Here is a 72,089-nt window from a genome sequence, read left to right on the forward strand (position 1 = left end):
TAACTCCTCCCTGCTAGAGTTGTGTTTTGCGAAACGAATGCTTTGCTTGCTCCAACAACCACTCCACGTTATAGAGGACCTTCCAATGGGTTGATTTGCTAGAATAAATTATTATTTTTTGATCAACTTTTCAAGGACCAAATTCGGCCAAGCCATGGCCGAATGGTTGCTTCTTTCTTTCTCCAAGTTTCTTGAATTTTCTTAAGTTGTGGAAAGATGAAATTTGGTCTTGCTTAGTCATCCCATGCCTATATATATATATAGCTCCCACAAATATGAGATGAACACATGTACCATTTCATGGCATGAAACAATTGGCCAACCATGGGTGGGTCCCACATACCCCACACGGCCACATGGCCATTTGGCCATTTCATGAAATAATTTTTTCCAACTTTAGCCCCTAGTTTTCCTCAATATTTCCACCCAATAAAATCATAAACAACTTGTGCCTTAAAACAAAGTCGGAAAATAGCCTTGTCCTTAACTTTCCGCAATTAGCTCGAAATGTCCCAATGTACAACATACGGGATATAACATTTCCTCTACAGTCAATTGTGGGAAAAGCACATCATATTGTTTCACGAAACCCACCTAGCACAACAATAACCCCTAAGTGTGAAACTGTTTTATTTTGTACAAGCCTGAAACATTATTGTCTTAGTTACTATCTTGTATTTGGTTGTTGAATAGCGTTCACCTCCTCAATGACCTCGGTCTACCAACTAATTAAATTTTTTTTCGCTTAAATTTCATATGGAAATATATAGTATGTGGCAACTAAATCTTCCATGCTTCGGCTAGAAGGTTAAATGCATGTCCCTTTCCATTCTAATTGATTTTTGCTTAAGGAAGAAGGGCATACTTGATCACGATTGTCTAATCCATTCTATTCCTGTTTGAAATTTAAGTAGATTGGTCATCCTGTATTATCAATTGGTTTATACTTTTGCTTATGCTTCATTTATTTTTATTCAGTCTAAATAAAAAGATGCCTTATTCACAATAAACACGTTTCGTCTATTCTCAACCTCTAATATTTCATTGAGCTAGTCTCTCTGCACCTGCGTTGCACGTGAATTTCATCTTCTTCTTTTTTACATTATATATACACAAAAAATAGTTAATAATTTTCAATATGTATACATATTCGAACACGTGCGTCGCACGTGTAAACATTGCATGTGTATTCCATATCATTTATTTTATAGAATATATGTATAATAAATTGCACCGCAACAACCCGATTATATGGAACGATGTGGTTTATATACATGAGAAACCCTAACTTTGTATGTCACGAATTAATCTCAGCCATTGGTTTGATGATCGAAGCAGTGGGCGGTTTTGTTTTGGACCGGAACCGGTTTCAGTGCTTTGCATTTCTTGTGGTTCGGTGAATCGGGCCACGTGCAACCGAGTAGGACACTTTGGATACCAAGTAGTAATCTCTTGTTGTTGTTTTTCTTTTCTTTTTCCTTTAGAGCCTGTTTGGGTTAATTTTTTTTGATTACATACTAAACACAAGAAAATCACTTTTTTTTTAAAAAAAAAAGAAAGTATTTTTGAAGAAATTATTTTTCACCCTAAATTTCATTTGGTTATATATTACGTGGAAGTTAAATCTACCATGTTTAGTTACAAGGTTAATATTTACCATGCTTTAGTTATAGGTGTAAATCTTCCATGCTATTTTTTCATTTATATACTAAATTACCTATAATTAATATACTTTTTAACTTTAATTTTAATTTAATCACAGTAAAGTAATAAAATTTGATATATCGAGTTTGAATAATCTTTAATTATATCTTAACAGCCCCTAAGTCTGAGACTGTTTATTTTGCACAAACTTGAAAATATTATTTGTCTTAACTACTCTCATGTATTTGGTTATTGAATAGTGTTCACCTCCTCAATGACCTCCGTCCATCAACTAATTAAGAATGCAGTAAAATGAACGTTTCCTCTATAGTCAATGGTGGAAAAAGCACATCATATTGTGTCACGAAACCCACCTAGCACAACAATAGCCCCTAAGTGTGAAACTGTTTTATTTTGTACAAACCTGAAATATTATTGTCTTAATTACTATCTTGTATTTGATTGTTGAATAGCGTTTACCTCCTCAACGACCTCGGTCCACCAACTAATTAAATCTGTTTTTCCTTAAATTTCATATGGAAATATATAGTATGTGGCAACTATATCTTCCATGCTTTAGTTAGAAATGCATGTCCCTTTCCATTTTAATTGATTTTCGCTTAAGGAAGAAGGGCATATTTGAACACGATTGTTTAATATATTTTATTCCTGTTTGAAATTTAAGTAGATTGGTCATCCTGTATTATCAATTGGTTTATACTTTTGCTTATGCTTCATTTATTTTTTTTTCAGTCTAAATAAAAGATGTCTTAACACAATAAACCCGTGTTGTCTATTCTCAACCTCCAAGATTTCATTGAACAAGTCTCTCAAAGACTGCGTTGCACGTGAATTTCATCTTATTTTTTAACATTATATATATATATATATATATATATATATATATATATATATATATATATATATACACACACACACAAATAGTTAATAATTTTTAATATGTATACATATTCGAACATGTACACCGCACGTGTAAACAAGTGCACCCGTATTCATATCATTTATTTTATAGAATATATATAAGAAATTGCACCGCAACAACCCGATTTTATGAAACACCGAGGTTTATATACATGAGAAACCCTAACTTTGTATGTGAGGAATTAATCGCAGCCGTTGATATGATACCTCAAATTGATCGAGAAAATGATAAAAATAAGGGAATTCTTTTTGGTAGTAGGTTTAAAATAGTCCCTTGAGTATTTATTTGAGTAGTTTTTGTCCGTTAAGTTTGTCAAAAGTGAGTATTTTTTGTTTCATTGAGATAGTTATCAAACCATGATTGTTAAATTTGGTAATACATTTATATACTTGTGATTTCATAAGAAACTCTAACTTTGTATGTGAGGGATTAATCGCGTACCGTTGGATTGATCATACCTCTCAATGATGAAAGCATGAGAAAAATCATAAAAATGGTCACTTATGTTTGAGGGAAGGTTCAAAATAGTCTTTTAAGTATGTATTGAACGATTTTGGTGTTTAAGTTTGCTAAAAGTTAACACTTTTAGTTTACGTTAAATATTTACCAAATTATGAATGTGGAATTTGACGGAGTCTGTGAAAAAAAGAAAATTAGTACTGGTGCTTGTTGACACCTAATTTTGGCTCGACGTGCTTAAAATTAACGTTTTGGGGGGCCCTGATTCGTTAAAGAGCGCGAAATACATTTTTTACACATTTTTACATTTTTCGATGATTTTATTGATAATTGTCCTCATTTTAGGAGTTTTATCAATTTATTGTCATTTTTCAAGAATCACTATTTTTGCACATGTACAATAATACTACCATTTTTTGTGCAATTTATAATTGCTTCTTAATTTTATAGCAGTACATTTTTATATATTATACATTAATATTTATATTTTATACTTACATTATTATTTAACTATATTTTAGTACAGTCCGTCGGTGCAGAGAAAATCGAAGCAATTAATTTTTAAAACACAGATAAGATTTAGCACATGGTTTTAAGAAGCCATGGTTTTATGAAGCCCATGGTTTTGTGAAGCCCATAGTTTTGGCACATGAGTTTAGATAAAAGTGGTTTACCTTTGCCTATATAAAGGAGGACTTCCCCTCTCATTTTTCTCATCACTTCACACTACCTCACATATATTTTTCTTCTCTCTACACTCTCCATATTTTCTTTTCATAGGAAGACTAGCATCTTCCTCCTCTCTTTTATTTTATTTTTTTCTCTTTTTTCATACATTGTCTTTACGCTTTTATATACCTTGTCTTTACATTCATTAAATGCATAGCCTTTATATTTTTATATACATTACATACATTGTCTTTATATTTATTCATGCATTTATCTTTACATTTATTCATGCATTTGTCTTTATATTTGTTCATGCGTTTTGTTTATATTTATTCATACATTGTCTCTACATTTTCTTCATACATTTTCTCTACTTTTTCTTTAAATTTGCATACATTTTTTTTACTCCCCTCTAAATATTTTTCATACACTTGCAAGCATTTTCTTTTACCTTTTTGTCAATATCATCACATTACATGCTCATTTTTATTTTATTATTTTTTACACATTTTGTTCTATATATTTTTTTTACATTGTCTATACATTATTTTTACATTTACATATATTTTCATTTTTTTTATTCTTATATTTTTTACATATATCATATACATATAAATTCTTACACCGTGTATACTGCACTAATTCTAGGGTCAAAACAAGTTTTATCTCCCTTTTGTCAAGTTTAATAAACTTTATGTCAAATCATTTTTTTAAAGGCTTTATGTCAAATCACTTTTCAAAGACTTTATGTCATATCACTTTTCAAAGGCTTTATGTCAAATCACCTTTTAAAAGCTTTATGTCACATCCCTTATTTTTTGACTTTTTCAAACTTCTTTAACTAACATATTTTTCTTTCATTTTATAATTTATTACAAATATTACACTCTTGGCCGATGAAGAAATTTCCATCGATTTCCAAGGCCTCCCATGTACAAAAGACAGGTTTTTATTTTATTTTAAGTTTATTCATTATTTCTTTAATTCATTCGATAGTTATTTATTCTCTTACTAACACTTTCACTAAGTGTTTATACAGGTACTCGGAGATACATCCCGAAGACGACACTCGGAAGGAATCCGAAGATTTCATCGAATCACTATATACTTTTATACTTACGAGGTACATTCTCTTTATAATCTTTTATATATTCTTTTTTACTATACATTCTTTATGAATATTTGATACTTGATATAAATACATTTTTATACACTGTATATACTTAGTATGTTATCATCTAGTGTAGCTTTTCATGAAGTCATAACATTTTGAAAACGATTAATAATAATGATAAACAGATAAATAATCCCCCTCTAGTGTTCAGTTAAACTAAGTTTAAGGACTGTTTTCGGACGAGTGCTCGAGGGATGCTTAATACCTTCCCCTCGGGGTAAATAAAACCCTTATCTAGAATCTCATATGTTTCGTGGACTAAAAATGGAGTAGACACACAAATACATATAGGTTTCCTGTTTTTCCTCAAAAATAAGGTGGCGACTCTAACTTTTTTATACCAGTTAGACGAACCGGGAAGTTGCAAACTATCTTGGACCCGTTCAAAATAGGGCGTAACAGTGCTAGTTATCACAGATTCACAAACCCTAACTTTGTATGTGAGCGATTAGTCACGTACCGTTGATTTGATACCTCGAAGGATGAAGAAAATGATCAAAATAAAGGACTTCTTTTTGGTAGTAGGTTTAAAATAGTCCTTTAGTATCATTTGAGCAGTTTTGGTTCTTTAAGTTTAATAAATGTTAACACTTTTACAACAACAACAACTACATACCCATTATAATACCACAAGTGCGGTCTAGAGAGGGTAGTGTGTATGCATGCCTTACCTCTACCTTGGGAGATAACATATTTCGTCTCTGTTAAATATTTATTGAATTCTGTGTGTTAGATTTAGTGGAAACTATGGAAAAAAAGGAAATTAGCTGCAACTCATAATTAGATGGTAGTTTCTGCTAATTTTGATCTATTTTAGAGTATGGTGCAGTCTTTTGAGGTGTAATTTCTACTATTTTCTTAAATATCTTTTTATTGTTTAGTTTTTTTAGTTGCATATTCAAGGATTTACTGAGACTTCCGGGCGTTTATGGTTTATCCTTCTGTTTCTGTCAAATCTAATGAACACAAAATTATTAAATATATGACGAGGGCCAAAAATATTGACGTTTCCAAACTTCAAGGATCAAAAATGTTCAGTGCATACTTAGTGGACTATCTTGAATCTACCATCAAATATAAGGGACCACTTTTGTTATTTCTTTATCAAAGCTGTGGGCGGTTTTGTTTTGGACCGGGATCTTGTTTTTCAGTAGACTGGTTTAAGACGAATGATGAGGAGGACCGCTTTTCATTGCTTAGCTTTTCTTCTGGTTCGGTGAATTGGGCCACGTGCTTTTGAAAACGAAAAGGTTCTGCCACGTGCACACTGAGTATGAGAGTTTGGACTAATCCTTTTTTTTTTTTTTTCCTTTAGGGTGTGTTTGGTTTGTAGGAAAACATTTTTCAATCTTCTGGTTGGTTAAAAATTTTGACAAATATATTCTTCAAAAAAACAAATTCCTTAAAAATGAAAAAAATGACTTGCCTAACGGAAATAAGGAAAACAAGTTCTACAAGTGACATTCCGCATTAATTGTCTCGTCCCCTCCCTCCAAGACACTCCTACCCCATCCCACCACTTCCACACCCCTTCCCCTTAATTATAGTTCCCATTACATACCAAACATAAGAAATAGTCAGACATTCATTTATTTAAAAAAAAAAAAAACCAAGAAATCACTTTCGGCGGAAAACATTTTCCTTCGTACCAAACACACCTTAAATTTCATCTGGCTATATAATATGTGGAAGCTAAATCTACCATGTTTAGTTACAAGGTCACATTTAACATGCTTTAGTTGCAGGTGTTCGATATTTACATTAACTTCATAAATACGATACATATGTATTAATTTACATTTGTATGCTAATTACCTATAATTAATGTACTTTTTAACCTTAATTTTAATTTAATAGTAGTAAAGTAATAACATTAAATATAAATATCAAGTACGAATATATTTTTTATTATATCTCAACAGTCCCTAAGTGTGAAATTTTTTATTCCATACAAACCTGAAATTGAGGGAGGGCAAAGTAAAACTGCACTGCAACAACCCGAATTTATGAAACGGTGAGGTTTATTCGTGAGAAAACCTAATTTTGTATGTCACCAATCAATCTCCGCCTTTGGTTTTATGATCGAAGCAGTGGGTGGTTTCGGTGAATCGGGCCACGTGCACACTGAGTACGACACTTTGGATACCAAGTGGTAGTAATCACTTTTTTTTCCTTTTCTTTTTTAGATTTTTTTTTTAATTACTCCCTCCAGCTCGATTTAAGTGTTTTAGTTTGATTAGGCACAAAGTTTAAGAAATAAAGAGAGACTTTTGAATGTTCCTAAATTAAAGATATGTATAATGTACTAAAATGATCTTTGGATCTTGTGGTTATAAACTTGTCATCTAGGATGTTTGAATTGTCAACTTACTAAATATAGATAGAGGCACTCTTTCTCAGACAAACCAAAAAAAAAAAAAAAAAGTAAGACACTTAAATTGGGACGGAGGGAGTACATAGGTAGGGAAAGGGGAAATGGGAAAGAGAATTACAACGTGGGGATACGAACCCTCACCAACAGCGTAAAAGTTCATGTGTAACCAAATAACCGAGCCTACTAGATCCCTTCCTCTTTTTTTTTTTTTTTTTTTTTTTTTTTTTTTCCTTTAGAGTCTGTTTGGGTTAATATTTTCCGATTACATACAAAATACAAGAAAATCACGTATTTTTCAAAAAAATATTTTTTAAGAAATTATTTTTTGCAAAAAAAAAAAAAAAAATTGTTTCGTGGAAGTTAAATCTACCATGTTTAGTTACAAGGTAATATTTACCACGATTTGATTATAGGTGTAAATCTTCCATGCTAATTTTTCATTTATATGCTAAATTACCTATAATTAATATACTTTTTAACTTTAATTTTAATTTAATCATAGTAAAGTAATAAAATTTGATGTATCGAGTTTGAATAATCTTTAATTGTATCTTAATAGCTCCCAAGTGTGAAATTGTTTTATTTTGCACAAACTTGAGATACTATTTGTCTTAATTACTCTCCTGCATTTGGTTATTGAATAATGTTCACCTCCTCAACGATCTCCATCAACCAACTAATTAAGAATGCAGCAAAAACGAAAGTTTTCTCTACAGTCAATTGTGAAAAAAACACATCATCTTGTTTCACGAAACCTGCACAATAACAACCCCTAAGTGTGAAACTGTTTTGTACAAACCTGAAATTTTATTTGTCGTAATTACTATGCTGGATTTGGTCATTGAATAGCGTTCACCTCCTCAACGACCTCCGTCCACCAACTAATTAAATCTTTTTTTCCCTTAAATTTCATATGGAAATATATAGTATGTGGCAACTAAACTTTTCCATGTTTTTTGGTTAGAAGGTTAAATGCATGTCCCTTTCCATTTTAATTAGTTTTTTCTTAAGGAAGAAGGGCATACTTGATCACGATTGTCTAATCCATTCTATTCCTGTTCGAAATTGAAATAAATTGGTCATTTATATTATCAATTGGTTTCAACTTTTGCTTCTGCTTCATTTCTTTTTATTCAGTTGAAATAAAAGATGCATTATTCACAATAAATATGTTTCGTCTATTCTCAACCTCCAACATTTCATTTGATTTGAAATAAGAAGATAAAGGCAAAAACAAATCCTTATTAATATTTATTATGTATACGTGTGGCTAGTGAGATGAGTTTATCACTATCCTTGCAAGTCTTTCCCAATGTTTGAAGAGGAATTTGTCTCTTCCTCTTTCTGCTACTGTTGCTTCTTCTTCTCCATTTTTTTTTCCTTATGTGCACTACAAAATTAAAGGGCGATCATTGCTTATTCGTGATTATTTTGGATTGATATTGGTTGGAAAAAGCTTGAAGAATTATTGGGTTCTGTTAAGCTTGTTAGGAGAAGAAGACAAATAATAAATATTTGAAGGTTGGAGTTGAATCCAACAATTGAGAATTATTGAAACCGACATTAGAAGTCTGACTAGCAAATTTGAAGTCATTTGGAGTTGTTTTGGAACAATTTGGTCAATTTTAAAGTAAAAACATATTGTTAAAATTTCTGCACGATAAGTTATTGTGGTCGTCGGGATTTTGAATATAAATCCTAACAGGTCGTTAGAATTCCATCCACAAATAATGAAAAGATCATGACGATCACCATAGCTTGTTGTTAAGGCAAGCCTTATGATTGAAATCTTGACGATTACAATAATTTGTAGTTAAAATAAATCTTGCGCAATATCAAATAAAAAATCGTGACAACCAATCAGAAATTTGTTTAAGATTCCAGTGATACAATTATTATTATATTGCTTTTTTAACATGTCAAACTTTAAATGATGATCCCCGAGGATCCCATTTGTGCAAATCTCCCCCATTTTAAAAGCCAAGCTCTCACAACCAAAAGTTTGTTTTGAGCCAGGGCCCATATTATTCACTTTGTAAATGAGGGCCTACATTTAAGGGAAAAGGACATATATGGCCGGTCGGCCATAAATAATTCCACCCTCTAGCTCAATTTTTTCCAAATTCAAATTATACCCACTAAACTAATTTCATCCATTAGTCAAAACTTAAATAAGACAATTTTTAAATAAAAACCCAAACATAAAAATATTTGAGGCGATTTTTATATATAATACGTGTCATTTGTGTATAAAATATATATCAGTACCTATCTGTAATGTATAGAAACTGTATAAATTATGAATCACTAAGGTATGCATCATTTTTGTATATAATATGTATCATTTATGTATATAATATGTATCAACACAGTGCAACTGCCCTGTATAGAATAGAAAATTGTATCATTTTTGTATAAAATATGTATCATTTTTTGTATAGAAAGTGTATATAGAATTTCAGCATGTGTATATAAACTGTATCAGTCTTGTATAAAAAGTGTACCATACGTATAAAAAATGTGTTATAAAAATTGTATCATTGTGGTATATAATATGTATCACTATTGTATATGTTAAAAATAAATATCATATCATTATTGAATAATATGTGTATAATAAATGTATAATTAACGTATAATTTATGTATAATAAATGTATGATTAATTTCAACATATGTATATAAAGTGTATAATTCTTGTATATAAAGTGTATATATAATTCCAACATATGTGCAACGACCCAATTGCAAGAGCGGAGCTCTACCAACTGAGCTATATCCCCCCGCCCTTTAGTTTCCAAACATGTACAGTTTATATTTAAAAACTCAAAGATGCTATGTCCTAATTCACAGTCAAAATTAAGAAACTTGGCTCTCGAGATCGGAACTATGCCACATAAATTGGGATTTGGGAGAGACTGAGTAACCTAGTGAGATAGCAGTCCGTTTGGATTCTATCTTAATAGTTAAAGCAGGCCAAAATCATCTTGTTGCAACATATTCTCCAGTCCAAATGAGCAATGACAGACTTAGCGGTGACTCCAATAAGACTAAAACTATGTTTTCTTAACCCTATAAGCTATATAAATGAACATATACCAATCCTTCATGTTCAAAGCACTATAATAATTGATTACTAATCAATCATGGCACAAGAAAACAGGGAACTCCATGTAGTTTTTGTTCCATACTTGACGCCAAGTCATATGATCCCCTTAGTTGATACAGCTAGACTTTTTGCTAGCCATGGCGTTAAAGTTAGTATTATTGCCACCCCCTACAACGCCATCCTTTTCGAGTCCTCCATCGATCATGCAACTGATTTAGGCCACAGAATATTCGTCCACAAACTCAAATTCCCATCAGCTGAAGTAGGATTACCTGAAGGGATCGAAAACTTCAGTGCTACTACTACCCAAGAAATGGCAACAGGCGTATTTATGGGAATTGCTTTGCTTCAAAAACCCATGGAAGATCTTATCGTTGAGCTTCGTCCTCATTGCATTGTTTCAGACCTGTTCTTTCCGTGGACTGTGGATGTAGCTGAGCGACTGGAGATACCCAGACTTATGTTTTATCCGACCAATGTTATGTTCCATTGTGTTGAACATTGTTTGAAGGTTTATACACCTCATGAGAAGGTAAGTTCGGATTCAGAAAGCTTTTTGATTCCATGTTTACCAGATAAGATTGAAATTAAAAGATCTCAACTACCTGATGATCTGAAAACCAACCCTGAAGGACCATATTGGGAGTTGTTGAAGAGAGTTAAAGAATCAGAACCTCGGAGCTATGCTATGATTCATGACACTATCTATGATCTAGAGCCTAGTTATGCTGAGCTTTACCAGAAAATCAAAGGTAAAAAACCATGGTTGGTTGGTCCTTTGTTTCATTTTTCAAAGAGAGAAGAAGCAAGCAATACTAGAGATACTCCAGTTCAAGAGCGACATAGCTGCCTAAGTTGGCTTGATTCTCAACAACCAAACTCAGTTGTATACATTTGTTTTGGAAGTATGGCGAGGTTTTCTGATGCTCAGCTTACTGAAATTGCCTTGGCTCTTGAGGCATTGAATTCGTCGTTTCTTTGGGTGGTAAGAAAGGGAGACAATGAGCAAGAAAGTTGGATGCCTACTGGCTTTGAAGAAAAAATGCTTAGCAACAACAAAGGTTTGATAGTCAGAGGTTGGGTGCCACAGCTGAAGATCTTGAACCATCCATCAACCGGAGCGTTCATGACTCACTGTGGCTGGAACTCCACCTTGGAATCTCTTACAGCCGGAGTGCCAATGCTGACATGGCCATTGTTCGCGGAGCAGTTCTACAATGAGAAACTGCTGGAGGTTCTTGGATGTGGGATCGGGGTTGGGGCAGAAGTGTGGCACGTTACATTTGATATCAAGGATACGATTGTCAAGAAGGATAAGATAGAGGCAAGTGTGAAAATGTTGATGAATGCCTCTACGGAAAGCGAAAAGATCAGAAGTAGAGCAAAAGATGTTGAAGCAATGGTTAAGAGGGCTGTAGGACAAGGCGGTTCGTCTTATAATCATCTAATAGCATTAATACAGGAGCTCAAGTGTCATGCTTTTGGCATATCAGAAGAGTAATCGGAATATTTAATGTCCTGAGGTACTAATTTTTCCTAAAATATGCATCACGGATGGTGAACTCGCGTGCATTACATGACAGAAGAAAAGGGAAGACGAAATAACATGTTATGTTTCAAGCATCTTTTATTGACAACAAAATCTAGTGTTGAGAAAATAAAATTAGGTGAATCTGTAAGCAGTACTTTTCCCTTCTCTTGAATATAGCCATTAACAAAATTAGTTGCATTCAATAGAGGATATTATATAGTTGCAATTTTTTTTTTTTTCCATTTCTGAGACAGCAATGTATGTGATAAAACATGAAGTAAACTCACTTACCGGAGTAGAAGTTGATCATGTTTTGGCCATTGCTGCTTCTATAAACAAATTGCAACCAGCAGTTTGCATTTTGGTTTCACACAATGCAACTGACAGATTGTTAGCACAGATAAACAGAGCTTTTGTCTAATGAATCGCAAGTAAAAGCAGAACTAATTGACCAACCACGCTGGAAATTTAACAGAGAGTATGCATGTCGCACGGCCAAGGGCCACTATGTCATTAAGCAGTGGCATACGCAAGATTTTATAAGCGATGTCGACATTTGAAGAAGTGATAACGACATAAGATATGTTGCAAATTACAGAAAAGGATGAGAAGAGGTTTCATATTTTTTTTTTTTTTTTCCTTTTCAAACGTGTGGTTTTAAATCTGTTTATGTTATACAAGAGCCTGTTTGGATGGGCTTTTTTTTGGGCTTATTTTAAGACAAATGGGCTAATGTTTACTAAAACACTCAAAAAAAGCCTAAAAACAACTTATAATTTAAAAGCTCCAAACGGGCTCCAAACATAACCGCCTTTTAGTTGAATTTTGGTTTTATCACTTTGGTTACGATGAAATGATCGGTCGCAACTTAAAATGTGGAAAAAAAAAAAAAGTAGCTTGAAGCTGTTTTCGAAGCGCGATGTAAGGTAGGTATTTTGACGACCGCTTCGGCTAACGTGCCTAAACCTCCGTTTTTTTTTTCTTTTTTTGTAGGTATTTTGACGACCGCTTCGGCTAACGTGCCTAAACCTCCGTTTTTTTTTTTTTTTTTTGGTTTTCCACCTGGTGTCCGGTAGCCGCATTGGAACCCGACTAAATCCGGATCGCGAGTTGCAGGGCCCATTTTGGGGGGGACGCTCCCAGCAGAATTTTTTCCATTCTTAGGGCTCGAACACGAGAACTCTCGGTTAAGGGTGGAGGACCCCAACCATTTCACCACAATCCATGTTGGTGCCTCGGCCCCTGTCAATAAGGACTATGGTGTATGACATCATTATATAGTTCGAAAGGCACTAATATCAGACGAGCAATGTCATAAATTGTAATGGGAAGCAAACACGGATTGATGTGGTTCTTTCAGTATTGCAATTCAAATGCATCATGTTCTCTGAATAGGCAGCAAAATGTGACTTATCGAGTCATTCTAATGAAACGCAAACTTTAAGGATGGAGTTTATGAATTTAATGTTAATTAGTGTATTTGTCCGCGCTTCGCGCGGTCTCGAATATTAAAAATAACGTTACTTATGCAGTAGCATTATTTCAAAAATCATTTTTTATCTAACAAAATATTTTTAATCTACTTCTTTGCTTTAAAATTCTACGCATTTCTAGTTAAAAAGAAATAGTTGTGAACACTTAATTTTTATCCTTCCATGTCAATTATTTTCTTAACATTTCTATAGTAAATGTTATTACGAACCTTGTTTTCACAATTTTAGGAATTTAACAAAGAAAACGCGACAAAGAATAGTTCTTCATTTGATCATATTTACATAACTTTAAAAAAGTTGCCTTTTCCTTTTCTTCTACTTCTTCTTCTTCAGTTTTCTTGTGTTATCTACCAATTGCTTATCTTTTCCCCATGTTTTCCATTTTGATAATTTTCTCTCATATGATCCTACTCATTTCTTATATTCATTTCGATATTATTTTTCGGTTCCCATATTTTTTTCTTTCTTTTCAATTTCTTTACCTTTTCTTATATTTTTAAATTTTATTCGTTAGTTTTTTTAGTCATACTCCTCCATTCCTTCAGAAAATTAGAAATTGTAATTATCTTTTTTTAAATTACCAAGTCAACTCCCCATCCTCCCTTTATTAATTTATGGAAATTTCCAAAAATAAATAAATACTTTCTCTCTTGATTGACTGATCGTTATACTTTTCATGGTTTATTTGTTATATTAAAAATAATTAATTCAAAAATTACAATTTTTAGTAATGTTATAATTCTTTTTCTTTCTTTTCTTTCTCACACATCTCTTTTTTTGGTTAAAATAGTCACATTGGAGTAATAAATAGCATCAGCGAACTAACTTCAATATTTTTCAAGAGTTATTCTTAGTGAGATTTTTTTTTTAATGATACAATTTTCTAATTTTCTAATCATATTTCAAATAATGTATATTTTATTTAAAATAACATAATTACACAAAATAACATATAAAGTTAGTGAGTTAAAAACGTCAAAATTCTATAATCTTCCTTTGACACTAAGAATTCTTCTAAAATTGTTACAGTTCAGTGGCGCTAATTACTATTCTAAATTTAATTTCTTATTTCGTCCAAATATTATAGCCTATTTCATTCTTAAAGAATTCAAATCTAATCGTGATCTTAAATCATGCACATATAATTTTGGTCTTAAAATAAATTTCTGATATTTACCAAAATATATTATAGATAATGCATATTTTTCTTTTCTTTCTCATATTTATACCCTTCCAAAATATTAGAAGTTGTAATACTTCCTTCAGTAGCCAAGTCAATTCCCCATTCTTCTCCAACTAATCTTATCGAAAACTCCAAATATCACTGTCTCTTGATTCGTTTCTCCTACCATTACAATATAATACACCGTCACTTTCCGTGTAAATTCAATAAAAAAGTCAAGAAAAATAAAGCTCAGAGACATTCATACACACATGGAGAAGCATATATGATTTGAAAATAGGGATTATAGAGGTCGGCTTCTTCAAATAGGGTATTTTATACCCCAAAAAGGTAAATTTATTACATTTGAATATACACCACATACAAACTTGCAACAAATGAAAAGAATAAAAGAATTTGTATATATTGCTAATAATAATGTACTCATTAAGCTTGAATCCGATGAATACTCCCTGCAAATAAGGTCATACGCCATGCTCTTCCACTTCCTAGCCTATGAAAATTATGCTCCAAAATTGTATCAAAAACACCCTGAGGAAAAAAAAAAAAAAAGGAATATTATGTAAAAAGAGTTCCAAATGAAAAGGAGTGAAATGATAACAATGAAGAATAAGAGAAGAAAATTATGCAATGCAAAGGGAGAACGTCGTTGCAATGGAAAATATGTGATTTAGTATTTATAGTAACCAAAATAATAAGTAACGTAACATGAATAGGAAATTAATGTACATTTGAATAATTACAATTGAATGAGTATTAAGTGTGTTAATTGCAATAGAAGTTATTTAATTTAAATGGAAAAAATGGATAACTGAAGTGTTTTTTTTTTTTTTTAAAAAGGGAAGATTAAGATAAATCGGAATCTGCATAGAAAAAAGAGAGATTTAAGGAAACTTATAAATAGCAATAATGATGAGGTTAAAGGGGAAAATAATGGGACAACGTAATAGAAGAAATAAGAAGGGTCTCAGGAGAAGTGATTAATAGTAGGGTTTTAATGCAAAACTGATTTAATTACTATCATTAAGACCATGTTATCTGCTACGTGGGCTACTTAGAAGGGTTGCCTTAAATACATGACTTGCTTCATGCTATGTGGGCTTTAGTTCTGAATATATTTTGTGAGGCTTTTTTTAAACCATTTACTTAATAGATGATGTACAAAAATGAAGGAAACATGCCAAAAAAAGGAGAAAAAAGATAAATGCGGTCATAGAGAGGTGCCACATAGGATTGTTTATGCCTAGCTTTATATTATATATAGATTTCATTTATGGGAAGTTGCTGAATGGTAATAGTTAGTCGTCTATGAAATTATGATGTGTTGCGACTGGCATAACTTGAGCAACATAAATTAATAATCCGGTGATAAATGATAATTATCATTTCTATTACATTTTCCTTGCTCTAGTCAGAAATACACGGAAGTTTAGCACTTCAATTTGAAAACTGCACATTCTGGGGCAATTTGGATCAAATCTTGTAAATTAATTTTACTGATTCGATATGATCCCGAAAACTGACTCTTCTAAAAAGACTCAAACTCATCTTGTGCTAAGTGCATTATGAGGATTGAACATGAATTGGCAAGTTATACAATGCTAGCCAATCTACCACAATCCTCCTTCTTCATTCAAATTTAGAACCGATAGTGTGATCAGGGGCGAATCAAAGTATCAGATACGAATTCAGCCGAACCCAGTAGCTTTGATTTAAACTCAATATTTGTCTTAAAAGTTCATTGAATGCGTCAAGGAAAACTAAATAAATAGTCTGCCTCTCGCGTCCCGTCCGCGGTCTACGTAGGAGGACTGTGCTTCATGATACATTATCAATTTAGAACCCACTAACCTAAAAAAGTTAAAATCTAAAACTCGTGAACTTTAAATCTTAATTCTGCCTGTGTGAGATACGATGCTGACCAATCCATACCACTTATGATATCCAAATCCATCATATCTAGTAGCATAAGTTCACAATACCAATGTTGGATCCCTGCCTCATTTTGCCGGACCGCTTACCAATGTATTGATTGAATATAATAAATAATCCAATATAAGCTTCCTTTTAGGCTGAGCAACAACTTCTGTGAAGAAACATGTTATACCTTGTGTTTAATAAAAACCTACCTAACACCAAATCACATGATCTAACAAACAAGTATTACTTTGTTAGGCTATCTGTGACACGTCAGAATCTAATATTAGGTTAACATTTTCAGTTGCTTCTCACCCCACTTCTGCCATTTTCCATCCCTTCTTCAAAGTGCAGTGATGGCACAAAAAAATTGTGAACTCCATGCAGTTTTCGTGCCATACTTTACACCAAGTCACATGATTCCCTTAGTTAATACAGCCAGACTTTTTGCTAGCCATGGTGTCAAAGTTAGTATTATCACCACCCTGTACAACGCCCTCCTTTTCGAGTCCTCCGTGGATGGTTCTGGTCACCAAATATTCGTTCACAAACTCAAGTTCCCATCAGCTGAAGTAGGCTTACCAGAAGGGATTGAAAACTTCAGTGCAATCACTGCCCCAGAAATGGCTACGGGTGTATTTATGGGGATCGCTTTGCTTCAAAAACCCATCGAAGATCTTATTGTTGAGCTTCATCCTCACTGCATTGTTTCAGACGTGTGCCTTCCATGGACTGTGGATGTAGCCGAGCAACTGAAGATACCTAGACTTATGTTTTATCCACAAAATGTAATGTTCCACTGTGTTGAACATTGTTTGAAGCTGTATACACCTCATCAGAAGGTAAGTTCAGATTCAGAAAGTTTCTTGATACCGGGTTTACCAGATAAGATTCAAATGAAAAGATCTCAACTACCAGATGATGTGAAAAGCAAACCTGAAGGACCATACTGGGAGTTGATGAAGAAAATTAAAGAATCAGAACCTCGGAGCTATGCCATGATTCATGACACTATATATGATCTAGAGCCTAGTTATGCTGAGCTTTACCAGAAAATCAAAGGTAAAAAACCATGGCTCATTGGTCCTTTGTTTCATTTTTCAAAGAAGGAAGAGGCAAGCAATTCAAGAGATACTCCAGTTCAAGAGCGACACAACTGCTTAAGTTGGCTAGATTCTCAAGAATCAAATTCTGTTGTGTACATTTGTTTTGGAAGTATTGGAAGGTTTTCTGATGCTCAGCTCACTGAAATAGCCTTGGCTCTACAGGCCTCGAATTCATCCTTTCTTTGGGCGGTAAGAAAGGGAGACAAAGCCCAAGATAATGCGCAAGAAAGCTGGATGCCTACTGAATTCAAGGAAAACATGCTTACAAACAACAAAGGTTTGATAGTCAGAGGATGGGCGCCACAACTGAAGATCTTGAACCATCCAGCGACCGGAGCGTTCATGACTCACTGTGGCTGGAACTCCACTTTGGAATCTCTCACAGCGGGTGTGCCTATGCTCACATGGCCATTGTTCGCAGAGCAGTTCTACAATGAGAAGCTGGTGGAGGTTCTTGGGTGTGGGGTCGGGGTTGGAGCAAAGGTGTGGCATAATAGTTTTGACATCACCGATACAATTATCAAGAAGGAGAAGATAGAGGCGAGTTTGAATATGTTGATGAACACCTCCAAGGAAAGTGAAAAGATGAGAAGTAGAGCAAAAGACGTTGAAGCAATGATTAAGAGGGCTGTGGAAAAAGGAGGCTCTTCTTATAATCATCTAACGGCATTAATAGAGCAGCTCAAGCGCCATGTTTTTGGCACCTTGGAAGAATAATTGAAAATTTAGTACATTGAGCTCTCCTTATTTTTCCTACAATAAGCATCAAGGTTGTTGGCCTTGCTTGTATGATGTATCACAAGACAGAATAAAAGAGAGAACAAAATAGCATGTTATGTTTCAAGCATAGAAAAGCAAAGCCTCTGTTGAAGCAAAAAAAATAACTATAGAGCAACCACATTGTCAAAATAACAGATAGCATGCATGTTGCACACTGACTATATTCATTGTTCAATAATAAAGAAGATAAAGCACCAAATAAGCCACAAGGCCACCATGTCAATGAGGACTAAAAATGTCACATAATTATATAGTTCACAACAAACTAATGTCAGACAAGAGCTGGATACTGCTTGGCCTGCTGTCTCACTCGTCTCTTGTACTCAGCAGTATCCTGCAAAAGCAAGGTCATATTTGTAATGACAAACTAAACAGGGATTAATATGGTTTACCCCAATATTGCATTTCAAATGCACCATGTTATCTGAATGGAAACTGACAGTTAATTTTTCTCATTAATAATTTAACTAAAATTTGGAAGCAATTAATTGTCATTTGGAATCCTTCCTACAATCCAACAGTATCTAGGCATCCGTGTATGCATATTGAATCAACATATGATTTTGAATACAAAAGCTATCATTGTAAATAGTTTCAATAGAAAAAGAATCAAAACGCCAACTTAAGTTTTAACAATAAAAACTTAAACGAAAAAGCTCAATGAAGTAAATATCAAGCTTAATTAGATCACCTGCATATATAGCTGATAGCCATCCGTTTGTGCTGGATCATTAGGGTTTGGCTGGTCAAGCAAATCTTGGATACCCACCAAAATTTGCTTAACTGTAATAGCAGGCCTCCACCCCTAAGTAAGGTTATAGCCAACACAAGAATCATTAGAGTCAACTGGAAGCCGTAATACCAATCAACAAGACTGTAGAAGTAACAAAACAACAATGACAAGAACTTACACTGTCCTCATTGAGGATAGACAGACATACTGTTCCTGATGGATAGACATTAGGATGAAAGAAACCTTGAGGGAACTTGCACTTGGGAGGTTTGCTAGGATAGTCTTCGCTGAAGTGCATTGTTATTGGATAGAAGCCACTTTCCCAGTCAGTCTGTACCAGTTAAAATATCATATCACTACTGCAGACAAATATTAGAAGAAAGAACTAGGGAAAGAGGAAAGTGGGGTTTCAAAACCGTAAAGACTTGCAAAATGTGTTTCACATTAAAACCTAAACTAAAGTTTAAAAACCTTGAAAGTTGGAGCAAATTAGAGCATCGTTTAGAAACTCAAAAGTGAGTCAGAGAGGGGGAGCATTTTGCACATGAAATGTGGAAATATTGTTTATAGCAAGTTACATCAATGAAACTAAAAGCATTTCAACAAAACATCCTTTCATTTATATGCAATAAATACATTACAAAGCTATTAAAGTTCAATCCTTATTGGTACTTTGGGAAAATGGACTTTTGCATCCTTGAAATGATCATATTCTTCTTACTCCCTCTATTAAATCCAGGGTTTCATATTAAATTCTGGGGAAAATGCAGAGACTTATCTTACAAGGCTATAAGGCTTAGAAAATTGTGAAAATTTCTCTACTGCTCTCTCAGTTCCAAAATGGAAATGCTACTCTAAGGATTTGAGCGACTCTCAAATGCAACACAAACTGATTTCAGGTCTGGCTCGCAATGTCAGCCATAAAATCACTGACTATAACCTCTGTGAATAATTCAGTAAGAAAATTTTATGAACGCCTTCAATGGTCTTTCTTACAGATTTTTGTATCAGAGAGAGACTCAGATACCTGCTTGTTGCCTTGTAAATGTACCCATTGAACTCAATATTATTTTCTTCATTTCAAACAATCTATCGTCCAATTTCTCATTCATTCATTAACTCCCGAAAAGTCCATTGAGGTTCATAATATACACATGACACTTTATAACTCAAGTATCTTGATATTTTGTTGTCGTATTTCTCTTTATATCATGCTTCAAATTCTTTTCTTTTGAGCCGAGGGTCTATCCGAAACAGACTATCTACCCCACAAAGGTAGGGCCGTAGGGGTAAGGTCTGCGTACATCCCATCCTCCCCAGACCCCACTTGTGGGACTACACTGGGTATGCTACTGTTGTTGTACTTAATAACTCAAGCCCCTCTTCTATAAGGTTCTTCCTGCCCAACACAATATTTGCTCCCCTTTTTCTCCATGGAGCATCTTCAACCAGAGGACATAGAAAAAAAGATTCCTGAATTGTGGATTAGGAACCAAGAAATGACTTGGAACTTGCTCCTAGTGGTTGCAACGATCAAGCTGAAACCGTTTTTTATCGGGAAATTTTCAGATTGAAATAACAAATGTAAGGGCAATACAGGCAGAGCAGACATGAGGATATTCTAGCTACAAAGCAGAGCCCTATAAATCAGTATATGCACTTACCTAAATCTGAGACCTTTTCTTTTTCATAAGGTACAACAACAACAACAACAACCCAGTGTAATCCCACAAAGTGGGGTCTGGGGAGGGTAGGATGTACGCAAACCTTACCTCAACCTTTGTGGGTTAGAGAGGCTATTTCCGATAGACCCTCGGGTCAAAAAGAAACATAGTCAATGCAGGATTGCAACAAAAATAGGACAGCAAAATATCATAATAGAAAATAATTGAAGCAACACATAGTAATACACACATAAGGATAATACTCTATGCGATACCTAGATACTAAGAAAAGGAGGAGAGGAGATGGAAAAGCTAGCCCCGACCTCTCTCACACACAACGCGACAAAACTCAACTATCTAATAACCTTCTATCCTAATCTTCGATCTCCAAATCTTCCTATCTAAGGTCATGTCCTCAGTCGACTGAAGTTGTGCCATGACCTGTCTAATCACCTCCATCAGTTCTTCTTCAGCTTACCTCTACCTCTCCTAACTTCTGCGACCGCCAATCTCTCACACCTCCTAAATGGTGCATCCTCACTCCTACTCTTCACATGCCCGAACCATCTTAATCTTGCTTCCCTCATCTTATCCCCCACGGAGGCCACTCCGACCTTATCCCGTATAACTTCATTTCTAATCATACTCTCCTAGTATGACAATACATCCTTATCTCCACTACTTTCATCTTTTGAATGTGAGTATTCTTCACTGGCCAGCATTCTTCCACATACAATAATTCTGGTCTGACCACCACTCTGTAGAACCTACCTTTCAGCCTAGGCGACACCTTCTTATCGCAAAGCACACCAGAGGCGAGCCTCTATTTCATCCACCCTGATTCAATACGGTGGGCGACATCATCGTCAATCTCCCCATCCCCGTGTATTACGGACCCAAGATACTTGAAGCTTCCTCTTTTGGGTATAGCTTGTGCCTCGATCTTCACTTCCACATCTGTCTCCTGCGTCACGTCGCTAAACTTGCACTCCATGTATTCCGTCTTAGTCCTGCTTAACCTGAAACCTTTAGATTCTAAGGTCGTTCTCCAAACTTACAGCCTATCGTTAACTCCACTACACGTCTTGTCAATCAAAACTATGTCGTCTGCAAATAACATACACCACGGCACCTCTTCTTGAATATGTCGCGTTAATTCGTCCATCACTAAGGCAAATAGAAACGGGCTAACGGTTGGTCCTGGTGCAACCCCATCACGACCGGAAAGTGTTCTGAATCACCTCCCACTGTCCTAACCCGGGTCTTGGCACCTTCGTACATGTCCTTAATTGCCCTGATGTAGGCCACGTGCACACCTCTTGACTCCAAGCATCTCCAAAAGACCTCCCGAGGGGCTTTATCATATGTCTTCTCCAGGTCAATGAACACCAGGTGTAAGTCTTTTTTTTTTTTTTTTTTTTTTTTTGAATAAGGTAACATTTGTATTTCATCCAAAAGTATCAGCATATCAACTGCTGCTCAAGGTACTTTACAAGTAAAACCACAAGCAGTGGCCTGGGAGTAAAAGTCAAATTACAATCTACATATTGCCTAGAAAACCTACCAAATCTCCATCTCCCCCACTATATCTTGTTTACACCAAAAATACAAGAGACTTAAAGACATTTTGTTTTAACTATCTGAATAGAATTTTCTTTGTCTTCAAATTGTCTTGAGTTTCTCTCCTTCCATATTTTCCACCAAATACAAGCTGGAATGGCTTGCCACTAGTCTTCTTGTGCATTTCTTCTTCCAATTGCACAAGAGTTCTAAAGTTGATCTTGGTAATACCAAATTCACCCCAAGTATACAAAAGAACATGTGCCACAGATGTGCAGTTGTCTCACAATGAAGAAATAAATGCTCATTTGTTTCTGCATTTTTCCCACAAAATAGACATCTTGAGCATATATGTAGATCTCTTCTTTGCAAGGCCTCTTGTGTACTTCAAAACTAATCAAACAAAAGCAGAAACCTTATATGGAAAGTCACATTTTGACTTTCCAGATAAATTTCCAAGGCCAAATCAGTTGTGGGTTCACAACCTTGTTTTTCTCGCAATATAGTGACTTGACAGTGAAGCTCCCTTTCCTGCATAGTTTCCAGAACGGGATGGAGGTGTAAGTCTCTCTTTTTATCCCTATATTGCTCAACCAATCTCCTAACAAGATGAATAGCTTTTGTAGTCGATCTCCCTGGCATGAATCCGAACTAGCTCTCTTCTGGAGTTTCATATTTTCTGTCCAGAGAGAATACTTTCCAAGTATGGACGAAATTAAGCTTAACCCAGAATCATGAAACAAAATGTGCAAACTACAACTATTCTCATCCAATCAAACATAGCTAAGATCTCGTTAAATCTTCTTCCTACTCCTGTTACTAAATTCTCTTCATTTTTAACTAATTCTTTGCTTTAATGGTCTATTCAATGAACTAAATTCAAAGACAAACTAAGGAAGTATGAATACCCTAGCAACAATAAGAAAACTCAGCAAGTTACAACCAGTATAATTGAACACTTTCCACAGCTGCTACGAGAATATCAAAAGCATGATCTTTACTTCACATTTCACAAAATATAGAATCGATAAACCTCCACATGAACCTGCATAATAAGGTTAATTATAGCGCAAAACCACTGAAATTCAACACCAAAGCAAGGAACAGTGATCAACAATGAGCTGCTAAAACAAGTAGACAAATTCTAGCCAAAATCACTGATGAGGAATTTGCACCAAACCACTGAATATATACATGCTTTTACACTCTTTTATCAACTACGGGAATTCATCATGAATTGGCAAGTTTTACCCTACCGCAACCCTCCTCCTTTATCTAGGCTTGGGACAGGCAATGAAAGCGAGCTCACACAAGTGGACACTCATTTATCAATTGTCAGTATTAATTAATATGTATTAAAATTTCAGCTTATCACTTAAAAATGACAAATTTATGTGGTTTTGTACAAACATCGGGTGTGACTAAGTCTTCTTCCCCTCCCCCTACACCAGCACTAGATTTTTTTTCTTCTGAAGTAATGTGTTTCATAGATAGGCATCAAGAAGATGCAAAGTTACAGGAGGCTAATTACAAAAGAACAAAAGTGCAGGAGAACATTCTTTGCATCAAATACAATGTCAGCTAAAGTGCTAATAAAATCCAAGAAACTGAAGTGAACTAGTTACTGGGGACAACATTGTCCAACAAAAGAGATGAACTAAACATTTAGCTGTAAGAGCACTTTTCAAGTAGCACTAGTCAAGGAGCATTTTTTTTGTGGACTAGGAATGGGAATTTTCCAATCATGAAAGAGGATACACTCTTCCCCTATGTTGCTCAGCCTCTCCAATAATGTAGGATCCTCCAAAAGTAAGTACATTTTTGGAGGATTCACCACGGGGCCAACAACACTTTCGGAGAGTCTGAGGAACATAGCTCTCCCCAAAAAAACTTGCAAGTTACACCACACCTAGTGTTTTGCACCAAACCACTGAATATATACGTGCTTTTGCACTCTTTTATCACTTAACCATGACAAATTTTGTGTGGTTTTCTACAAACACCGGGTGTGACTAAGTTTTCTCCGCCTCCACCAACCCCAGCACTAGTCAATGAGCCCTTTGTGTCAAGCTTTTTATCGACGACGAACGGGCATATTCAAGAAACAATTTTCAGAAATAGTATCAGCAAAATTCTAGCTTTCCCATTTTTACTACTACTACTAAACCACAAAGGCGGAGCCAAAATTTTAAATAAGGGGGTTCCAAAATATAAAGAAGTAGACAAACGAAGAAGTCAAGGGGGTTCAACATCTACTATATATACATATAAGATAATTTTCACCTAGTATATATAGTGTAATTTTTCTTGAAGGGGTGGCCCTTAATAGATCCGCCACTGTTAATTAAACCATCAATACAAAAATTACAAAAGGAGAAAACTTTAAATGGGGTTGTTGAAAAAAGCAAGAAACTTTACTCACCGCTGGTTTTCCAGGGATAGAACAATGCCACACCATCAAATTAACAGACCCATCTGGACCTGTTTCTGGCCTAGCCACAAAACCCTATCAGCAAAATAAAGAAAACACATAAAGTTAACAAGACTCATCAAATCAAACAGACCTTAAAACCCATTACTGTGCATACATCAATAAACCAAAAAAAAGTACATAAATAATACAGAACAGTAAAAAAAAAAAAAAAAAATAAAGAAAAAAACACATACATGCCATGATTTAAAGATACTTAAGAAAATTGAGAACCCATAAAATCAAACCCATTCCAGTGCATCCATTAATAAACCAAAAAAAGACACATAAATAGTACTAAGCAGAGAAAAAAATAAAAAGACCCATCAAATTAACAGAGCCTTCAAAAATCAAACAGACCCTTAAAACCCATTATTATGCATCCATCAATAAACCAAAAAAAAAGTAAATAAATTGTACTGAGCAGTAAAAAAAATAAAAAAAATAGAGAAAAAAACACATACATGTGGGTGATTCTTACGCCATGATTTGCGTTCCTCAGCAAGACGACCACGTGCAATTCCACCAGACATTTTTGTAAAATTTTGAATGATGAAAATCAAGAATGTTGTAAAGTGGCAAAGGGAAAACCAAAAGGGTTTTTTCTAGGCAACTCTGTTTGTAATTCTAGTATGTAATTTTCATAGTGTAATGTAATAATTCTAGTAACTCAGTAATAAATGGATGTTTATCCCACCAACGCCAATTTAAACATTTCATGGTGAAAATGTTTATTGGCATTGAGCCATTATATTAAATTAAATTCAAGTATTCAACTTATTATGCTTATGTGATTTGAGCCGACCGTCTTTCGGAAACAATTTTTTTTATCTTTTTCACATTCACTTTATGGGATTACACTTAGTATGTTATTTTATGATTATGTGAGTTAATAAAAAACACTTTCTCTGTCTCAATTTATGTGATAATTTTATATTTTTAGTTTTTTGAGAGTCAAATAAGAAAATCTTTAACTGTAATTTATTTGTATGTCTTTTTTAAATTGTTAGTTATTATGACTTGTACCACTTTTTAAGTAGTTTCTAAATAGGTAAATTATTTTTCAAGAAACTTAAAGATTGTATATCCGAATTCGCGGTCAAAATAAAGAAGTTTAACTCTTAAATCCGAACTTATCACATTAATTGAGACAGAGAAAGTATATAAATTAATTAAAGATAATTTCAAGGACATCCTCAAGTTTAATTTTGTCACATTGACATTCCTTATTGTTTGTGATGTTACGCTTATTCCTTAATTTTGTCACATTGACATTCCTCATTGTTTGTGATGTTACGCTTATTCCTAAAATGACAAGTTAAATATTCCATATTTCAAATAATAGTATAGTACCAAAGAAATCAACTTTACCAGTTTACCCCTTTTAAGTATCAAACGATGAGCGTATGCAAAGGGGGAAAGTGAAAGATGATAGTGATAGGCACATAGTTTAACGCCACAAGATTGCTTTCACCTTCCTCAGTTTTTTTTTTTTTTTTTTTTTTTTTAACATCTTTACATGAAGCTATTAGGAAAATGAATAAGAAACTAATATTCAATCCGGAAAGGGAGCAAAAATGCCCCGACAACATCTCAAAAAGTCTAAATATATCTTTAATTAATCTATTTTTCTAAAAATACCCTCTCCGCTCATCTTTCTAGCTCACTTTTCCCCTTAAATTTAACAAACCTCTTTTTTCTCTCTCAAAAAAAAATTGTTAATATTATTTTTATTACTATGTTTTTAATAATTTTAAAAAAAAATATGTTTTTGTTTTATTTATTTTTTTCTCTTTAAAAGTGCACTTGAGGTTCAGAACTGTCTTATGCTTAGGAATATTTTTTTTAAATTGTTATTTATTACGTATCATATTTCTATTAGACGAAATTAAAACCCAACATACCCAACAGCAACAACAACAACATACCCAGTGAAATCTCACAATGTGGGGTCTGGGGAGGGTAAAGTGTACGCAGAACTTACCCCTATCTCGAAAGATAGAGAGGTTGTTTCCCGAAAGACCTTCGACTCAAGAGAAACATGACGAGAAAAGGTCAGATAGGCACAAATAGCTCAAAGCAATATGAAAATGCAACTAACGAAAGCGAGAAAAAAAAAACCCTGATAAAGCAATCGGAGAAAAAGAAGTAGTGGCTACCACAGATAAATAAGATATTCAAGGAACAAGAAACAACATATAGTAGCAAGAATCAAAGGAGAAAAAACCCAACATACCCAATGTTTGGTTAATAATCATGGTATGTAATTTGGTATAACAATGTTTGATTGTAATTTGAATCATGTATAACTTAATGCACCACTCGGTGTATTATTTTATACCACCAACAACATTGATATAACTAATTCATGTATAAAGTAGCAAAAGGACAAAACTATCTTTATTTTTTTCCTAAAAACCAATTATGAAATCAAGCATCCAAGGGTATTGTTGTAACCTCACTACTTTTTAGTTTAAAAAATAAATAAATATTTTAAATTCTTGTATATCCAATTTTAGATTAATGAACCAAACACCCAACAAGAAATAATCTACTAATTCCTGTATAATTAATTCCTACATAACTAATCCCTACATTATATCTTGTCTTCGAACAAAAAATCCCTAAGCGATATAAGTGGAAGCTCACCAAAATTATGATAATTTATTGGACTCTTATTACCCACCCTACCCTATAAACAAATATAACAAGAAAAAGAAGTGTGACGAAGAATTTTCTAACACTTATTTACTCTTTTGAGAAGAGGCACGGAGAAAAAAAGTTCATTTTCCTTGAATGCACAAGAAGATGTCCCAACACCCACCTCTTATCCTGGAAAAAGAAAAATGATACTCTAAAGCATGGATCTAGGATATATAATTGTTCTTTGTAGATGGATATGGGGAACTAGAAAATTCCATATATCATGCATTACTGGAAAATGTCGAATATATCAAGACTTATGACAGCATTGTCGATTGCAACTACTAATGTAGTGGCTGCAATAGTACGAGAAAATCGTACAATTTACTCTATATTTGACATACCTCTTTGAATAGATGATACAATCATGACAAATATGTCAAAACAAAGTGGTAATAAGACAAATTAACAAAATTAATAATATCAAAACAAAATACCCATGGTCAAGCGTCACAAAATCAAAACAAATGATAAGAGCTTTCGAGATTTAATGATGTCAAAGAACCTTTTAGTGGAAGTCAAGGTCTTAGGAAGACATTTTCATAAGTGCTACCAATTGTTCCAAAATTTACAAGAAAACTGCTAATGCAACTTTGGTGAAATCACGGTTGCGGCCTTTAACAGAAAAGATTCATTTCTTAACAACTACGAGAGCAAGAGAGCAGATACAAAGTTTAGTGACTTTTTAAGATTGAGGACCAGCTGCATAATTCAGGGCCTGTTTTCTCACTTGTCTCTTGTACTCATTCTGATCCTACAAAAGCAAAGTCACATATTGTAATGACAGGCTACACAGGGATTAATATGGTTTACTCCAATATCGCATTTCAAATGTAGTATGTTCTCCGATAGTTAATTTTCTCATAAATAATTTAACTAACTTTTTTTTTTAAACTGAATAATTTAACTGTAATTTGGAATCCCTCCTACAATCCAACAGTTTTTTCTTTTTGGTAACTAATCCAACAATATTTTCAAAACAGTCTTTCATGGATTTAAAACATTGTAAAGTTTATATGTCACCTAGGCATCCATGTACACATTTCACAATTGAAATCATCATAGGATTGTGAATACAAAAGCTATCATTGTAAGCAGTTTTAGTAGGAAAAATCAAAATGCCAACTTATTTTTTTTTTTAAAAGCAAAAGCGCAATGAAGTACACATTAAGCTTGAGTAGATTACATCGATGTATAGCTGATAACAAATTTGTGTTGGATCTTGAGAGTTTGGCCAGTCAAGCAAATGTTGGATACCCACCAAAATTTCTTCAATGCTAAGGTCAGGTGTCCACTCCTAAACAAAGTTATAGCCAATGCAAGAATCATTTAGAGTCAACTAGAAGCCATTATACCAATCGACAAGACTAAAAAAGTAACAAAACAGCAATGGCAAGAACTTACCCTGTCCTCATCGAGGATCGACATACATACTTCTCCTGATGGATAGACATTAGGATGAAAGAAACCTTGAGGAAACTTGCACATGGGTGGGTTGCTAGGATAGTCTTCGCTAAAGTGCATTGTTATTGGATAGAAGCCACCTTCCCAGTCAGTCTGTACCAGTTAAATAAGCATACAAATATCAAAGAAAGAACTAGGGGGAAGAGGAATGCGGGGTTTCAACACTGTAAAGACATGCAAAATTAGAGCATCAATCAGAAACTCAAAAGTGAATCAGAAAGACAGAGGGAGCTTTTCGCACATGAGATGTGGAAAGATTGTCCCATGATTGTTTACAAAAAGTTACTTATGAAACTAGAGCATTTTATGCAAATAATATAACAAAGCTATTAAAGTTCAAACCTTATTGGTACTTGGGGAAATGGACTTTTGCATTCTCGCAAAGATCGTGTTCTTCTTACTCCCTATATTGAATCCAGGGAAAAATGCACAAGCTATTCTTACCAGGTCTATAGCTGACAACGTCATGCATAAATTAACTGAGTACAACCTCAGTGAATAATTCAGTAAGATGAATTTTATGAATGTCTTCAATGGTCTTGCTTATAGATTTTTGTATTGAAGAGAGACTCAGATACCAGCGTGTTGCCTAATTTGCAAATGTACCCCATTAGACTCCATATTATTTTCTTCATTTCACAGCATGTAGTCTAATTTCTCATTCATTATTAACTCCCGGAAAGTACATTGAAGTGTATAATTTACACATGATACTTTATAACTCAAGCTCCCTCCCACAAGGTTCTTTCCTTTTTAACACAATATTTGCTCCCCTTTTTCTCACATGGAGCATCTTCAACCATAGGAAAAGAAAAAAAGATTTCCTTCTTTTTTATCCGGAAATTTGCAGATCGGTATAACAAATATTAGTTCAATACAGGCGGTGCAAACATGAGACTACTCTAGCTACAAAGCAGAGCCCTATAAATCAGCACAGGTAAGTAAATCAGTATATCCGTTTACATATCAAGCTGAGATCTTTCTTTTTTCATAAGGTAATGTATCTTGTATTGATTATCAAGCTGAAACTGTTTGCAGAGTAGAATGGAGTTTCATATTTTCTGTCATTAAGATTAACCCAAGATCATGAAAGCAAATGTGCAAGCTACAACTATTCTCAACCAATCAAACATAGCTTAGATCTCGTTAAATCTTCTTCCTACTCATTTTTTTTTTTTGAGATGATAACAACCAACTCATGTTACCACTTTCTCTCCACTTCTAACTAATTCTTTACTTTAATGATATATACATTCACTTTCAGACTTTCAGTGGACTAAATCAAAAGATAAAACTAAAGGAGTATGAAAACCCTATCAATAAAATAGAATACTTTCCATAACTGCTATGAGAATATCCAAAACTGTGAATAAACAGCAAGATCTTTTATTCACAGTTCACATAAAGTGGAATCGATAAAACCGCTGATTTTTCAATACCGAAGCAAGGAACAGTGATCAACAATAAGCTGCTAAAAGAAGTAGACAAATTCTAGCCCAAAAATTCCAATCAACGACGAGGAATTTGCACTGAACCACCGAAGATATACATGCTTTTACACTTTTTTTATCAATTATGGGGATTTATCTTCTGGTCTTGAAAGAGGCAATGTGAGCGAGCTCACACAGGCCGACACTCTTTTATCAATTGTCATGATTAATTAGTACTTCCTCCGTCCCCATTTAAGTGTCATACTTTCTTTTTTGGTTTGTCCCAAAAAGTGTCTCTTTCTATATTTAGTACGTTTTTCAATTCCTATACACTACATGGAAAGTTTAAGACTACAAAATTTAAAGGACTATTCACATCTTTAATTTATGACCATAAGATTCAAAAGTCTCCCTCTGTTTCTTAAACTTTATGCTTAGTCAAACTAAGACACTTAAATTGGGACGGAGGTAGTATGTATTACAATTTCAGTATATGACTTAACCATGACAAATTTTGTGCGGTTTTCTACAAACACCGGCTGTGACTTTCTCCCCCTCCCCCTCCCCCTCCCCCAACTCCAGCACTAGTCAATGAGCACTTCATGTTAAGCACTTTCAAAGAAACAATTTTTCAGAAAGAGTAGTAGAAAGATTCAAGCTTTACCATTTTTTACTACTACTAATTACTAAACCATCCAAACAAAACCTTTGAAATGGGTTGTGAAGAAAGCAAGAAACATTACTAACCGCGGGTTTTCCAGGGATAGTACAATGCCACACCATCAAATTGACAGACCCATCTGAACCGGTTTCCGGCTCAGCCACAAAACCCTATCAGAAAAATGAAAAGAACCATCAAATCAACAGACCCTTAGAATCCATTATTGAGTATCAGTTTGGCCATGAGATTTTTTCACCTTTTCCGGAATTTTTTTCACTTTATTTGAAAATTAGCGTTTGACCATGAAAATTACAAATACAACTGTACTTAAAATTTGAAAAACATTTAAAACCCTATTTTCACTTTTTCTCTCTCTTTACTTTCAATACATTTAAACAATTAGATGTTTTTTGCAAAAACTATAACGTAACACAACTCCATCTTCAACTCTAACTCCAAGAATTCCAAATAAGGTGCAAAATATTTGGTTTTCATGGCCAAACGCCTACTAAGTATCAATACACTCAAAATAGTACATAAAAAGTACTGAGCAGAGAAAAAAAAATTAAAAGGGAAGGGTGTGGAGAATAGAAAGAACAAAATGACAAACATCTGGGTGATTCTTAAGCCATGATTTGTGTTCCTCTGCAAGACGACTACGTGCAATTTCGCCAGACATGTTTGCCTTCTCTGTAAAATTTTGAATGATGAGAAATCAAGAATATGCAAAGAGGCAAAAGGAAAACAAAGGGTTTTGTTAGGCAACTCTGTATACAATCCTAGTAGTACCATGTAATTTGCATGAGAAAACGTTAACAGTTTTGGTCCTCTAAGTTTCTCACAGGTTGATAAAGATGGTCCATTAACTGTGCGACTAGGTTAAAAATAGTCCCTTAAGTATGAACTTAGCAGTTTTGGTCATTAAGTTGGCAAAAAAATTAATTCTTTTAGTCCACGGTAAAATATTCATCAAATTTTGTTTGTTAGATTTGACGGGAGCTATAAAAAAAAGGGCCAAATAGCTCCAGACAAAATCAACACACGTCTGTTGGTTATAGTGCAAAACTGAGGAAAAACCAAATTACTTGATTGTGTAAGAAAATAGTGCCACGGAACACAAAAACTGAAGGATTCTGTCAGTTAAAATCAAGGGAGTTCATCAGCTAGGCAAAAATACACTAGACTCGATTTTTATTGAAAACTGGGTATAAAAAATAAATACTTCCATTGTAGTGAATTTTTTTTTTTTAAAAAAAATTGCATTCTGCACATTTTTGCTCTTCCGTAGATTTTCGTCAAAAAATTAATTAAAAATTAAAAAAAAAATCATTGACTCTGACAGTGTCCCTCAATTTTATTTGTCGGTTTTCGTCCATCAGGTTTTCACTTGATTTTGGTAGTGATAATTTTTTGTAGATTTTGCTATTTATAATTTATTTCTAAAGTCTGATGTGTTTTACTTAGCCGATGGACTCCCTCGATTTGAACCTATAGAGTCAGTCGGTTTTGTTGTTCCGATTTATTTTTTTCTGACTTTTTCAAGTCTGTTAGTTTTTCCTCGATTTTGCACTAGCTATAACCGACGAACGTCCGATGGTTTTGTCTCGAGGTATTTGGCCCTTATTTTAGTAGTGTGTACCTCTAAGTGTGAGTCTCGCTAATTTCATCTTTTTCTTTTCATAGTTCCAGTCAAATCTAACAAATAAAGTTCGATGAATATTTTGCCGGAGACTAAAATAGTTAACTTTTGGCCAACTTAAAGGACCAAAACTGTTAAGTGCATACCTAAGGGACTTTTTGTAACCTACCCTCATAGTTAAGGGCCCATTATTTAACTTGTGGCAAACTTAAAGGATCAAAATTATGAAGTACATAGTTAAGGGACTATTGTGAACCAATCCTCATAGTTAAGGGACAATTTATGTCGTTTTCTCTAATTTGCATAGTGTAATCCGAGTTGGATTTAAGTTAGCTTTTGGCACAAGTTAGGAGTTCCTTTGGTATGATTCATGGCTACTAGGATATGCTTATTTTAATAATTGAAAAAGAAAAAAAAAGTTTTAAGAGTTAATTTATAAAGGTAGAAGTGGGCTTATTTGTAACCTTTTGTGTTTTCTAGCTTACCTATGTTTGACGTATGCAATTTATGTGTGCATAATAATGTTCAGTCTGAGATGGAATTTTACGAAGACTTTAAATAAAAAGGTAAAGCAAATTTCACATCCACACTTTTGTTTGTGACTAGTCAAACTGATCTTGTTGCGTGAAGAATGGATCTTGACCATCAGAGTTGGCAGCGAGGTCTTCAATCGATATAGGGAGACTATGTACTCTTTAACCCACCAATATGGAACTCTTAACATGTTTTCTGACCTATTACTACTGAAAGAGAGAAATTCAATTATTTCATTAATTAGCCGACTTTGAAGACCTCAGTGCCAACTCTGATGATCAGCAGATAAATTGCATGATATGCATTTCCAAAAACTAAAATCTCTTGAAGCACAGTATTCCTCTGTCTTACTCTTGCCTATCGTGCACTTTGGTGACTCCAATTATGGAGAGATGAACTCTTCTTCTAATTGTTGGGCTAAAACAATCTAGATATACTCTTAACGTTATATAACATTGTCCGTTTTGTGCTAAATCTGTACTATTTTTTCCAAAAGACCTCACACCATATTCTTACACGTTAGAAGTAATGTCTTTTTCTTTTCAGCTACCAATGTGAAATTTGTTCACCCAACCAACAAGGCAACACTAACATATATATTCTTCCCATGAACTTCCAGAGTTCGTACCCAGTCGTATCCTCCCCTTTCCTTATTGACTAAAGCTAAGGTGGTACCAACCAAAGGGCAAGAAGTTCTCAGATGAATAAACGTTTGAATATTCGTTCAGCCCTTGAATCTTCGATCACTCTGGATTCGTTGTTTACCTTCTCAAACCGACAAAGCCTATTCAACCTTCATATTCCTACCCTCGCTCATACCTGAATGAAGGAAAGTAACTGCTAAAAAAGAGGCTATTCCATCTAATTAAGGCATAAAATGACCCAAGGAATCCAAATAAATATGAATGAACAGGCATGTGGGAGCAACAATATTGCTTGCATTGATTCGATTGTTTTGAAGTGGCGGTTATACTGTGCCAACATAGTTTTCACTTGGGGATTTTACCAAACTGTTTATAAGCCCGTCAGAAGCAAACTCAGCAGAAATCCTCCTTATGCAGGGTGTACTCTATTGTTAAACTAATACTAATATACTAGCATAAAAAGTACATTATATATAGAAGCAGAACATTGATGAATATATAGAAGCAGAACATTGATGAAGCAGCAGAACGCTTGCAAGATTTCAATCAAGGGGCAACAAGTCAACTTGTGCTTTGACTTCCTCTAAACTCTCACATATATACCACTTTTATAGGTACAATTGCAGCAAATAAATTAAACCACTGGCTGAACAATTTAGTCAATGGAAGGTATATTGGGAGAAAAAATTAATGCAGATAGTTTGCGCTCTATGTTCTTTGTCTTTGAAGTACTATAGTTTTTACCATTATTAGAATGGATAGTGTTGTTACTATTTCAGGACGATAAATGTCTGTTGATGTCTTTCATAACAATCATCTACTAGATACACATTTTTAATGAGTCAAATGCAAGAAAAAGATGGTGAGCGTTTCCATTGCCTTTTATCTAAGCATTGCGTCTTAGTATGATAATTCTAATTATATACCTCGTACATTTTCATATTATATCCTAATTCAGTTCTCACTTTTCCAAAGGGATAGAAAGTCAAGACAATGATCACAGAGAGCAGCTCAAAATTAGTTGACTTGTTGAATTTATAATTATTTCAGGTTCTTCAGAGAAAGATAGAAGAGGCTGCAATTTTAATTTCATCTCGTGAAAAACTCTCGTTTAACAGTTCTTTTGAGCGCCTATATGATTGCCTTAATAGTGAGTTAATGGTACCGTTATGTTTCTATTAAAAGTATGAGGTATCATTAATTAGCTTTCATGAGAAAAGTTCCATTAACTTTCATTTATTTAAGTACTACGTATAAGTTACTGTATTCAAATTTTCTTCACTCCTTAATTAATGAGTTCAATGTATTTACAGTAACTAGTAATTTCAGTCAAATGAGTTCGCCCTTTTTCATTTTAATATTTTCAGAGCATCAACAACAATATACTATTTCCGATAGATAAAAATATAACGCAACCTTAACCCTACCTTGTGAAGGTAGAGAGGTTGTTTCTATAGCACAACAGACCAAAAAATTTATGCGTGCGTCTGCCGGGAGTCGAACCCGGGTCTATTGCTTGGAAGGCAATTATCCTAACCGTTGGACTACAAACGCTTGTTCTTGAGAGCATGCTAAGCATTTCATAGATATATGGCCAATTCCCCTGCAGGCTGCAGATGTAACGTATATATATTTTCTCCTTGCTAGTGTGTTTTATGTCATGCAGTTAAAATTCTATTTGTGGACCCGAACCTTATTGGAGCTGTAGCGAAAGCGAGTTATTGTTGGATAATTGTCACTTTTTATGGACCTGAACCTGGATAATCTGTCAATTATTAGGATGAAACTTGAGTGAAGTTAAGTGGAGGTTCGAACCGCTTAATGTTGAACTCTTCTGTTTCTTTTCTATATATGAAAACTTCAAAAATTATCATAAAATGATCCACATAATTTGCAATCGAAAAGAAACAAGCTAGGTTTGTGATGACTTGTCAATCTTTTCTAGTTTCCTGCCAGGTCAAATCTCACATGATAGAGCTCATCCCTGTTAGACTGAAGGGGTAAGATTCACTACTACGACAATTGCAGCCACAAACCGGCCTTTTTTACCTACGGTCTAACCATTTGAGAGAGATCCATTAGACCCTTTAATTTTAGGGAGCGATTTATGAAAAAATTATTATGTGTCTCACATAACTGATGCTTATTGTGTGAGTTTCTTTTTTGTCTCACAAGTTGGTGGACCGAAATCCTACACTTTTGGGTCCACAAACTTTTGGTTCACCAATTTGTGAGACAAAAAGAAGACTCACACAATGGTATAAAATAAAAGAAAAAATTGCAGTTTATCCTTCTCGAACACAACATACAACTCTTTATTGTACTATGCTCTCCAAGAAGAGGCATATCTAGCATGTTAGATGGGGGTTCAATTGAATCCCTAGCTGTAAAAAATTACTAAAATTGTTATAAATAGTTGATATGAACCCATAACTTTAAAAATATAATGGGTTTAATGCTAAGAATCGTAGGATTGAACTCATAGAGTTTAAATCCTGAATCCACCTCTGTCTCTAAGTACTATGCTTTCCAAGTGTTCATGCTCTAAGATGAATGATAGAAATCTCAATCTCATCAAGATTATCGATCTCATACCAAAGTCTTGGTACACCTAAAGTTCAAGAGTGATGTTAGACGTTCAAGAGTGATCTTAGGTGTTCACAAGTAGTGGTACCAATATGAGCTCTTCTTGTTCTAGTTCAAAAAGGATGTTCACTTTCAATCGCACTAGTGAATTGAATTACCTTTTTAAGTACCAACTAAGTGCATAAGAGCGTATAATTAAATATCTACTCCATAACATAGATTTAATTTGAGGGAATAGTTTTCAATTTCACCAAATCTTTCGTGGTAAATATATATAGTTTGAGATGAAAATTTTCACCCCATTCAAAGAAGATTATTTTAGTTTCTACATTTGCTTCCAGATTCGGATTTATACTTTTGCTTCTGAGCGCATTCAGTCCGTTTGAGTTTTGAAGATTGATTGTGATCATCAAACAAATTATCTAACAGCATTATTATCTAACGAACAAAACATGCATGAAGATAGGGTCAATTAACAATCTGGGCCTTTATTTTTTGTCTCAACTTATCACGAGCTGTAAACTACAAGTGTCGTTATATATTTCTTCAACTAAGAAAAAAATTGGATAACAGTTCAATAGACGTAAAAAACACTGTAAATTTGGTACGTGGAGACAAGGACGGAGAGTTTCCAATTGCAGGGGCGATAATGACTTTGTTGCTACAATTGTCCACTATGACAAATGAATGAGTTCGAAATTTAAGTAGTATAATTGGTTCCAGAAAAACATTGGTTTCAATATTTGGTACTCATCTTCACTATAAAATCATATGATAAATTGATAGCAACCTTTATATCCAACCAAACAAAAAAAGATAAACTAAAAATTATTGTTAATACAACACATTTTTATATTGTACCAAATGGATCTTACAGGTAATGTGATATGTGTAATTTTCAGAATTGCAAATAACTAAGCGGGAAACATACGGAAAAGCACGTCCTATTGCAGCTGCCCTGGCCTTTCGAGGTCTATGTAGGATTTTAGATTGTTAGATTAGTTAGTGATTAGATATTAGTATTAGACGAGATTTTACGATTATTTTTTATTTATTTATTTCTTTATAGGAGAGGACAAATCTCTTTTTTTCGATGCGAATTTGATACGACATAGGAGAAGCAGCCCTTTATCAAAAATTATATTATTATATTATTTTTAATAATAAAAGGGGTTCCAACATATTAATATATAGTGAAGTGTTCCCAGATTCAGAACTTTTTTCAATACTCACAATCCTTATTAGTTAATAATCCTAGTGATTGGATTTCTATGCTTAGTACGATAGGAAATAAGATATTCAAATAAATAATTTTATAGCGAATGACTATTCATCTATTGTATTTTCACGCAAATAGGGGGCAAGAAAACTCTATGGAAAGATGGTGGTTTAATTCGATGTTGTTTAAGAAGGAGTTCAAATGCAGGTGTGGGCTAAATAAATCAATAGGCAGTCTAGCCCCATTCCCTAAAGAACTAATTGTGGGTGTAAGAAATTGGTAATAGCCATTTTTCAACTGATAACAAAGTTTTAGGCGAGCGTTTTAAAAGTTAGAAGGTTGGATATCAAATTTAGAGTTGATTTTGTACATTTTTAATCAATTTTGAAGCAAAGATGTGTTGCTAAATTTTTTATACAACAAGTTATGATAATTGTCAGAATTTTTAGCCAAAATCTTGATGAATAGCCAGGATTTTCAGCCACAAATACTGAAAAGATCCCGGCGATTCAGAAGGATTAATAGCCAAAATTCTAACGATCACTATAACAAGCTTGTTGTGAAGGCAAGTCTTATAACTGAATCCAGACGATCTGTCGAGATTTATGGCCAAAATCCTGAGGATTACTATAACTTACTGTTATTTTTGCACTGTATTTCTTAACAAATCCACTTTTAAATGATGATATCAAAAGATCCTTTTTGTGCAAATCACCCTTGTTTCCATGCTACATCTCAATCAGGTGGATTTTTTTTTTTTTTTTACTTTGCTTGAAATTAACAATACAATAAGTAAATGACAAAGGACAAGGGATCCCATGCCACATCAACTAGAATTCCAAAGGATTAGGAGATGGGCAGTATAGATGGAAACAGAGACCAAACAGTCAAACCCAAGCCCAAAGATAAGTTCATTGAAAGACTAACAGCTTCCAAGCAAGAGATGAAAGGCCCAGAAATTATTTTGGACTGATGCACTTTATTTTGGATCAATGGGACCCATATACCATGTGAACCATCTGTATCTGTTATGGTATGGGAGACTGGTTCAAGCCAGTTAGTTTCAAAGACAGTGGATTCCATCTTTTTACCCTTTTATTTACTGCTACAGAGTGGTCCAAATTGGAGGGAGGATCTTATCTGCCCAATGCCAAGCCAGGCCGGATCTAGGGACCGGAGAGGGTGTTCCGGTGAACACTTTTTGATAAAAAATTATATCGTATATATAGGGTATTATATATATATATATATATAGATTTTGAATAGACTGAACACAAGAGAAGAGATTAATTTAGTGATTTAGGGGTTCAAAATTCACTTTAAGATTCCAAATTTAAATTCTTGTCACTACATTTATATTTTTTGAATCTGCCAGTGAATATCTTGAGTCTGCCAGTGATTTAGTGCCAAGGGAGTAAGTCGAATCTATGATCAGGAATTCGTTAACGTGGACCTTTTACACCCAAGATGTATATGAGTTGCTATGCCTAAGCAATCAACGGTGGTGGCCTAATTTTTAATTGATTGAATACAAAATAAATACTCGTTGCAATTTCATTTTATGTGACACTATTTATTTTGTTTGCAAATATTATATTTGGAAATAATTTTATTTAGATTTTATCATTTATAAGAAAATATTATGACAAATTTAAGATTATAAGTTTCATTTTTTATTAAAATTTTGTGCTATACTAATAAAGCTTCTTCCATAAAAAGTATGTGTTTAATTCTTACCGTCTCCTTTTTCCCTTTCTCTTCATGACCCCTACTACTAAAAATAAGGATTTAATTCTCATCATCTTTAAAGGGAATTCATGATTTGAATTTTATGAATTTGAGAATGAGATGCCATTAAACATACGTTCTCCTACTTTGAATATTGGGCAGATTGGTATTATGTCCCATTACGATGTTATTTTAGTTAGATGGTTCTTTCGTAGAAGATCTATATATAAACTATTAGACATTTCTGTAAGATTGTTAAATTAGCATTTGCACAAAATGAAATAATATTTGACAAGACGAGTTATCTTGGAAATGGAACACCCTTACCTACAAGAATTGTGATGGAGTGATAAATACTCCTTCATTCTTAATTAAATGTTTCAGGTTTGAGTCCTAGGTATGAATTTGTCTTTGTGTTAGGAGCGCATTACCTCTAATGTGGAATTTTCTGATGCAAATCTAGATTTGATCGGGCACTAAGTACGGATATTAAAAATCAAACACCGGGTGAGAAATAAAAAGAAGTGGAGCAATGGAACACCCTTTATATCAAAGTCAAAATACAAACAAACGCATTGGACCACATGAATAGACTAATGAAGTGAAAACATTTACGTAATTGCTACTATCTTGGTTTACGTCTCGTGTGAAAGCTTAAGAGATGGAATCTCCCCTCTTGCCATTTTCCTAATTGGATTCTTTCCTTTTTTTCTCTTCCTTCACCTGCCACTTTCAGTTTACAACAACTATGGGGTTTGTAGATAAAAGAGTAGTACTAATTTCTAATTTATTATTTGTCCTTTTTCAAGAAAGTTTGTTTGGGAAGTCATGGAGTGCACGATTTAATGACATTTGATGTATATTACTCCATCCGTCTCAAATTATTTATCGTGATTATTAAAAATAGTTATCTTAAATTATTGTCGTTTTTAAAAGTTAAAGGGGCAATTAATTATCTTTTTCCCATTTTACCCTTAAAAGAATTTTATCATTAATGAGAGATGACACATTAATAGAGTAAATATTTAATGCAGAGAGATTATAACTTAGATATGAATAAGGATAAAGTTAGTCAAATACCCTTCCTAATTAATATTGTTTAAGGGGCGTGCAAAATAAAAAAAGCGAACAATTTTTTTGAGACGGAGGGAGTAGCAAAATAGCAGCGTGCAAACCTCAGCAACTTTTCTTGAAACGGTTCACATGCCCAAGAAAAACTCGCTTTAAACTCACCTACCATAATTATGTTTAAAAAATTTCTTTTTTACTATAACAGTCTGTGTTTATAGAACCTTTTATTTTTATATGTAATTTATAAGTATGTAAATTTTACTTAAAAACTACAAAACTAAATCCTTAATTCACATTTAAATTTAGATGCGTAAATCATGGAATTTGTGAAACTTATCTTTCTCTTTGTATGGGAAGTGGTAAAGTCAATCATTCCTATAAATATCAGCTCCCAATTAGTGGCGGATGCAGCTTTTACAACGTGTTGGAGCTCTTTTCGCTACGAATTTATTCAGATCAGTATTTTCATTGCGGAACATAAAATAAATATGTTATGAATACTTATTAAAGTTTTAGACCTGAACTCATAATTTTAAAAGAATAAAATATGAATATCTTTTTTTAACGTATAAAAAAACAACAAGATAAAAATATGAAGGTGGAGTTAGATTAATTACATTTTTGTTGACTATTGAGTGGCTATTACAAACTTACGTCCGTGCAAGAAAGAGGAAGATACATCATATCACCTAATATCCAATACTAATATTCCAAACTTCATATGCCCGGTTGTTCAGAATATTTGTTTAAAACAAACTAAACGTCTAAAAGTGATTGAAGCATCAGTTTGATGAATGTGATTTTATTACATGGTCCGAAACAAGTTTTAAATTAAATTCTTTTATCAGAAAGTTAATTATATATGTATTCTTTGAATTTACTTGTTAGAATCATTGGCAACGTTAATGAAATTATTCTTCTTTTTTTCCTGCATAGAATCATTCATCCCAAATCAACATCTTATCGAAACGGCAATAAAAATAAAATAAAAAGGTTGTGTGTCTTAATCATATTTGGCCAATTCGTTTGACCTTTTCCCAAAGCGTAATTTTTAAGGCAAAACTGATAGAGTAAAAAAAACAAAAATAAAAATTAAGTGGTCATAGAACATGGCCAGGTACATCCTCTGATATTTTCTCCTTTATCTTAATCAAACACGATATATACTTTACGATATATACTGTCAAACCTCTCTATATAAAATAACGACTATCCATGATAACATGTTACTATGACGGTCAATTTCTTTTGTGGAATTGATTTCACCTGTTATATCATAAATTTTCTATAACAGTACCAGCCAAAAAATATTTGGACAAACGAATCGTTATAGAAAAATCTGAATGTATACATTATCAAATGAAAAAATCTCTCTCTGTTTAAACCTAATACGACATCTTGAAAATGTCGGCACAAAAGTCACCATCGTTGCCGTATGGACGCTGGAGATGCATATAGAGTCCTTGTAACGTAAATTATCTTCTTATCACCTTTTGAATATTCTTTATAACTTATCAATCAATGAAAGTTGTGGTGGGATATAAGATTCCGCCACCTTTAATTAAATGTCCCGAATTTGAAACTTGAGTATGGAAAAAATTATTTTAGAGAACACTTTTTTTTTTTTAAAAATGAACCTTATGCGATGCGAATCCTTCTTTTTAAATTAACCTTATGCGACGCGAATTCAAATTAGTCGATGCCTAATGCGAGTATCCAACACTAGGTGGGTAAAAAAATGTCCTATTAAGACAGCATTATTGACATTAATCTACTTTTCGGCGATAATGGCCCACTGAGTTGCATCGCTATATTATAGAAATTGATTTTTTTTTGTTTCATTGTTACTTTCATTGATGACTCATGATCTGATGTCTAGAGTGTTTTGAAGAAAAGCAGCAATCAAATCACATTATCATAAAGACAATGAAGCACAAGTTGCACTGGTCTTGGATCAATTTTCATGTTAGCCTTTGGCAACTAGACATGGCATCGAGATTGCAGGATTTTGTCTCAGTACTCTATTTTAACTTATCCAGATTCAAGAAGATTGAAAACAAGGATGGAGGTGTATGCATTATTAAACGGCCATAAGAGAGTGTGGACTGCGGAGAATTGATCTTTTTTTTTTTTTTGGTCCAAAAAAGAAAAAAAGGATAAGCCAAAATACACTCTTTTGTTGTTGTTGTTGTTGTTTGTTTTAGGAGGCGTTTGATCATGAAAATCAAATATTTTTCACTTTATTTAAAATTTTGAAGTTGGAGTTGAAGTTGGTATTGTGTTTTGTTATAGTTTTTGCAAAAAATCTTTGATTGTATGAATGTGAAAAAAGTGCAAAATAGGATTTTAAGATGTTAGGTATTTTCCAAATTTATGGTTAAGCATTGATTTTCAAATAAAGTGAATTTTTTTTTTATTGGAAAAAAGTGAAAAATTCGCATGGCTAACCTGGTGATTTGAGATGTTTTGCCAAAAATTAAAAGTACTTTTTATTTTAAGCAATAATAGAAGTAATTTTTTTCTCCTGTTATAGATAAGTTAAAAAAGCAGAAGCCGAAAATTAACTTTTTTCAATATGCTTATCAATCTCTCATTTAACTAGTTATGTGAGGCCCGTTGTCACGACCCAAATCATGGATCATGCGGGCACCCACACTAACCTTCCCTGGTGGGCGAACCCTTCAGATAACTACCTTAATTTGATACAACATGCGGAATAAATGCTATTATTATAAGAAATTCCCAAAATACGGTCTGAACTAAACCATTACAAGAGCTTCTAAGAAGTTTACAATTTGAATAGATAACGAGGCTCGGCTTGGATACGACTTCGTTGAAGGATGAAATACCGTAAATCTGGGAGAGACTCGGGTTGCATTAATATAAATTCACCCAAACGCCTTTCGACGAATGCGCCGGAACGGTCGTGAGACTCGAACATCGCCCGAAAATAACTCTACACTCCCGGATGAGCGTAAAGAGTAAGTATGAGCACAACACTAGGCTCGTAGGTATCATAGGCCGACAATGGTTAGTTCACGCATATAAACAAGAAGCAACTAACAAGTAGCGAGATAAGTAATCAAACACGGTCACACATCCACATACGTGAGAAAGTCTTGCATTAACGATAGTCACGGGGATCTCAATATCTCGGATTATAAGCCTGTGGAGAATTCTATAAACCTCGATTCCATCCAACCTTTAAAATAAATACTCACAAACAACAACTCGTAATTCACAAATCGAGAATCAATCGGAGAATGTGCTGTAACGCAATGACATGAATGACCATTCAAATGGGTCTTTGTAAATGCAATGTCGTGCTATGTAAATGTTACGCAATGCATGAGTCACCTCTCACACTCCACTCCCGTACACACACTGCTATGGCAATGCCTCATAGTCATGACCCATGCGGGGACCCGCGAAGTCCATGTGCTCACTCGCTTCTCCGAATATAACCTGATCACGAGCACACTCTCACGATCCCGCAAAGACCTCGGGCATCGGACACTCCATCGTTCCGCAAAGAAACCTCGAGCAACAAACACTCACAATCTCCGGCGAAACCTCGAGTCTCTCTTTCGTCACTCTCAATCTCCGGCGAGAAACCTCGAGTCTCTCTCTGTCACTCTCAATCTCCGGCAGAACCTCGAGTCTCTCAATCACTCTCCTCACCAATATAACAACATAAGAGTAATATGAAAGCATGTCATGATATCGGTCTCAACTATATCACCCAATATGCAATAAACAAGTACAAGTCATATTATTGCCCACGCTCAATCATCAATATTACCCTTCCTTTCATGGGTGGGGAGCTAGTATGTGATAAAGATACAACTAGGTGATAATTACATCACATAGCACATAGAATATGGGATGCATGCCTCGCATGGAATCAACCTCGATAATCACCGCAATCATAGGTTCCATAGATTCATACTAGGAATTGCAATTCAATATTCGATTCTCGTAATAACCTTCCTCTTCCATATGACCGGTGGGATAACAGAGAGAGAGAATTATATCAAATACATGAAATCACAATACAATGACATTCACATAACAATATCGTAATAATGGCGACGAGCCCACATGTGATATCACAATAATGGCGACAAGCCCACATACACTGGTAATACCAACCTAGATGAATTTACCTCCACACCATGCCCGAAGGCCTATCATGCTTTCCCGTCAATCACTACTATTTACATACGTTTCGCTTAACCGAGTCTAGACATAAAGTAAACCGTAACCTACCTAAATGCCGAGCAGGTGTCACGAACTTTCACGCCAAAGCTTTTTCCTTCGAAGTGCTTCCGATCGGACCAGGTCTTTAGCGCTTATTCGTCACACAATATGTACGCTACCCAATAATACTTTAACCTATATTAAGACGTAGCGGCTATGGTTAAGCTATTGAGGAGATTCAAACGTATTCTAACGTTAGTAACTTTCTAGATGTTTAGGCGATGTTTTCTCTTGTATCTAAACCAACCACATATTACCAATACAACATCAATAATTATGTGTTCAATACCAATCCGGACAGCCCACACAATATTCTAAGCATTGTACCCCGCATTCATAACATGCAATAACGATTCACATACGGCTTCGACATTCTCAAGTTACTTTTATTAGTTTGTAGCCTTAACGTTTTCATGTAACAACTTATAACAACCCATCCAACATACAATATGATGTATACTCTTAACTTATAATGATTCTTTCCAACTTAATGAAAACACAAGTCCAAAACAGTCCACTACCACAACATGTCCAAGCAGGTCTCTAGCAAATGACATAACGATGTTCGGAATTCTTGCAACGTTTACGAACATACTAAGCCAACCACATGCGATTTTTATACATCATTTCATGTCTTCTTTTCATATAATTTCAGTAAGTTATGACCAGCTATCCACACGACAAGTACAACATCAATTCATACGCAACTACGCTATATCGTCATTTTTATAATCCTTATAACAACTCATAAATGACTTTAGTTTCAACTCAACCATTAAACACCTTCCTTTCCATCATAAAATTCATGATAATAACAATCAAAATATCAAGTAAAAACAGTTCACTAACTTCTTCACAAAACAGTCCCTGGCTGGCACCATGCTTCAACATCTCTACATAAAATCATAGATTCAACCATTTTCATACTAACATAACTTCACCTTTAACCTTCCAATTCTTTTCATTCTTTTTACCATGAGATCTATGATAGTAACAACCATATTTATTAAAGAAAATCAGTCCATTAATTCCACCAAAGCAGTCCCACGGCCAACTAACATTCCAGCCTTCAACTTTAAATGATTTTATGCATGCGATTCATGTTCGTCAAGTTACAACCATACTTCAACATCAACACATATAACCCCATAACTACCATCATGTTCCAACATCAACACACCTTATTTCATGCATACAACTTATATTCACACATACATCACCACCAATACATGAAAAAGAAAGTTAGATCTTACCTTGACAACTTGACTTTCTACTTGGCTAGAGTTGGTGACTTGAGATGGAAATGGTTCTTGTTGCTCCAAAGACTATCTTCACGTTTTAGGGACCTTCTAAAGGGTTGAAACACCTTGGAAAATAATTTTTGGATCAAGACTCAAAGGGCTCAAAAATCAGCCCCAATAAAGCTTCCTCTTTCCTCTCTTTCTTTCTTTGTTGTGTAGTTGAAATGAATGTAATGGCTGATTCCTTAGTCATTATTTGGTTCAACTTTGATGCCTACAAGTTGGTCACATGCTCCACTTATGGCATGAGTCACTCCATTAACTTTACACTTAAAATTCCATTTTTTTCTACAACTTTAGGCCAAGTGTGGCAACCTCACCTTCTTGTTTCTCCTTTCTTCTTTCTTTTCAATTGTTTACAAGACAATTGTATGTGTGGTGAATGATTCATACACCATCCTTTGTCCATTAATTATGCCAAGATGAATGAGCAATATTTAATGTGAAATGATCCCTCCACCATGTTATGTCCTCCTAAAACAATGTATACTTTCATAAAGTAGTAGATGCTTAAATATTCAAATGCATGCTTCACATGGATGCCTTATTTTCAGTCACTTGGCTGAATTCCACACTCCTTTCTTTCAATTTGGTTGTCCACAATATAATGTAAGTGTAGTGGATGAATCACATTTAAATGTATATTTGTATGTCTCCCATAGTAGTCTTATTTAAGATGACTTTGAGTCATCTTTTGGACATGGCATGTTAATGTTCATATTGGCTCATTGTTGCCACTAATTTTAACTTAACACCACGATTAAGTAGTTCCTAATTTCCATTAATGCTTCTATACCAAACAAAATTTGTAGATAAATTGTGACTTCAAACGAAATCGGAAGTTAAAGTCTACTTTGTATCTTGAGATAGTCTTAATACTCGGCCCGACTTGAATCATCCATATCTCTTTACCCCGATATCATTTTGACGAGCTGTTTGTTGCGTTGCAAACTAGACTCATGAACTTAATTTTAGGCTTTTGAAACACCTTAAAACTCCTCATATACTAGGAGATATGCCTCCTACAATATAGGCTAAAATCGGGTCGAGATTTTTGAAATTGTTCCGATTCATTTCGTTTAACTTCTAATCCTCTTCCAACCTCATGTAACCTCTTATACATACATATACACAGTCATTTACCTCCATAACAATTCATATACATGTCTCGAAGGGTCCGTAGAATCACAATAACCATAAGTAGAACTACGAAAGCTTCGACGAAACTCCAATCGAAAAAGTATATTCCTATCTTTTGCCCATCTTCTATATCATTACTAATAATCTCAAATACTTTAAAAGGTCACTCACATTACCTCATATACATACTCATAACGCGATTTCAAATCCTTTAGGTTACCAGGTCACCTCGAGATACTTAAGACAACCATATTTATAACGATATTCTTACTAACTCGATTAACTTTCCTTGAACCTTCTTAACTCATTCTTTCTTGTTTTAATACAAGTAGCAAGGATTATTATGGAGTGTGACATTCTCCCCTCCTTTAGAACATTCGTCCTCGCATGTCAAATGAGGACTAAAACTCGTCAATTAAATAACCGAATCACCCGTTATCGCGACTATAGGCAGCAAGATTTGACCCGAAAAGGGTGTTTTAGGAATATTATGCCTAAAAGTGCTAAACGACCAAATGGGTCGTTACATCGGATACGATTAAACAATCGCTCGTCCTCGACGACACGAAAATTGAACGGCGGCGGTAACTAAAGAATCTTTAATAGGACAATGCGAAACCTCTACGGAATGCATCATAAACATTTCTCTCTCGCCTTACTAGCGGGAACTCCCTCTAACTTAGATAAAAGACCTAATTTTCATATTTCCAAATTCAAATTTTCCCCCATCCTCGGTTTTCGAATATAGCCTGCTTTTGTCGAAATGTTCTAATCTATAACCAAACCTATGAATGTTATCGATAGGCCCCACAATTTTCATAGAACCACACCAACCTTAGAATAAGACGCAAACCTTGCCCTACGAGGCGGTAAAGTATTCAGTTTCTTAACCATCTTTCACCATTCTTAAATTTTCTTCGTACCACGACTCCTTAGGAATACATGAAGACCAACCCGAAACCACAACATACTCTTGTCGGGAAAGACTCCTTGCTTTAGCGGAGCAACCTTAAGCGATCCCAACAACCGATCCACTCACGCCCGACCTTGCTAATTCTAAGTCTTACTTACACTTCCAAATCACAATGCGAGAAGCATACCACCCGAATACCCCGCGAGCCAAGTTCGTAGGACACCATCCGATCACCCTATAACCTCTTGCGACCATAGTACCTTAAATCACTACCAAGTACTAACGTAACCCATTAATTTAATCATACTTTAACTCAACGGAATCCACAACCCACTTTTCATGGATAAACCCCAATTTCTACTTTAGAAATTCCGGATTAAAGTTTAAACTAAGGAATTGAATCAGGGGGAAATACTTTATATTATGGTTTAGACCTTACTCCCATTGAAGGAACTTGGAGACGCCTTTGAATTCTCCTAAGTCCAAGCTTTCAATATTATGAGGAACCCAAAAGCAACATTAATAACAAAAATGCCCAGCTGTTCTGCCTCGTTTCTCGTGCCAACTGATCCCAAAACTCGCTTTTGATGCTTCCAGCGGATTCCTTATGAAATTTCACTCAAGTTAGGCTTTTGAATCACTCAGTTTGACCTTATAATGAATGAGATATGGTGGTTTAAAGTTTTTGGAAAGACTATGATTTTTTAATACGAATTTCGTAGCAATTTCAACTTTTAAGCAAAATTACACCAGAAAAACTAGCAGTGAATTCCTTTAGTAAAATTGTCATATCTCCCTCATACGATGGCGAAACGCGAGGAGACTTGTTGCTACAGCTCCGAAATTACGATACGGATCTAACGGTTCAATCGAAACACAAAACAAAGGTTGTTTGCTCATAATGGTACCCTTTTGCTCAAAACGATGTCGGAACAAAAAAAAACAAACATCATACAACCCGAATACGTCCGAAACTCATCGGAATCAAATCAAAGTTTGTGGACAAGTCCAAAATCATCATACGAACCTGCTCGAACTCAAAACATCCAAACGGGATCATTTTGATCCGTTTTTATCAAGGTGAACTCAAATTTCTTGACTTAACCAGTTTCTCAACCAGTGACTCAAATCACACCCGAACCTCTCTGGAACCAAACCAACTACTCGACTAAGTCATAAATCACATTCTAGACTTAAAAGAACTATCAGAATTCAATTTCGGCCACGTTTACTCAAAAGTCAACTTTCGCTCAACTTAGAACTTCAAAATTTCAAAACTTATATTTTCTTCTCTGATTCTCATCCGATCTCCTTGGGAATGACACCACCAATCCCCATAAGCCATAAACATCAATATTAACAGAATCAATAAACTTTGAATCCGAGTCTTATTTCGTTCCGTGACCATCTTTTCACCATAAAGAGGCATATTTAATGCTAAAACCATTTTAATTATCAAAAGCTAACCAAACGAACTCTAAAGTTAGCTCCATCAATTTCTACAGGTCATAAATAATATTTCAAATCTAACAGAATCTTCAAATCGCCAATCAGAACACGTTTCCCCAAAATAAATAATTTATTCAAATAATTGAATTCCAAAATTTTCATAATGAAACCTTCTCTCAAAGTGGATCAAATGATATCCGTTGACTTCAATTTTTTTTTTTTTTTTTTGTTACGCCTTTGATTTTCAACGACCATCATCACATATTCTTTCGTCGATAACACTCTTGCCAAAAATACCATAAGAACTAATTCCCCTTTTACCTTGTTCGTATACTAACTTCCCAAAACCGATCATATCATCGAACAAATCGCTCTTATTAAGCCATAAATGCATTTTTTTTTCCCTCTTTCGAGAAAACCCAATACTATAAATATGGAGGTCCTATGATTTTTTTCTTTTTTTTTTTTCGCTATCCTTTGGTCAACCCGAATCACCTCTCAAAGAAATCTCTTCAACCAACCTCACGATAACGAGCCTAATCACGACTCCTTGTCACAACGCAAGAGTTGAAACCTCGAGTCATAGCTAGACAGTTCGAACTTAGTCATGCATCTAAATTAGGACAACACGAATCAACACTCTTTGGTATTGTACCACAACATGTCGGAAACAACCGTTCGCACAAGAATTTAAGGACGAGCTCTCATCATCACCGGAAGAAGGTAAAACGAAAGAATTTCGGATACCAATTGGGATCGCTACTAGATACTAATCAATTTGAATTTCATAGAAGTAGCACGAAATAATGAAAGAATGCCTTTGTCACATCCTTCCAAAATACCATGTCTTTGCTAGCCTCCCAATTATAAGTGTATCATGTGCCTTACACACACCTTTCGAGAAAAAATACTATAAATAGGACTCTGACCCTAGACATTGCTCTTGTACTCTATCAACCGGGTAATAACGGCTTCGATACCAACTTGTCACGACCCAAATCATGGATCGTACGGGCACCACACTAACCTTCCTGGTGGGCGAACCACGTATCGGAAACTACCTTAATTTGATACAACATGCGGAATAAATGCTATTATTATAAGAAATTCCCAAAATCCCAAATTATAATGTGGCGACAACATACAAGAAGGACACAGAAGTTTACAATTTGAATAACCTAATAACGACTTGTCACGACCCAAATCGGATACGACTACCTTAATTTGAAGGATAGAGAACAATCGGGTCTAGAATCTAAGGAGAGACTACGGGTTGCATTATCTCAAATAGCTGAGAATCACCCAAACGTCTTTGACGAATGCCTCGAAACGGTCGTGAGACTCCGAACATCACCGAAAATAACTCTACACTCAGAAGGAAAGGTAGCAAGAGTAGTATGAGCACAACACTAGGCTCGTAGGTATCATAGGCCTATTAATGGTTAGTTCACGCATATAAACAAGAAGCAACTAACAAGTAAAGAGATAAGTAATCAAACACACACACATCTACACGTGAGAAAGTCTTGCATTAACGATAGTCACGGGGATCTCAATATCTCGGATTATAAGCCTAGGGAGAATTCTATAAACCTCGATTCCATCCAACCTTTAAAATAAATACTCACAAACAACAACTCAGTAATTCACAAATCAAGAATCAATCGAGAGAATGTGCCAATGCAATGACATGAATGACCATTCAAATGGAGTGCTAGCGCAATGCAATGTCGTGCTATGTAAATGTTATGCGCAATGCGAAGAGTCACCTCTCACACTCCACTCCCGTACACACATGCTATGGCAATGCCTCATAGTCATGACCCATGGGGGACCCGCGAAGTCCATGTACCACTCGCTCCGAATATAACCTCGGATCACGAGCACACTCTCACGATCCCGGCAAAGACCTCGGGCATCGGACACTCCATCGTTCCCGGCAAGAAACCTCGGGCAACAAACACTCACAATCTCCCGGCGTAAAACCTCGGAGTCTCTCTGTCACTCTCAATCTCCGGCAGAAACCTGAGTCTCTCGTCACTCTCAATCTCCGGAGAAACCTCGGAGTCTCTCAATCACTCTCCTCACCAATATAACAACATAAGAGTAATATGAAAGCATGTCATGCATGATATCGATCTCAATTATATCACCAATATGCAATAAACAAGTACAAGTCATATTATTGCCCACGGCTCAATCATCAATATTACCCTTCCCTTTCATAAGGTGAGGAGCTAGTATGTGATAAAGATACAACTAGGTGATAATTACATCACATAGCACATAGAATATGGGATGCATGCCTCGCATGGAATCAACCTCAATAATCACCGCAATCATAGGTTCCATAGATTCATACTAGGAATTGCAATTCAATATTCAATTCTCAGTAATAACCTTCCTCTTCCATATGACCGGTGGATAACAAGAGAGAGAGAATTATATCAAATACATGAAATCACAATACAATGAAATCACATAACAATATCGTAATAATGGCGACGAGCCCACATAACAATATCGTAATAATGGCGACAAGCCCACATAATGTGGCAATACCAACCTAGATGGAATTTACCTCACACCATGCCCGAAGGCCTATCATGCTTTCCCCGTCAATCACTACTATTTACATACGTTTCGCTAACCGAGTCTAGACATAAAGTAAACCGTAACCTACCTCAACGCCGACAGTGTGTCACGAACTTTCACGCCAAAGCTTTTTCCTTCGAAGTGCTTCCGATCGGACCAGGTCTTTAGTGCTTATTCGTCACACAATATGTGTACGCTACCCAATAATACTTTAACCTATATTAAGACGCCAACAACTATGGTTAAGCTACGGGGAGATTCAAACGTATTCTAACGTTAGTAACTCCTTTCTAGATGTTTAGGCGATGTTTTCTCTTGTATCTAAACCAACCACATATTACCAATACAACATCAATAATTATGTGTTCAATACCAATCCGGACAGCCCACACAATATTCTAAAAATTCCCACATTCATAACATGCAATAACGATTCACATACGGCTTCGACATTCTCAAGTTACTTTTATTAGTTTGTAGCCTTAACGTTTTCATGTAACAACTTATAACAGCCCATCCAACATACAATATGATGTATACTCTTAACTTATAATTATTCTTTCCAACTTAATGAAAACACAAGTCCAAAACAGTCCACTACCACAACATGTCCAAAAGCAGTCTCTAACCGACAACATAACGATGTTCGGAATTCTTGCAAACGTTTACGAACATACTAAGCCAACCACATGCGATTTTTATACATCATTTCATGTCTTCTTTTCATATAATTTCAGTAAGTTATGACCAGCTATCCACACGACAAGTACAACATCAATTCATACGCAACTACGCTATATCGTCATTTTTATAATCCTTATAACAACTCACAAATGACTTTAGTTTCAACTCCAACCATTAAACACCTTCCTTTCCATCATAAAATTCATGATAATAACAATCAAAATATCAAGTAAAAACAGTTCACTAACTTCTTCACAAAACGATCCACACACGGCTACACCATGCTTCAACATCTCTCACATAAAATCATAGATTCAACCATTTTCATACTAACATAACTTCACCTTTAACCTTCCAATTCTTTTCATTCTTTTTACCATGAGATCTATGATAGTAACAACCATATTTATTAAAGAAAATCAGTCCATTAATTCCACCAAAACAATTCCTACGGCCAACTAACATTCCAACACCAACTTTCATGATTTTATGCACGCGATTCATGTTCGTCAAGTTACAACCATACTTCAACATCAACACATATAACCCCATAACTACCATCATGTTCCAACATCAACACACCTTATTTCATGCATACAACTTATATTCACACATCTACATCACCCTTAATACATGAAAAGAAAGTTAGATCTTACCTTGACAACTCGACTTCTCTACTTGGCTAGAGTTGGTGACTTGAGATGGAAATGGTTCTTGTTGCTCCAAAGACTATCTTCACATTTTAGGGACCTTCTAAAGGGTTGAAACACCTTGGAAAATAATTTTTGGATCAAGACTCAAAGGGCTCAAAAATCAGCCCCTTGGCCGAATGCTCTCTCTCTCTAGAGGTTTTCTTTCTTTTTGTGTGTGAAGTTGAAATGAATGTAATGGCTGATTCCTTAGTCATTATTTGGTTCAACTTTGATGCCTACAAGTTGGTCACATGCTCCACTTATGGCATGAGTCACTCCATTAACTTTACACTTAAAATTCCATTTTTTTCTACAACTTTAGGCAACTTTAGGCCAAGCCTCACCTTCTTGTTTCTCCTTTCTTCTTTCTTTTCAATTGTTTACAAGACAATTGTATGTGTGGTGAATGATTCATACACCATCCTTTGTCCATTGTAATTATGCCAAGATGAATGAGCAATATTTAATGTGAAATGATCCCTCCACCATGTTATGTCCTCCTAAAACAATGTATACTTTCATAAAGTAGTAGATGCTTAAATATTCAAATGCATGCTTCACATGGATGCCTTATTTTCAGTCACTTGGCTGAATTCCACACTCCTTTCTTTCAATTTGGTTGTCCACAATATAATGTAAGTGTAGTGGATGAATCACATTTAAATGTATATTTGTATGTCTCCATAGTAGTCTTATTTAAGATGACTTTGAGTCATCTTTTGGACATGGCATGTTAATGTTCATATTGGCTCATTGTTGCCACTAATTTTAACTTAACACCACGATTAAGTAGTTCCTAATTTCCATTAATGCTTCTATACCAAACAAAATTTGTAGATAAATTGTGACTTCAAACGAAATCGGAAGTTAAAGTCTCTACTTTGTATCTTGAGATAGTCTTAATACTCAACGACTTGAATCATCCATATCTCTTTACCCGATATCATTTTGACGAGCTGTTTGTTGCGTTGCAAACTAGACTCGATGAACTTAATTTTAGGCTTTTGAAACACCTTAAAACTCCTCATATACTAGGAGATATGCCTCCTACAATATAGGCTAAAATCGGGTCCGAGATTTTACCGAAATTGTTCCGATTCATTTCGTTTAACTTCTAATCCTCTTCCAACCTCATGTAACCTCTTATACATACATATACACAGTCATTTACCTCCATAACAATTCATATACATGTCTCGAAGGGTCCGTAGAATCACAATAACCATAAGTAGAACTCGCAAAGCTTCGACGAAACTCCAATCGAAAAAGTATATTCCTATCTTTTGCCCATCTTCTATATCATTACTAATAATCTCAAATACTTTAAAGGTCACTCACATTACCTCATATACATACTCATAACGCGATTTCAAATCCTTTAGGTTACCGAGTCACCTCGAGATACTTAAGACAACCATATTTATAACGATATTCTTACTAACTCGATTAACTTTCCTTGACCCTTCTTAACTCATTCTTTCTTGTTTTAATACAAGTAGCAAGGATTATTATGGAGTGTGACATTCTCCCCTCCTTTAGAACATTCGTCCTCGCATGTCAAATGAGGACTAAAACTCGTCAATTAAATAACCGAATCACCGTTATCGCGGACTATAGACAGCGAAGATTTGACCACGAAAAGGGTGTTTTAGGAATATTATGCCTAAAAGTGCTAAACGACCAAATGGGTCGTTACAATGTCAAGCCGGTGAATTTGTTTCCAAATAAAAGTAGATATTTTAACTAAAAAATATAATTTGTGTTAGTACAATTTTGTACTTTGACAACAACAACAATATATATTGTAGTAAACTATTATCATAGTTATATAAAGCAAAATTTTCATTCCATCGCTTTAATATTTTAACTTCCATTTTGATGAAATTATTTAATTCAAATCAAATTTGAAAATTAAATTTGACATTATAACTTATGTATCCTAATTTTATGAAGTTATTTAGTTCTAAATAAATAATCTATACATAGTTAATGAACTTTTAAGACAAATACATAATTTAAATGGTACGGATGGAGGAAAGCTATTTAGCATGATAACTTAATCGGGGATTAGGGGTTCGAACATGGATATGAAAAAAAAATCTTTGGAGGAAGCGCTCTCCCCGAATAGGCGCGATGCGGTGCTAATTATGATGAATTAATTGGGCTCGAACCCGGATATCGACACATATTCCATGCAAAAATAAAAAAACGTGAAAAATGAGGTGGGAGGTTCGATATTTTTTTTGAAAAGTAGACTTTAAAAACAAAAACAAAAAAATTGACTTAAATAAATAAGATTAGGACCTAAAAGTAATTAATTAAAAAGCAAACAAAAAAATTTGAAAATTATACATGAGGACTACAAAGTGGAGAATCGATGGAAACTTTTGAAAAGGAGGCTTTAAAAAACAAACAACAAAAAAATTGACTTAAATAAATAAGATTAGGACATAAAAGTAATTAATTAAATTTTTTTTAAAAAATTGGGAAATTATTGTGAGGACTACAAAAGTCCTCACATTTGCTCTTATATAATATAGTAATATAGCTTATATATATCTACCTTCCCGAATATGGCTGATTTTTTCAAAAGGTGTCATAACAATCCACCAACTAAAATAAAAGAATAGCAGGGGAGAGAGAGAGAGAAAGAACACGACAGGAAAAAGGATATACTTTACCGTCTCAAAAATATTATCTTATTTTTTTTATTAGATTATTCTAAAAAATTAATATATTTATATATTTAGAAATAATTTAATTTTATGAGATAATTTACAATTACATAAATATCTAAGACTTATTTTAAATTATAAATTTTAAAAGTCTTTTTTTATTTTTAAATTAAGATAATTTTTTTGATACGGAGTAAGCACAAATTTTAATAGTTAGATTGTCGGAGTGGGACCTACAGGAGTGAATAACAAGGCCCATCCAGTCTTTTCTTATCCAATCAGATCAGGCAACGTTTCCTTCTTTGATACCATGTAATAGTAGTAGATAAGAATCTCCATTTTAAAAATTTATTCTCCACTAGTAGGACAAAAATCAGAATCTCAACTTCCATTCTTCAAAAAAATCATATATATGATCTTTAAAATTTATGATGTTAAACGGATCTCTAATATGTTTTCGACTATAAAACCAAATAATCAAGGATAAAACAAAAATTCCAATTTAACGAGACTCTAAATATAATAGTATGTCCTTTATAATAGAATTTGATTTAAAAAGTGTGAGCAAGATACATAGAATTTGATGATATGGTGTCTAAATGGTATAAATTCGGAGGGGTTAAAGTATTATTTGTATCTTCTGCTCTTGTTTTAGGTGTAAGTTATATATGTGATAAAGGAATATGTGAAAAAAATTTGGTATATGTTTATTGTTTACTATCACTCTTTTTTGGGCCTTTTTTTAACTTCGTCATAAGTCTACACTCGGTCACTAAGGAGTCGTTTGATACGGGATAAAATGAGACATTTTAAAATTAAGTTTGAGATTCAATTTATATTGTATTTGATTGATGGTATAAATTTATCCCAACGATATTATGAGACAAATTTATATCGTCAATCAAACACAATATAACTTTAATTCCAAACTTTTAATTGTACATATCATCCCATCAAAATTGGGATTGTTTTATCCCAACTCCCGTGGGATAAGTTAGTCCAAAAATTATAATCCATGACTACAATCCTAGTATAATTTAGTCAGCGAACGAAATGACCCCTAATTTCGTATATCTTCTCTCCGTTTTTCATCTTTTCCTACAAGCCGTAAAATACGTATACACTCAATTATTATACACACACCTCTACATTTCCAAAAATACCCCTTCTCCTTCCCTTTATAACACTCCTCATTCTCCACTTCTCCCCCAATCCCCTTCTCCTTTCTTCTCCAACAAACAAGGAACAAAAGAAAAATCAGCCAACCATGGCAACTCTCACCATATCCCTACTTCTCATGTTCCTCTTCTCTACCTTATCCTATGCATCCGACATGTCCATCATAACCTACGATGACAACCATATTCATCGTCGAACCGACGATGAAGTCCTAGCGTTGTACGAGTCGTGGCTAGTTGAGCACGACAAATCGTACAACGCGTTAGACGAAAAGGACATGAGGTTTGAGATTTTTAAGGATAACTTGAAGTACATAGATGAACAGAATTCTGTACCTAATAAGAGTTATAAGCTAGGATTGACTAAGTTTGCTGACTTGACTAATGAGGAGTATAGGTCGATGTACTTAGGTACTAAGGGTTCTGGTGATCGCCGGAGGTTGAATAGGAATAAAAGTGATAGGTATGTTCCTAAAGTTGGAGATAACTTGCCTGAATCAGTTGATTGGAGAGAAAAAGGTGTTCTTGTTGGTGTTAAAAATCAAGGAAGCTGTGGTAAGTTAATTTAGCTATAGCTTTTTTTGATTTTTTTATTTATTTATGGGTCTAAAATTATTTAAATGTCTTTTCGTAGATGAGGTTATCACGATTTTATATGTTATCAAAGTGTGTAGAGATGAGTTTTAAGTTATATAAAAAGAACTTTCACGGGTTATCCAAATATCTACAGGTAAGTCTTTTAAAAATAGATATATTAATAGCAGTGTATATAACTTTAACTAGACCTAGTGGTGTTCCGCTATCATCATCAATTAATATAAAGTAATTTCACGAACTTGACGAATAAAGAAAATAATACTAGCCTCACTCAACTTACATATGACTCTTTTTTTTTTTTTTTTTAATTCGGGGTCCGATATTCATATTGAAGCCCGATTAATGCATGTTATTTGCGCCGGATAAGGCCCATTCGGGAGATAGTCTTTCCTCTACCTTAAATTTTGATTTTTTAAATATTGAGTTAGTTTAAAAAGACCTTTAATTACAGGAGCAGACTTGAAAGTGTAACAAACATTTCTAATGAAAAGTAGTATTTGACATAAAAGATTATCTCTTATTTTGATGGTGTGAAATATAATTATTATTTTATCAGGTCATCAAAAACCTAACTATAATTTTTTTTCATAATAAATGAATTATTAATTTGAAATAGATAGCTTATTATAATAAGTTAAATTATAATGGTATTACAAAAATTATTTGCATACAAGTCAAATCAAATAAAACAACTAAAGTATTCCAGGATTTAAGCTTTTAAGATTAGTGGTCACTTCATTCAACGACTCCATTATACAAATTGTCTTGTAGTGCGTCAAAAGAATCTGTATGTCTGATCTAGTGTCTTGCACTTATTATTCCCCACTGTTTTGTATTTAGATATTTTTTGTTTTCATATGCCTTAACTTAGCTTTTAGAGATTCTCTTGATAACAATTTGAATCTATTTATTTACGTAACGAACCAATACACAGCATGAATTAAGGAGGGAGTAGTGAAACTGGTAGCTAAACAGAATTGTATAAATAGTGAGTATAATAATTTTCTTGAAAATTACGAACCTATAAGTTTAAATCATAATTAATGAAAGAGAGGAGAAGATATATCTTTTTTCTTTTCGTGTTTTCTCTGTCATTATATTCCCCGACCCTTCTTTTTATACATGAGCAATATAATTATGGTGTTAAGCTTTAACAGCACAACTTGATAATGATGGAAGATGCTCAGTAATTGATGCTAATAAATATTTGTTATATGTAATTTGCAAGTTGATATAAACTGTACACTAGGTGACGCAATAATGTCACTTTCAGCCTTCTAGATATCACATGACATTGACGTACATTATTTTTTGTGAAAAAAAAAAACTCTTCAGATTTCAAATGTTAGTCATTTGGGAAACTAATTAGTTCTAAAATGTTTGGCATTTTAAAAAATAAAAAATATTTATTACACGCAACCTCTTTGGCTTACTTCTCTTGTACAGTCCGTCCTTTAATAGATTCCGGAAATTTTTTCTTTTGGCATCTTGAAGCTTTTTGACCAATCTGAAATATGTTTAAATTCTATGATTTTCTTAAATTTCATTTTTTTTTTTTTTTTTGGAGAATGGAGTAGAGGGGAGAAAAAGATAAGGGTCTAAGGAGAGTCTAATGTTGCAACTTTAATACGTAGATATAGAGCAAATATATCCCTTGGTAAAGAAGTAGTGCAAATATACCCCGATTGTGTTTGTTGATATAGAGCAAAAATACGTCGGTTGTGTTTGTTGAATAAAACATTAGAGAGACATTTTTCTTATATCGGTTCGGTCTGGGTTGGGTCAAGAATAAAGAATAACGGCTCACTAATTTATTAAAGGAAAAAGGTAATTTTTAATTTAAAAAAAGGGATAAATGATTTTTAATTCGAAAAATAGGAGTCTGTTAGTGAAAAGGGTAAATATGCACCTTTTGTGTAACGACGAGGGTATATTTGATTCCTTTTTTAGCGAGGAGTATATTAGCTCTATATCACAAAGTTGAGGGGTATATTTGCCTCTTTTTACATATAGTAATTTTACTACTAAACTATCACTATCACTAGATTATGTGCCTCAACCATAAAAATAGCTTAACATTTGTTTACTTCAATTCATTAAATTTGTTGTATTGCTGAATATGTGTACTAATCAACTGGTGAAATGAACCAGGGAGTTGTTGGGCATTCTCTGCCATTGCTTCTGTTGAAGCAGTAAACGCGATAGTAACTGGTGACGCGATATCACTATCGGAGCAAGAGCTGGTGGATTGTGATACTTCCTATAATGAAGGTTGCAATGGCGGTCTTATGGACTATGCCTTTGATTTCATTATCAAAAATGGAGGAATTGACACCGAAGAAGACTACCCTTACACTGCCCGTGATGGTAGATGCGACCTATCAAGGGTCAGTTTTACATTCTTGATTTCAATTACATTATTGAAATGAATTGAATGCGAGTATTAAAGTGTGTAAAATGTTGTATCTAAAAAGTTTAAACTGTTAAAGACGTGACATTTTATTTGTGTATGTAGTGAATTGAGGGGTTGTTTTTCTGAAACATTTGTGTTATGCAGAAAAATGCCAAGGTTGTTACGATAGATGGATATGAAGATGTTCCTGTTAATGATGAAAAGGCACTGCAAAAGGCTGTTGCAAATCAACCTGTGAGCATTGCTATTGAAGCTGGTGGCAGAGACTTCCAGCACTACAAATCGGTAATGTTTTTATTCTGACATTGGCCTATCTTTTTCCTAAACAAGCAATAACTACGCGCCCTCAATTAATGTCTTTCCAGTAAAATTTTGCGTTTTGATCAAAGACAGTAGTTTCCTTTCGACCAAAGAATGTAACATAAGGATAACGTTGGCTGCATTAGCTAATGAACTCTTAATTGTAGTTCGAAAAACTATGATATACCAATGATCACAGCCAACTAATTCACGCGATTAACTTTTATTTGGTTCTAAATTCTAATACATACTTGTAATTTCAGGGTATCTTTACTGGAAAGTGTGGTACGGCAGTGGACCATGGTGTGGTTGCTGTTGGATATGGTGCTGAGAACGGTATGGATTATTGGATTATCAGGAACTCGTGGGGCGCTAACTGGGGAGAGAAAGGCTACCTCAGAGTCCAACGTAACGTTGCCAGCTCTAAAGGCTTGTGTGGATTAGCCATAGAGCCTTCATATCCAGTAAAGACAGGCCAAAATCCTCCTAACCCCGGTCCATCTCCTCCATCTCCCGTAAAGCCACCCACAACCTGTGATAAATATTCTCAATGCCCCGAGGCCACCACTTGCTGTTGTGTCTTTGAGTACTATAACCAATGCTTCTCTTGGGGATGCTGCCCGCTTGAAGGAGCTACATGTTGTGAAGACCACTATAGTTGCTGCCCACACGACTATCCTGTCTGCAACGTCCGTGCAGGAACTTGCTCAATTGTAAGTAATCCTAAGTTTTATGCGCACACATAAAATATTTGGATATCATCAGTGTAATTTAACTGGTTATAGCATGTTACTCCCCATCTTTTCTGAGTTAATGGTCCACTATTATGGTTGGTGTATATGATTTTTTCTATACTCACGCGATTGCTTTTATTGATACAGAGCAAGGGTAATCCACTAGGAGTGAAGGCAATGAAGCACATTCTTGCAGAACCAATCGGGGCCTTCGGAGAAGGAGGAAGGAAGAGCAGTTCTTGAAATTTTACGAGCACCAATACTGTGGTATGAGGTGAGAGAGCAGACAGAGCCAACAAAGGATGTAAAAATTATGCTGGTGCTTGGCTTGACGAGATTGATTTGCAGACCTCATTTCCAACAGAAAGGTGTAGAAATAGATAAATGCATTATCAAGATTTAAAGTTGTTGATTAATGATTTGTAGATATTGCTTCTTTATTGATGGAACTGCGACTAGAGAAAGATTAAAGCAGGATTATTGTTCTACTTTGTCTAATTATTATGTAAATAGTCCTTGTTTCTTTATCATGATGACTCCAAGTAATGCTTTTCATCAGGCTGTTTATTCTTCTACTTGTACTTGGTGTCAACAATAATAACAAAGACTATTTCTTGTACCTTTCATTTACCCCATTTGTTTTATCCACATGTTTAGACTACTACTGTAAATTTCTATTCCCACCCGCTCCTGCTTCCAGACATGATTTTGATTGAATGAGTTGCAAATTTATTAAGTGAATCAAGGAATTTCTGAAGAACTACCCCTATTTGTTCTAGATTGGCAAGTATTATTTCTCTCCCGACGATACATATAACTGCTCGAAAATGAATTGCAGTAATCAGACAGGCTAATTTCAAATAGAGTTATAAAGCAATTGATCAAATCATACAAGTGATCACTTAGTAAGTTTCCATACCAAGGTTCAATCCAATTAAGTAGGTAGCACTGTATCCTGCATTCAAAGATTAAACGGAAAAGGGAAATATGTCAATCCAATTAATATAATGACTTGAATTTTTTGGCTTGTGCTAATGTTCAATAAAGTTTACTTGACTTATGCCATCAAACTATAGGAAATGACTCATTTATTGTAATTTCTTTGAATAGTTTATTTCATTTATGTCATCGCATAAGTAAAGAATGACTCATTCATGTCATATTTCATTTGTTAATTTTACAATCAATAGTGTTATATGACACGTGGCCTCCAACTAGATTATGGTTGTGGGTGGATAAGGTGTATGGGTCGGATTTTTATTAATTTGGTATTTAAAATTGGGCGATTTAATTAAACGACGTAGACCTCTAATTGGAGGCCACGTGTCATATACGGTATTATAAAATATGCGTTAATGAAAAATGGATGGATAATCATTTTGGTAACAAATAACGAATATTAATAAATGAGCCATTTTCTATAGTTTGATGGCATAAATGAGCCAATTTCTTACAGTTTAATGGCATAAATGAGCCAAACTATTGATGAGTGGCATAAATGAGCCATTTCTAATATGGCATGTTTGAGCCTTTTCCGAAGATTAAAAGAACATAATTTGAGGCATTGAAGCTCCTCCATCAATAATTGCTATACATTCCCTTATCATCTAGGAGAACAAGTTAAATAATTTCATGCCAAAGTAGAAAAACGGACTTTTATTCACCTATACGATGTTTAAAGCTGGCCTAGGTTATACAAGATATATGAATGATAAACTCGAGAAATATGTGGTCAAACACAAAGTGATGACGATGTATCATCCCAAAAATGGACATGTTGAAGTGTTCAAAAAAGGTTTAAAGCTGGCCTAGCATACTATTGTATTGTAGTTATGGTTCCTTTCCTTTTTGACCCGGGGCTTTGATATTGCTTATCCTTTTTCCAAACTGCTTTTAATTGTTTTTCCTCGAGTCAAGGGTCTACCGGAAACAATCTCTCTACCTTCCAAAATAGGGTTAAGGTCTGCATACATTTTATCCTCCTCAGATCCCACTTTGTGGGATTACACTGAATATGTTGTTGTTGTTTAATTGTCCAACTGATCTGGGAGTTAAAGAACATTCACACGAACAATGAATATACACCAAGCTTATTGGTCAAGGAAACTTTACGATGCCCTTTGGAATTATAGGACGACTTTCAAGATGTTATTGGTATGTCATTATCTCGATTGGTATGTGGAAAGACTTGCCACTTATCAGTGGAGTTTGAACATATGAAACTATGAGCCTTGAAGTGTCACGACCCAAATTGCAAAGTTGTGAAGGCACTCCCCACACGGTAGGCGAACCATCCACAACCGATTAGATCAATTTTACAAGTACAATATGCGAAGAAATAAAGAAAACCACTTAAAGGACATAATAAAGTCTCATAGTCATAGATAAACGGAAATACAAGTACTATCATCACAAAATCAGGTGTCACAGTACAAGAACTACTAAAATGGAAATACATACTTAAAATAGTAAGCGATATGGGTTTCTACAAATAAGAAAAGACAAAAATAAGTAAAGAAGAAAGAATTACATGATAATGAAAAAGCTCTAGACGTAGTATCTCTTACCCGAATCCTTGAAGCAACCTCCTTGGTCGTGAAGTCTCGATGCCTCGCTCATGCTCCTAGGAATATAATCGATGAACGTAAAAAGGTCCAACAAGTGCAAAGTCCTTTAGAAATGATTTATGGTGAAACGGCATCGCCAAGCGATCTGAAGCTTTGAGAGTTGGTCTTCCGAATGTTTACTTCCACACTTAACCGTGATTATTTCAACAAGGCAATAATTATAAACTAACAAGTCTTAAGTAGAGAAATCCTCCAAGTCAACAAGTACTCAAGTAGTCACTTAGGTAAGATAGGTACATTTCCACCATTAAGTGAAATAAGTCAAACAACATGTAAGTCGATGAAATAGTATGATATGCAAATGCAATGCAAGATTTTTCCATCACCGATATATACACACTCCGTAATATGGAATACGTGACCCATGAGGGACTCGCAAAGTCCATACAGCACCCGGAGCCATTTCCCATCAGGTTCCTAGCCATTTAGGCTTCAATCTCAACACTTAGACAATTTGGTTCCATTTACATGTCTTTAGCCAATTCGGCTCCATTTACCTATCTTTAGCCATTTCGGCTTTATTTGCATGTCTTTACCTAATTCGGCTCTTTACCATTCGCATCACTGCGTCCGGAACCACTTTCCATTAGACATCACATATGTATCCTCAAGTGTAATATGCATGAGATACCATATGACATCATGAACATGACATGCACATAATAAGCAACAGGGCTATAAAGCAAAAAGGCTCAATCTTAACTCTTTTCTATTTTAAACGAGTATTATGGAGTGATGAGAACACATAAGCAACAATTAAGACAGGTATATAATTTAGAAGTATCAATTAAGAGATTTCATATCTCAATCACAATTCACATAATCAATCTAAACTATCAACTAATGCTCATATGCTTTGGTATTCAGACCAGACAATAAACAACTTAATTTCCATTATGTGTCTCACACAACTAATACTAATTGTGTAAGAATTGGTGAAACAAAAGTTTGTGGGCCCAAAAGGGTAGGATTTCGAACCAGCAACTTGTGAGCTGACAAAAAGAAACTCACACAATTAGCATCAGTTGTGTGAGACACATAATAATTTTTTCATAAATCGCCTCCGAAAAGGATCTAGTAGAGTTCTCTCTCAATTGGTTAGACCGTAGGTACAAAAGCCGGTTTTGACTCATTTTGAGCCCTCAGAGAAAATCTTATTCCCCTTCTTTATAACATCTTACACAAAGCTTCTATCATGTTAGATTTGACTTGGTGATAAAAGATTGACAAGTCATCACAAACCTAGCTTGTTTCTTCTCAATTGCAAATTTTGTGGATTCTTTTATGACATTTTTTTGAAGTTTTCATATATAAAAAAAAAATTACAAAGAGAGAGACTTCAACATTAGGCGGTTTGAATCTCCACTTAACTTCACTCAAGTTTCATCCCGATAATGGATAGATTATCTAGGTTTGGTTTGGGTCCATAAAAAGTAACAATTATCCAATGATGACTCGCTTTTGCTACAGTTCCAATAGGGTCCGGCTCCAGAAAAAGAATTTTCAACTGCATAACATAAAACACACTAGCTAGGAGAATATATACCTTGCATTACAGCCTGCAAGGGAATTGAACATAATATGGATAAAATGCTCAGCATGCTCTCAAGAACAAGCGTTTGTAGTCCAACGGTTAGGATAATTGCCTTCCCTCGTAATAGACCGGGTTCGACTCCTTGACGCACACATAAATTTTTTGTCTATCGAAACAACCTCCTCTCTTCCTTCACAAGCATGTTAAGGTTGCGTAAATAGTATATACTTTTATTACTCTGAAAGAAGCAATTTTTACTATTCTAGTATTTGGCGACATCAAAGGTGCACACATAATTTTTTTGTTTATCGAAACAACCTTTCTATCTTCTCAAGGTACTGTTAAGGCCGCGTAAATAGTATATACTGTTGCTGTTGTTACTCTCAAGAGAAACAATTTTTACCATTCTAGTATTTGGAGACATCAAAGATGCCCTAAAAATATTAAAAGAAAAAAAGGGTGAACTCATTTGGCTGAAATTACTAGTTTCTTAAATACATTGCACTCATTAAGGAGTGAAGAAAATTTAAGTAATCTTATCAAAAACATATTTTTCTTGAATCATCTAAGTAATTGATCTTCAAAGCTGCTAACCACATTGATTCCGATGAATGGCTTCTATATACACATGGGAGTTCTTGTTTGGCAACAATCCTGTCAAAGAAATTAAGAGAGCTTCTTATAGAATTCAACTCTCCCAACCCCAAACGTGTTTAAATTGGAAAGAATGTACAAAGGAAGAAAAAGACTCTTTGGATTTGCAAAAAAAATAACTTGTGTAATGGCGAGGAAAAAGATTGGAAATGACACCTGCTATATTCCAATTCCTGTTGGATCATTGAGTAAGCTTGTCCCTCCAAAAGCTATAATAAATACAAGTGCAAATTGAAAAGCTTTAAGCAACAAAAAAATAGCAGAAGATCTTATATTATTAAGGGATAGCTACTGCCGAATACCTTTGGGTGATCTAGTTTAAAGAATAACCAGCAAATGTATAGGTTTTGTATATCTATACATATAATATACAATAAGTGTATACATATCAATGCATAGGTTGTGCACATCTGTTGGATATTTTTACTTCATTTTGGTAAAATTTGAAAAGAGTTGGATACTATATCTGATAAATACCCTTAAAATTATGATACCAACATGGTATATAAATATACTGAAATGATATCATGTTCATTTATTCAAAGGACACACTTATCTTAAAAAAGAAAAAAAAAAACCTTTATGATACCATCATCTTATATACATGATGGTATATAACAAAAGTATAAACACGATTCGTTGAATGACACACTCCTCGTTTCATCGTGATACCATCGAGGTACATAAATATACTGAGACGATATCATGGAGTTTCAGTCCTTCTCTTCCTCCATGATACCATCATGATATATAAATATCTTTGTGATGGTATTATGGAGGAAGCAATCATTTCCACAGTGAGGATACTCAATGTAAATATTTTCGGCCGATTGGGTAAAAAGCAAAATTAATTTAGAAGACAGCATGGGAGAGTAATATTTTACATTCAAGGGGTAGTTTGTGTTGTTTTCCCTTTCTAATTTCCATTGCATTAATTGAGTTATCAAATCATGCTCGTTCCCACGCTAAAATGATTTACGATGACGGAATCGAATTTTTCATTAAAGTTTGATACGGATGGACTCAAAATTATTATAGAGGTTTCCCAAGCCACATTATAAGCACACGTGGCATCCTATATCTAAAGTAAGATGTTTGCTATTTGAGTCAGGTATAGATCTTTTTGTGTATTATTGTTGAATTTAACTTAAATAAAACGATTCTGTGAAGAATTTTGACCCTATCGCTATAACATGAACGTACGGAAGTTAGTCCATTCAGAGAGATCTGATTAAAAAAATGTAGAGAAGCTGATTCATTTTTTAATGGTCTAAAAATTAATTCTCTCACAATAAGACCCGTTATAAGTTGGGAAAAGACCATGGTATGGCTGCCAGCAAAAAGAAATGGCTCAACTTTAAGCTATTAACTCAAAATATACCTTAGACCCAAAATAAAGATAAGTTATAGCATATTTATCGCAAAAAATAGGTCATCAAATTTTTTCTTTGTCAGTCTCTCAAGTCGTCGCTCCGTCAGACTTTGTGGGCTTCAAGGATTTCTCTCACGATGCCTTTTCCCCGACGAACATAAGCTTAAACGGAACATAAGCTTCATTCAGTACTTTTGCTAAAGCGCTCCTATGAGCTTCAGAACTCATCAATAATGACAATAAAGAAATCTGGGCTGGTGTTTTCTTCAATTGTTCTACAACAGAATATTCTTTGGTTGGCATTTTCCTCCAAAATTCTTCAACCTCAGCCTCAGTCACAGCTTATTTTGGCCATTTTCTTTGCTTGGTGCTCCTCGTGCTACCTCTTCAGGGGCATAACACCGCCCAGATCTTGTCATTTCTACAACCACCTTTGTTTTTCCTTTGTTCTTTTCATTAGCTTAGTAATTCCAAGGAACTGCTTTGGTATTGAAAGAGGGTGCCTGAGCAACTAAGGCTGTGATCTTAGGGCGGGGAGTGAGTATTTCCACTTCAATCGGTGCCCTCACTTGAACAGTAATTACAGGAGCGATAAAGGCTGATGATTCCACATTTTCCCCTTCTTTGACTGGCACGATAGTCCCTTCCAGATTACATTCTTCATCAATGGTGATCATGTTCACATTTGCATCACCATGATTGCGCGAGGCTTGTCATTTATATTTGGGGAGACCCTTGAGCCGGATGACTCTTCTTTGATCAACGCCTCGACTTTATCTTTAAGAGTAAGGCAATTTTCAGTATCGTGTCCGGCAACTCCTGAGTGGTATGCACAACGCTTAGTCCCGTCATACCATCCAGGAAGGGGATTAGGAACTCTGCCTTGAATCGGTTGGAGTATCCCTGCGGTTCTCAATCTTTCATACAATTGGGCTAAAGGTTCGGCTAATGGTGTATAAGTTTTAATGGGTTTTCTTTCGAAGTTTGGGCGAGGTCTGAGTGCATTTTGTGGACGGTTTTGTGGTTGATATTGGGGTTGAGGCGAGTAGGTTGGTTGGTATCGTGAGGGGTTTTGATAGGCAGGTGCTCGAGGTGGACAATATGTTGACTGGGTGTGGTAAACAGGGTAAGGAGCGGGTGGAGGCTTGTAATAGGGCTGAGGGGTTTGGGTGTATTGGCTGTAATATGCGGGCTGGGAGGAAGGGTATTGGTAGGTTAACATCTGGTTTGGTCTACGTTCCTGGATGGTCATGACCGCGGACACTCCGTCCTTCTTCTTCTTAATTGAATCTGATTGAATTGCCTTACTCGTTGCTTGCAAAGCCGCCAAATTTGTGATTCTCCCTGTCTTGATACCTTCTTCTATAAAATCTCCCATCCTCATAACTTCAGAAAACTTTTACCCGATGGCGCTTATCAACCTCTCATAATATGTTGCATCTTTTAGAGATTGTACAAAAAGCGTCGTCATCTCACTTTCAGCCATCGGGGGCTGGACCTTTGCGGCTTCTGCCCTCCATCGCATAGCGTACTCTCTGAAAGTTTCTGTCGACTTCCTTTCCAACTTCATCAAATAGAATACGTGCGGGGACGGTTTCTCGGTGTTAAACCCGAACCTATCCATAAATTCTTGCGCCATTTCTCCCCAACTACGCCATTTCGCGGATCTTGGCATGTGTACCAATCAAGTGCTTCTCCCGTCGGACTCTTATAAACAATGCCTTCATCCTGATAGCTTGATCTTTCCCCACTCCAACAAGCTTATCACAGTACGATCTCAAATGGGCCCGAAGATTTCCTTTTCCATCAAACATATCAAATTTTAGCACCTTATACCCAGCAGGTAACTCAATGTCGGGATGGATATACAGATCCTCGTATTCAAGTCCTTCGCAACCCTTGTGGGTTTGGATGCTTCTGAATGCTTCCTTCAGACTACGGATTTCTTTTGCAACATTCTCATCCGCTCTTGCCCTAGCTTCCCTTTCCATCTCCTCATAAGGGTCAAGCTCGGATCTTTGCACGACCTTGTAATGGGTAGTGAATGGTTGAGCTTCCGCTACATACCGGTGGCACATGTACTGCGTATTATGGCTAGCGGTGTGTGCCAATGGTATGTGTTGGAGTTGCTTGGTAGTTTTAGGTGGGATGCTTGTGGGTTGAGGAATGTAGGGAGTGGTGAAGGGTGGCGGATTGGTTTGTTGAAAGTTAATTGGCTGGGGGTTGGCTTGTTGCGGGTCATTTGGTTGTGAGATGGTTTGTTGTATGTTGGTTTGTTGCGGGGCGGTCTGTGACGGGATGGTTTGTTGCGGGCAGATTGGTGGTGGAATGGCTTGTTGTGGGTTTGATTGTTGTGAGATGGTTTGTTGCTGGCTAGTTTGTTGTGAATCGGTAGTATTTGGATGGCATGTGTAAAGCGGAGGGTTTGTAGGAGCGGGCGAGTCAACAGGTGAAAAAGATGGTGGAAGCGTCGCATTTGTTCTTTGTTCGTGATGAGGGGTATTAAGGGTGATGGATAGATTGGTAAGATTTCGCAGTCGCTCGATCTCAGTTTGCATATTGGCTATTTGCTGCACCAGTTGGGCGATGAGTTTGTCGTTCCCTCCTCCCGAAGCTTCGGGTTCGTCTCTCGGAAGGGCGACAAATCCTAAGCCATTCTGTTCGGATGCCCCTGAATCATTCATATCGCTGGATGCTCGTGTCTTTGATCTTGTAAAGTACGGGTGGTCGGCCAGCTTGTAGTCAACACGAATCAACCTTTGGGGGAATAATAAAAATAAAAGAAAACCTTAAAAAAAAAATGAAGAAAATTGCGTTAGTATAGTGCGAATGATTGCTGCTGAAAATAATGCGAATATTAAGCCAACAACGACGAAAGAAACACATATTGCATAGCAAACAACACATATTGCATAGAAAACAAAACACATATTGCATGGCAACGAATTAAATAGTAGAAGGGAGATAGAGCGAACACAGCGCGACCTATTATGCACGGGACCTCCTTTGTGCCAGAGGTAGGCCTAACGCGAATTTGAAGGATAGAATACGCAATTATACGTCATCCCAATGTGCTATTAATTGAAAACCCCAAAAACATACAATGTTTAGAAATTTAAAAACCCTAATACAAAAGTAATTATTACAATGACTCTCATAAGCTAATTAAAACGAGGAAAGACCTTCGTTGCTCTTGAGCCCCTTATTTGCTTGGATTGAATGCTCGATCTTTCAGCGATGCATGATATGGCCAGGACTCCTCCCGTTTGATGCCTTCTTGACATAAGTGTCTCCTTGCTCAGCTAGTAGTGTATCTAATTCTTGCATGCTTTGCTCGTAATTAAATGCCTCGCTCGTATTAAAATCGACTCATGACCCCTGCGTTTACAAGCGATTAGTTCTACCTAAATAGCACATGGTCCACATAACACGCATGTTTATCCTTCAAATCAATGCATATAACATGATAATCGTCGCTTGGGGTCATAGACCCACTCGGACATTTGGACGAGGTTGACTAATGGACTTAATACACCTTGGGTATTAAGCCTCCTAGGCTCGTGCATGCTCTTAAAGAGGGTTTTGGTTTAGCTCTATCTTAGACTGACTAGGAGCGGGTTTCCTATGACGCAAGGCTTCCCCAAGCGGACAGCTTGGGAGTGGAAAGTCCGTGGCTGTCGACTGCACCGCCGATCGACTAAATCCACAAGATCGATCCAACTAAAAAGGGTGTTTTAATAGTGCACGGCCGCGAACCGCGAAACCGCTTTAAGTGTGTGAATTGTGTGAATTTTCCAGCGGTGGAAGAAATATGAACGGAATGCAATTCAATAAAGGAAAACATATATATTACATGGCAAAGGCAAATAAGGCAATAAACAATAATAATGGCATTTAAAGGCATGTAAGGCAAAATAAAGAAAACAAACAAACAAAGCACCCAACCAAATATTAATTAACCTAAATCTGTTGTGGTTTAGAACCTAATATCCCCAGCGGAGTCGCCAAGCTGTTATACCCCATTTTAAACGGGTTAAATTAGAGTACAACATATTGGAGATTCCTATTTTGCTTATTTTAAGGAGTCGCCACCTAATTAATTTTTAAGGTGAATTAGGGCACCTAATTTATTAACTAAGGTAAAACCTAACTATACCTCCGTTAATGGTCTGCTTAAATTTTAATTCTAGGTAAGGGTTCTAATTATCCTAAAGGGAAGGGATTAGGCATCCTTTAGAATCCGTAACTACGGTTATCCGGCTAAACTTAGGTTAATTAATTGAGATTAAAAATAGTGCTTAAATTTTAAGAAAATAGTTTACAAATATCACGAAAGTTCAAAGGAAAATAATAATAGCTAAAATAAACTTAAAGAAAATAATGATTTATGAAAAAGAACTTTAAAGGCGAATAAGACTTGTAAAAAAATTATTAAGATTTTAAAGAAAGAATATAATGATGCTATAATATTTCATGAATATTGC

The 72,089-nt window shown here is 34.9% G+C and overlaps 5 protein-coding genes and 1 non-coding gene across 9 annotated transcripts; 3 read left to right on the forward strand and 3 right to left on the reverse strand.

The window, feature by feature from the left end:
- Window positions 1-10,408: 10,408 nt before the first annotated feature.
- On the forward strand, window positions 10,409-11,872 carry LOC132039808 (nuatigenin 3-beta-glucosyltransferase-like). Its single transcript, XM_059430335.1, has one exon. It carries the CDS (start codon window positions 10,409-10,411, stop codon window positions 11,870-11,872), a length of 1,464 nt encoding a protein of 487 aa, XP_059286318.1.
- A 4,878-nt stretch (window positions 11,873-16,750) lies between these two features.
- Window positions 16,751-18,457, forward strand: LOC132039733 (nuatigenin 3-beta-glucosyltransferase-like). The gene has a single exon (XM_059430249.1). It carries the CDS (start codon window positions 16,852-16,854, stop codon window positions 18,316-18,318), a length of 1,467 nt encoding a protein of 488 aa, XP_059286232.1. The 5' UTR covers window positions 16,751-16,851; the 3' UTR covers window positions 18,319-18,457.
- Window positions 18,458-18,467: 10 nt separating this feature from the next.
- LOC132039735 (SUMO-conjugating enzyme SCE1-like) lies at window positions 18,468-25,501 on the reverse strand. The gene is made up of 5 exons (XM_059430254.1): window positions 25,273-25,501; window positions 24,761-24,844; window positions 19,293-19,445; window positions 19,073-19,186; window positions 18,468-18,715 (listed from the first exon to the last, which is right to left on the reverse strand). The coding sequence occupies exons 1-5, from the start codon at window positions 25,339-25,341 to the stop codon at window positions 18,653-18,655; spliced, it is 483 nt and encodes a 160-aa protein (XP_059286237.1). The 5' UTR covers window positions 25,342-25,501; the 3' UTR covers window positions 18,468-18,652.
- Window positions 25,502-27,971: 2,470 nt separating this feature from the next.
- Window positions 27,972-31,852, reverse strand: LOC132039734 (SUMO-conjugating enzyme SCE1-like). 4 transcript variants are annotated; one of them, XM_059430252.1, is made up of 6 exons: window positions 31,677-31,852; window positions 31,214-31,236; window positions 31,153-31,171; window positions 28,916-29,068; window positions 28,698-28,808; window positions 27,972-28,265 (listed from the first exon to the last, which is right to left on the reverse strand). In XM_059430252.1, exons 1-6 carry the CDS (start codon window positions 31,743-31,745, stop codon window positions 28,197-28,199), a joined length of 444 nt encoding a protein of 147 aa, XP_059286235.1. In that variant the 5' UTR covers window positions 31,746-31,852; the 3' UTR covers window positions 27,972-28,196. The 4 variants fall into 4 exon arrangements, with proteins under 4 accessions (XP_059286235.1, XP_059286234.1, XP_059286233.1 ...); XM_059430251.1 differs by having other exon boundaries at window positions 28,698-28,805; window positions 31,153-31,236; window positions 31,677-31,850; XM_059430250.1 differs by having other exon boundaries at window positions 31,153-31,236; window positions 31,677-31,847.
- Window positions 31,853-35,365: 3,513 nt separating this feature from the next.
- On the reverse strand, window positions 35,366-35,437 carry TRNAG-UCC (transfer RNA glycine (anticodon UCC)). The gene has a single exon. It is a non-coding gene; the product is annotated as a tRNA-Gly (tRNA).
- A 21,968-nt stretch (window positions 35,438-57,405) lies between these two features.
- On the forward strand, window positions 57,406-62,037 carry LOC132041144 (low-temperature-induced cysteine proteinase-like). The gene is made up of 5 exons (XM_059431961.1): window positions 57,406-57,929; window positions 60,123-60,358; window positions 60,529-60,669; window positions 60,948-61,397; window positions 61,566-62,037. The coding sequence occupies exons 1-5, from the start codon at window positions 57,464-57,466 to the stop codon at window positions 61,659-61,661; spliced, it is 1,389 nt and encodes a 462-aa protein (XP_059287944.1). The 5' UTR covers window positions 57,406-57,463; the 3' UTR covers window positions 61,662-62,037.
- The last annotated feature ends 10,052 nt before the right edge of the window (window positions 62,038-72,089 follow it).

Source organism: Lycium ferocissimum, chromosome 12, assembly GCF_029784015.1.
Source record: "Lycium ferocissimum isolate CSIRO_LF1 chromosome 12, AGI_CSIRO_Lferr_CH_V1, whole genome shotgun sequence".
In the NCBI taxonomy this organism is placed as follows: domain Eukaryota; kingdom Viridiplantae; phylum Streptophyta; class Magnoliopsida; order Solanales; family Solanaceae; genus Lycium; species Lycium ferocissimum.

What these genes read in the sequence shown, in the direction of transcription:
- LOC132039808 (XM_059430335.1), top strand. Translation starts at nt 10,409, where the DNA reads ATGGCACAAGAAAACAGGGAACTCCATGTAGTTTTTGTTCCATACTTG.
- LOC132039733 (XM_059430249.1), top strand. Translation starts at nt 16,852, where the DNA reads ATGGCACAAAAAAATTGTGAACTCCATGCAGTTTTCGTGCCATACTTT.
- LOC132039735 (XM_059430254.1), bottom strand. Translation starts at nt 25,341, where the DNA reads ATGTCTGGTGGAATTGCACGTGGTCGTCTTGCTGAGGAACGCAAATCA. An exon ending in GGCGTAAGAATCACCCACAT is followed by an intron (nt 24,845 to 25,272) that starts GTATGTGTTTTT and finishes TTTTGCTGATAG; the next exon opens with GGTTTTGTGGCTAGGCCAGA. An exon ending in GCTATCAGCTATATATGCAG is followed by an intron (nt 18,716 to 19,072) that starts GTGATCTAATTA and finishes TTGCTTTTGCAG; the next exon opens with GATACTGCTGAGTACAAGAG.
- LOC132039734 (XM_059430250.1), bottom strand. Translation starts at nt 31,745, where the DNA reads ATGTCTGGCGAAATTGCACGTAGTCGTCTTGCAGAGGAACACAAATCA. An exon ending in GGCTTAAGAATCACCCAGAT is followed by an intron (nt 31,237 to 31,676) that starts GTTTGTCATTTT and finishes TTTTTCTGATAG; the next exon opens with GGTTTTGTGGCTGAGCCGGA. An exon ending in GTTATCAGCTATACATCGAT is followed by an intron (nt 28,266 to 28,697) that starts GTAATCTACTCA and finishes TTGCTTTTGTAG; the next exon opens with GATCAGAATGAGTACAAGAG.
- LOC132041144 (XM_059431961.1), top strand. Translation starts at nt 57,464, where the DNA reads ATGGCAACTCTCACCATATCCCTACTTCTCATGTTCCTCTTCTCTACC. An exon ending in ACTTCCAGCACTACAAATCG is followed by an intron (nt 60,670 to 60,947) that starts GTAATGTTTTTA and finishes TTGTAATTTCAG; the next exon opens with GGTATCTTTACTGGAAAGTG. An exon ending in GTGCAGGAACTTGCTCAATT is followed by an intron (nt 61,398 to 61,565) that starts GTAAGTAATCCT and finishes TTATTGATACAG; the next exon opens with AGCAAGGGTAATCCACTAGG.